We start from the raw sequence: 72089 nt of genomic DNA, 5'->3' as shown, positions 1-72089 counted from the left end.
CATTGTATTCTCTTTTTACCTACCATTTACACAACGTGACAACTTCACTGCTTTTGTACTAAATTGTCAAATACTGAAGATGACATCATCTCGACTGCAAGTAAAACTTGATGCAGCCTGAAGTCATCAATAATCGATTAACAACTCCATGACATTAAAGTATATTCAACAATATTGTAACAATAGTACCTCTACTTACTAGCTTCATCCATCCTTAACTCAAAACACTTATCTTAAATCAAATTGTCCCAAAAAATTAATTAAAATGGTGCTTGCCCCCCCAAAAAACAGCATCATTTTAACATGTCAGGTGCCTTTAAAAAAAAAAAAAAACACACTTTTAGATAGGACATATTGTATAAAAACAATACAACAGAATGTACTACACAGTAGTTTTATGAAGTCATGTAAAAATGATCTTTACCTTGGAGGGTGGACTTCTTCCAGCTGCTTCTCCCTCAGCAGCGTTTCAATATTTTCATGGATACATGTCCTTCGTTAAGATATTATTTTACCGTTCTTGGCTTGTGTTAGACTCGTTCTGCTCCAGCGTGGTGCAGACTAGCAGTGACGTGCTCAGATTGCTTCACCAAGTTGGCGACACAGGCTGTCATCTTGTTGGTAATTTCTTTCTTTAATTCAGTGAACAACGTCGACCTGTCCTTCACAGCCATGTTCCTCCTTCCCATAAATGGAAAACAACGTTATAATGCTAGCAAGTAAACATTGATGTTTTAGTTTGGGTTCACGTGACATTTGCTACGTTAACTAATTGTAAGTATTGTAAATTCGGGACTATAAGCCGCACAATTTTTTTTCCTGCACTTTGAACCCTGTGGCCTATAAAATGGTGCAACTACTTTATGGATTTTTCTTCGCTGTCAGCCATATGCAAAACGTTTTTGTTTTTTAAAAACAAGCTTAATAGATGTCTTATTGTATGTGTCATGGTGCTATCCTTTGGATGAGTTTACTCACTGCAGGTGCTGCATTTAGGTCTGGACTCGTGCTTTCAACTGGAAGTTTGGTCTTATAGCTGTCCATAGTGCTTCAGCTCAAAAGGATTCTTTAATCGTCACTCCAAGCAACGTTTATAAGTTTGAAACAGTAGCCTATAGGCATACCTTGGTAAAATGTCTCCTCTTTAGTTTTGCTAAGCTTACTTTCACCAGTATAACCATTGTTACCATTGACCTACTCAGTGGCCTAGTGGTTAGTGTCCGCCCTGAGATGGGTAGGTTGTGAGTTCAAACCCCAGCCGAGTCATACCAAAGACTATAAAAAATGTGACCCATTACCTCCCTGCTTGGCACTCAGCATCAAGGGTTGGAATTGGGGGTTCAATCACCAAAAATGATTCCCCGGGCGCAGTCACTGCTGCTGCTCACTGCTCCCCTCACCTCCCAGGGGGTGATCAAGGGTGATGGGTCAAATGCAGAGGAAAAATTTTACCACACCTAGTGTGTGTGACAATCATTGGTACTTTAACTTTAACTTTTTTTAGCGTTGGTCGTAGTCTTTGTTTTCTGATAGCACTGACAATAACCATATGATTGTTGCGATATTGTACACAGGCATGACGTATTTCTTCCTGAAAATAGCCTCATTGCTGTGTAAAATGTGTTGGTTAGAGATTTCCATCCATCCATTTTCTACCGCTTGTCCCTTTTAGAGATTTGTTATTGACAAAATGTTTGTCTATTCAGCTATTATGGTCCCAACCCCTAGTAAGAGTTAAAGTTAAAAGTTAAAGTACCAATGATTGTCACACACACACTAGGTGTGGTGAAATGTGTCCTCTGCATTCGACCCATCCCCTTGTTCACCCCCTGGGAGGTGAGGGGAGCAGTGAGCAGCAGCGGTGGCCGCACCCGGGAATCATTGTTGGTGATTTAACCCCCAATTCCAACCCCTGATGCTGAGTGCCAAGCAGGCAGGTAGTGGCTCCTTTTTTTTTATAGTCTTTGATATGACTCGGCCGGGGTTTGAACTCACAACCTACCGATCTCAGGGCGGACACGCCAACCACTAGGCCACTGAGTAGGTGAGTGGAAGTTTGGAGTTCCTTGGAGTAGCCCAGTCCATCCAGCTGGATTGGGCTGCGTATCTGGCAACCTCAGCCCGGGGGAAGGGGACTACAGAATTTTGACCGTGATTGCAGTACCATTTCTGGCCATATTATTACATATGGCTCCTTTTAACGTTTACCTTCATTCTGCTATCAAACTTACAGGTAAAAGCCAGTAAATTAGAATATTTTGAAAAACTTGATTTATTTCAGTAATTGCATTCAAAAGGTGTAACTTGTACATTATATTTATTCATTGCACACAGACTGATGCATTCAAATGTTTATTTCATTTAATTTTGATGATTTAAAGTGGCAACAAATGAAAATCCAAAATTCCGTGTGTCACAAAATTAGAATATTGTGTAAGGCTAATACAAAAAAGGGATTTTTAGAAATGTTGGCCAACTGAAAAGTATGAAAATGACCATCACCCAACCATGCAAATTTTGCATTTCCTTTGGAAATCGAGGTCCCAGAGTCTGGAGGAAGACAGGAGAGGCACAGGATCCACGTTGCCTGAAGTCTAGTGTAAAGTTTCCACCATCAGTGATGGTTTGGGGTGCCATGTCATCTGCTGGTGTCGGTCCACTCTGTTTCCTGAGATCCAGGGTCAACGCAGCCGTCTACCAGCAAGTTTTAGAGCACTTCATGCTTCCTGCTGCTGACCTGCTCTATGGAGATGGAGATTTCAAGTTCCAACAGGACTTGGCGCCTGCACACAGCGCAAAATCTACCCGTGCCTGGTTTACGGACCATGGTATTTCTGTTCTAAATTGGCCCGCCAACTCCCCTGACCTTAGCCCCATAGAAAATCTGTGGGGTATTGTGAAAAGGAAGATGCAGAATGCCAGACCCAAAAACGCAGAAGAGTTGAAGGCCACTATCAGAGCAACCTGGGCTCTCATAACACCTGAGCAGTGCCAGAAACTCATCGACTCCATGCCACGCCGCATTAACGCAGTAATTGAGGCAAAAGGAGCTCCAACCAAGTATTGAGTATTGTACATGCTCATATTTTTCATTTTCATACTTTTCAGTTGGCCAACATTTCTAAAAATCCCTTTTTTGTATTAGCCTTACACAATATTCTAATTTTGTGACACACGGAATTTTGGATTTTCATTTGTTGCCACTTCAAATCATCAAAATTAAATGAAATAAACATTTGAATGCATCAGTCTGTGTGCAATGAATAAATATAATGTACAAGTTACACCTTTTGAATGCAATTACTGAAATAAATCAAGTTTTTCAAAATATTCTAATTTACTGGCTTTTACCTGTATATGCAGACCTAAATCATAGCAAACACGCGTTGGCAAAAAAGAATGATAGGATGGTCAAAATCAGAAGGGAATTGAGTGTATTTAAAACAATAGTGCTCATATTAAATATGTATCCAAATCTCTTGATCCAGAAATATTGAGGTATTTTTATCCTGTCATGTTTGAAAGGTCATACGTACATCTGATCTGCATGAGTGTCGCTTACATATTCCAAGTCAATTAAGATACACAATTGTTCCAATACATTCCATATGCTGAAATCTGCACATTTGGAATATTTCATTGAGTAAATGAATAATAAGAGAGACAATGGTGAGCATTTAACTGGATTGAACCTTGTAAAGCTACATTTTCTTCAACATAAGCACTTTTTTTTAATGTACACTACTAATGTCACTAAAGCCACAAGCTCCAGCAACACCTTAGTTACATGCATCATAATAAAAGAGGAAAAGGACTTAAAAGGGTGCCTTGAGGAACGCCTCAGTTGTAAACCACAAGTTTGGCCACAGTGTTCTGCAGGCTAGCGAGGTTGAAATGTGAATGTGTTTACATTCCTCTAGTAGTGTTTGTAGGAATTTGCGGCCAAACTATTTGTCTCAAAATATATTCTGAATTGAATCGTCACCCCAAGGACCAAAATTAAAGATTCAAATCCCTATTTGAGTAAATTATCATCTTGTTGATTTATATCCAGAAATTACTCATGAAATGTGCAATTCACTCACATTTTTACTCCAATAATTATATACCCATTCTCAATGTCTTTGTTTTCATTTCTTTATGGGGGACGGCGTGGCGCAGTTGGGAGAGTGGCCGTGCCAGCAATCTGAGGGTTACTGGTTCAATCCCCACTTTCTACCATCCTAGTCACGTCCGTTGTGTCCTTGAGCAAGACACTTCACCCTTGCTCCTGATGGGCCTGGTTAGCACCGTGCATGGCAGCTCCCGCCATCAGTGTGTGAATGTGTGAGTGTGAATGGGTGAATGTGGAAAATAGTGTCAAAGTGCTTTGAGTTCCTTAAAAAAGGTAGAAAAGCGCTAAACAAGTACAACCCATTTACCATTTATATGTCTCCACTTATTCTAATTTATCCATCCATCCATCTTCTTCCGCTTATCCGAGGTCGGGTCGCGGGGACAGCAGCCTAAGCAGGCAAGCCCAGACTTCCCTCTCCCCAGCCACTTCGTCCAGCTCTTCCTGTGGGACCCCAAGGCGTTCCCAGGCCAGCCGGGTGACATAGTCTTCCCAACGTGTCCTGGGTCTCCCCCGCGGCCTCCTACGTGCCCTAAACACCTCCCGAGGGAGGCGTTCGGGTGGCATCCTGACCAGATGCTCCTCTCAATGTGGAGGAGCAGCGGCTTTACTTTGAGCTCCCCCCGGATGGCAGAGCTTCTCACCCTATCTCTAAGGGAGAGCCCTGCCACCCGGCGGAGGAAACTCATTTCGGCCGCTTGTACCCGTGATCTTGTCCTTTCGGTCATAACCCAAAGTTCATGACCATATGTGAGGATTGGAACGTAGATCGACCGGTAAATTGAGAGCTTTGCCTTCTGGCTCAGCTCCTTCTTCACCACAACGGATCGATACAACGTCCGCATTACTGAAGACGCCGCACCGATCCGCCTGTTGATCTCACGATCCACTCTTCCCTCACTCGTGAACAAGACTCCTAGGTACTTGAACTCCTCCACTTGGGGCAAGATCTCCTCCCCAACCCGGAGGTGGCACTCCACCCTTTTCCGGGCGAGAACCATGGACTCGGATTTGGAGGTGCTGATTCTCATTCCAGTCGCTTCACACTCAGCTGTGAACCGATCCAGTGAGAGCTGAAGATCCTGGCCAGATGAAGTCATCAGGACCACATCATCTGCAAAAAGCAGAGACCTGATCCTGCAGCCAACAAACCAGATCCCCTCAACGCCTTGACTGCGCCTAGAAATTCTGTCCATAAAAGTTATGAACAGAATCGGTGACAAAGGGCAGCCTTGGCGGAGTCCAACCCTCACCGGAAACGTGACCGACTTACTGCCGGCAATGCGGACCAAGCTCTGACACTGATCATACAGAGAGCGGACTGCCACAATCAGACAGTCCGATACCCCATACTCTTTGAGCACTCCCCACAGGACTTCCCGAGGGACACGGTCGAATGCCTTCTCCAAGTCCACAAAGCACATGTAGACTGGTTGGGCAAACTCCCATGCACCCTCAAGGACCCTGCCGAGAGTATAGAGCTGGTCCACAGTTCCACGACCAGGACGAAAACCACACTGTTCCTCCTGAATCCGAGGTTCGACTATCCGGCGTAGCCTCCTCTCCAGTACACCTGAATAGACCTTACCGGGAAGGCTGAGGAGTGTGATCCCACGATAGTTAGAACACACCCTCCGGTTCCCCTTCTTAAAGAGAGGAACCACCACCCCGGTCTGCCAATCCAGAGGTTAGTTATTTCTATCTAAATTATTCATACCTTATTAGTTATATTAAACTTTTTTACCCTTCTTTTAACAAGTTTTCTTTATTTTGCATCGCAACGTACAAGCAATATCTTACTTTTAATGTCCCGATACAACTTTCTCACCTTGAGTAATGGATGATACTGATATCATTCCGATACAATGTCAGCACGATTTTATAGCACATGCCTTCATTATTTTGTATTGTGGAGTGTTAGAAAATACTTGTTTAAGAGAAGTTCCTCAGAACAATGGTAAGTGTGGAAAAACACTTGCCTTATGATACATTTAGGGTGGTAATTTGTTTTTAGCGACACCTAGTGGTCACAGTAATTCATTTAGTTCATCATGGTGCAGGAAATTGAAGCATGTGGACATGTTTGTTACTGCATACTTTCTAATACATTTCTGCCTTGGAGACTTTGTATAAATTTTATGCACCAATCATTATTTTGTACTTGTGTATATTGACATAGGTCATCTTTTAGACTGCGACATTGTTCAATTATGGACACTTTTTACGTGTGCGCTTGGCTGTTGTGTAGCAGCTAGCTCAGTACAGCCGGCCATTTTTTCCTTCAATAAACAACTTAACTCAGAAGAAAAGACGAAACCGTGTGTACTTATTGGAGGACATGTTGATATTAAATGGTTGTCCAGCTTTGCACAAGTCAACACGCTGCAGGACGGCTTGTATCGCACAAGATATCACACACAAGTCAACACGCTGCAGGACTGCTTGTATCGCAGATGATATCACTTAAGTCAACACACTGCAGGACTATGGCATATCCACTGCGTTTAACATTATTCATATTTTTTAATAATTGTAACACCTTCCTTTTTTTTTGACAGAGAATGTTTTTTTTTTGCATTTAACTGACAAAAAGTTAGCAAACAAAATACTGTAAGCGATTTTTGTTCTGTTTTTTTAAGATTATTTCTGCACCTATATACTGTATATTACCTGTGTCATAATATATATATATATTTTTTTCTTCTAATATCTACACATTGGTCTTAAAATTGTGGTGTGGCTATTTCAAGATGCACAATAAGGAGGCACTTGAAGAAAAATGGGCTGCATGGTCGAGTGGCCAAAAAGTTAAATTTTGGTCTCATCACTCCAAATTACTTTGTTCCAGAAATTTTGAGGCTTGTCTTTGTGCTGTTTGGCATAACGTAAGCGTGATACTTTGTGACATTTGCGCAGAAATGGCTTTCTTCTGGCGACTTGACCATGCAGCCCCTTTTTCTTCAAGTGCCTCCTTATTGTGCATCTTGAAACAGCCACACCACAATTTTTCAGAGAGTCCTGTATTTTAGCTGAAGTAATATGTGGATTTTTCTTTGCATCTCGAACAATTTTCCTGGCAGTTGTGGCTGAAATCTTTGCTGGTCTACCTGAATCCCTCATTTTCCACTTCTTAATCAGGGTTTGAAAACTGCTGATTGGCATTCTCAATTCCTTGGATATCTTTTTATACTCCTTTCCTGTTTTATGCAGTTCAATTACCTTTTCTCACAGATCCTTTGACAATTCTTTTGCCTTCCCCATGACTCAGAATCCAGAAACATCTGTGCAGCACTGGATGAAAGATGCAATGGTCTGTCAGAAGCCCAGAAACTCACTGACCTTTTATACACACACATTAATTACAAACAAACAGGTCACAGGTGAGGATTGGAACCTTGATTAACCATTCAAACCTGTTTGTGTCAACTCGTGTGCATATTATCAGATCAAAGTCACTGGGGTATGTAAACTTTTGATCTGGGTCATTTGGGTACTTTCTTTTGTCATTTTGATTCAAAAAGAGTAAACACGGTTGTTTGCCAATAAATAGCTTCACTCAACCATTAAGCATGAGTGGAAGAAAGGTTTTTGTGTTATCATTCATATTCTCTGAAGAATGGCCAAGAAATCACAAATTCTCCCAGGGTATGTAAACTTATGAGCACGACTAATATATATATAATATATATATATATATATATATATATATATATATATATATATATATATATATATATTAGCGATGGGTCCGGCAACACCGATGCATCGGCCCATGCGTCGAGCTCATAGAGCAAAACCCTGTGTCGGTGCGCGTACCGCTTTTAGAAAGTCACGTGACCGATCATGAGCTGTTTCGGTCACGTGACCGATACGCGAACTGTGTCGCACTGACGCCTCCTCTGTGCCCTGTGAGCGGGTCTTTTCTACAGCCGGAGAAATAATAACTAAGAAGAGAAATCGTCTAAAATTTAATACATTGGAAAAACTGTTTTTTTTAATAAAAATGTGTAAAAAAAAATCCCAGTCCACAAGCATCCTCATTCACAACACGTTCTCTTAGATTTCCATGTTATAATACATGTTCACATAATTTATTGACTGTATCTAAAAAAGATAAAAATATATTTGTATTTAAATGAAGATATTAAATAATCCTAAATGAAATACAATGACTTGGTTTATATTATTGTATATACTAGGTCATAAAATCAGTGTCAGTTGAGTCGGTCCATCGGTTGCCTGTAGGGATTTTTAATGCCCAGCAGATGTCAGTATTTAGTGACACAGTATCGACACAGTATCAATACAGTTTTGCAATGTGTCGAAATGCTTCATGACACCTCATCGACCCATCACTAATTATATATATATATATATATATATATATATATATATATATATATATATATATATATATATATATATGAGTACATATAATAATATAATGAATACTAATAATTATAATTTCTTATTAATAATATGTGAAAATTTGACTCCTATCTTGTTTACTTCCATTACAAGGTTTTTTAATCAAGCAGCTAAAATGCGCCAAACATGGATAAGTGTGGAGTGTTTTGCATTTTTCCCATCATGCTTTGTAATGGGTGTCAATTTAGATTTTTTTTTGCTGATTGGACATTTATCCACAAAGGTTGTGTTACGTGTGACTATGTTTGTTGACTTCTTTCCCCCTGCACCATGACTAGGGAAGGTTGTTTGGATCGGGTCGTATATATAAATACTGTGCGTGTTATACTATGATCATCACCCACTTTATATACTTTCGTAAGCCACCAAATGGCGACAGAAAAGCAGATTTCAGACCGCTGGCAGTTTGTACATGAAATGCGAACACCCGGTCAAATTTCTTATTGGACTTGTGCCGTCACGCAGGCCGCACTTGGTTCACGGGCCATAGTTTGGACCCCCCTGTTCTATGTCATATTTGTCTTGTATTTTAACTATTTGATGTGTAAAAAGTGATATATTTACTTTGAAAATGCACTGCTTCGTATTACATATGAATATATAATCACATATTTTCATGACACAATTAACATGCAGTTTCTCATTTTCTAATATGTATTTTTGCAATAGTCATATACGTCAATATGTTCATTTGTAGCATAATACAAACACAATGTTCTTCACAGATGGACCATTAAAGGATGTTTTTCAAAGTTTTATCTTAAATATGTTTTTGCGTCAGATATGAAGGTACATTTCAGTGCCAAATAACAAAAAAATTCACACACACAACTTCTTCTTTTGTGTGCAGTGAGGATTTCTGAAAATGTTGTATTGGAAGCAACAGATATAGACTGACATTCATTCCTTCTTTCTTTCCACTCAGATGAAAACAATGATTGGCTCTGTGCTTCAATCTTAAAAAATATCCACCACAACACAACTCTCCCTCTATGCCACACACACACACACACACACACACACACACACACACACACACACACACACACACACACACACACACACACACACACACACACACTCACACACACACACACACAGTAATTCTGCAGACAAAACGCTTCTTTAAGCGGGCTGTTGGGAGAGGGAACATTTGGGACAAGAAAGTCTTTCAATGAGGGAGTTTCTAGCCCCCAAGTTACAGACGCACAAGGCGGTCTTTGGATTTCTTGGCGGGACAAATCTCTGGATGAGAGCTAAATTAGGGGTGCGTCTGTTGACATGTGTTAACTGTCTGAAAGATGGGTGACATCTTTGGGCCTTTGGAGGGTCAAAAGAGAAAGAAGCAGTGAGGTTGTGTTGTGATGGCAAAGACCACCTGTGTGGACCAGCTGCTCCTCACACAGGTGGGTCTGCATCTACAGGACAGCAATGTACACCACCCAAAAGCAGTGAAGTTGTAACATTGTGTAAATGGTAAATACAAACTGAATACAATGATTTGCAAATCCTTTTCAACTTATATTCAATTGAATAGACTGCAAAGACAAGATATTTCATGTTCACACTCAGAAACTTTATTTTTTGCAAATAATCATGAACTTGGAATTTAATGGCAGCAACACGTTGCAAAAAAGTTGTCAGAGGGGCATTTTTACCACTGTGTTACATGATAATAATAATAATAATAGATTTTATTTGTAAAAGCACTTTACATTGGACAAACAACCTCAAAGTGCTACAGTGCATTTAAAAAACAACAACGCTAGAACCACAAATAGCTTCCCCCAACAAGTAAAATAAATAGTTAAATAAAATAAAAACTAGAACAGCCTAAACTAGCACCAGAGGTGGGACCAAGTCATTGTTTTGCAAGTCACAAGTAAGTCTCAAGTCTTTGCCCTCAAGTCCGAGTCAAGTCCCGAGTCAAGACAGGCAAGCCCCGAGTCAAGTCAAAAGTCAAGACTGGAAAGTCTCAAGTCAAGTCCTAAGTCCTGCATTTTGAGTTTCGAGTCCTTTCAAGTCCTTTTAACCAGACTAATATATTAACACAGATTGTGTATGCTTTTCAAACGCTGTATTTATTTATTAAAACAAGTGCATTTTAAATTGCAGGAAAGAAAATTGTGCTGACATTGCACTTTATAATAGCACTATTAACCAGTCATTTTAAACATTAACTCATTCCTTTACAGAACAAACACATTGAAAAATAAAGTGCAAATGTACTTATTTGTACAAAAGTGTTAACATTGAAAAAACATGACATATACGTGAACATAACAAAAAAGTTGTACTTTTTATATGTCAGGGCCCTATGCTGCATTGCATTTGCAAAAGACCAAATTAGCCAAGAGTCTGTCAGTCATTTGTGCACGATGGGGGCGTAGTATGATGCCACCATGGCTGAAAACTCGCTCCACTGGAGCACTGGAGGCAGGCACTGCCAAGACTCTCATGGCCACTCGGAACAGTGAAGGAAGAGTCTTCATGTTCAATGCCCAGAACAAAAGGGGGGAGAGAGTTGTTTTGGGTTGGTGCACTACTTGTAAGTGTATCTTGTGTTTTTTATGTTGATTTAATTAAAAAAAGAAAAGAAACAAAAATTATTTCTTGTGCGGCCCGATACCAATCGATCCACGGACCAGTACCGGGCCGCGGCCCGGTGGTTGGGGACCACTGAGGTAAACAACCAACAGTATGTCAGAAAGCTAGCTAAAACGGTACACATATTCATAATATAGTATACATTTTAACTGACCTTTATTTTACTATTTTTGTCTTTTTTTAGGTGGCTAAAATACGCGGTGCTGCTGACCGCCGTCTAACGTTACGTGTGATATATTGACTAACGTAACCCTGCTTAAAAAAAATCACTGAACAAAAAGTATGAATAAGGTAGTGAACTGCAACAGATTCCCGTGTTTGCAATAACGTTATAACGTTAGCAGTGAGTTTACAGCCTCACTGATTTAACTAAACAGCAAATAAAAGTCACGTTACTTAGCCAATAAACGTTATCTTACATTCAAAACTTACCGTTCTTTGTGCAACTTCAAATGCCGCACGAAGTTGGAAGTTGTTGCCTCTCCATCAGTAATTTTCGAACCGCATGTGTTGCATACTGCAAACCGTTTTGTGTTGACCACCTCGTAATTTTTATACCCAAACAAAATTATTTTAGGTATCACTTTTTGTTCACTGGCGTGTGGTTTGGACATGTCTTCTTCGTTGGTTGTCCTGCAATTTGATTGGATGAATGCTGTGTGATGAAAACAAAGTAGATCTAATTTGATTGGCTGTTGTACTGAGACCACACCAGCTGACACACGCAACGCTGATATACAAGTACACAATGAAAAATACGGAGCGCTCCCGAATAACTTTTTCATCTTTGGGTTTTGGGGAAAGTAGCAAGTCATGTCAAGTCATGTCAATTCAAAAGGCTCAAGTCCAAGTGAAGTCACAAGTCATTGATGTCAAAGTCTAAGTCGAATTGCAAGTCTTTTTACATTTTGTCAAGTCGAGTCTAAAGTCATCAAATTCATGACTCGAGTCTGACTCGAGTCCAAGTCATGTGACTCGAGTCCACACCTCTGACTAGCACACATCTATCCATCCATCCATTTTCTACCGCTTGTTCCTTTCAGGGCCGCGGGGGTTCTGGAGCCTATCTCAGCTGCATTGGGCGGAAGGCGGAATACACCCTGGACAAGTCGCCACCTTATCACAGGGCCAACACAGATAGACAGACAACATTTACTCCCACATTCACACACTAGGGACAATTTAGTGTTGCCAGTCAACCTATCCCAAGGTGCATGTCTTTGGAGGTGGGAGGAAGCCCACGCATTCACGGGGAGAACATGCAAACTCCACACAGAAAGACCCCGCGCCCAGTGATCGAACCCAGGACCTTCCTATTTATAGGTCCAAAAAACTAAATCCATCATAGGTTTCATTTAAGCAAATGTTATGATACGCTTGAACCATTTGCACACATGGCTTTGGTCTCTTTTGAAAGATAACTAGTTGAATATGTGTTCATTATTTTTTATAGAAACACGCCTTTAAAATAACTGGCTTGAAGTTATGGACTTGGAATTGTCCCATTTTAAATTTGACAACAGTACTCCAACATTTTGTATTTTTAAACAGGTTTTTTCTAAAGTTAGGATCAAACGTTCCAGGCAAAGAAAGCTCCATGTCTTCCTGACCTTGTATATTGTCTTTGGACACACTTTTTTCAGCATTGTTTTTGAAATAAACAGGGCTGTCCAAATTAACATGTTTGCGATTAATCTGCCATCAATAATAATCGGATTAAAAATGTTAATGTAATTACTGTAACCAATCTATGTACATTCTTTTTTTAAAAGAAGGGGTTTTAAGCCTTTTTTAAAAGCATTCACAGTCTGTGGTACCCTCAGGTGGTCAGGGAGAGCGTTCCACAGACTGGGAGCGGCGGAGCAGAAAGCCCGGTTTCCCATTGTTCGGAGCTTTGTCCTCGGAGGTTGGAGGAGGTTAGCTTGTCCGGAGCGGAGGTGTCATGTGGAGGATTTGGGGGTGAGCAGCTCTTTGAGGTAGAGGGGGGCATTTCCATGGTCTTTCCTTTTAACAACACTCACTAAAGGTTTGGGAACTGAGGAGACACATTTTTAAAGTGGAAATATTTCCCATCCTTGCTTGATATACCGGTACAGCTTAAGTTGTTCAACAGTCTCCCTTCTCCTATTTTAGACTTCATTGTCACTTCCTGTCAATGAGAAAAGGACTCAAAGAAAAGGGGCTCCGCTTCTGCTACTGGGGTTTTTGTTAAGTTTGAAGATTTTGACCACTGATTTGCGATCACAGTCACAGGTGAGTCACCTGGCATCTTCGACCTGATTTTGGTCGGTTGAGAGGCACTGATACGCTAAAATAAGGGGAGTTGGAAGAGCTGTTAGCCTCAAGCCAACGCCGCCTTACCGCAATTCAAGTGGTTGCCTAGCAACCATAAACTATGGCAAGTTTATAGCCGTTTTAAAGTGCTTCCGACGACGCAGAGTGGCATAAATTGACAGGCTGACACCTCAGATTGATCTCTGAACGGCGCAAGGTAAGAAATTGTTGAAACAGACAAGTTAAAAGTGCCACAAGTCGCTAAAGAAGCAACTGCCATTTGAGATACAAGACGCACTGACGTCAGCGACCTGCCGCGATGCCAAAAGCTGAAGTTAAAACTCATATCCCGAAATGTTCAGTGTCACCTGAATCAAATGATTCTCTGGACACAGGACACAAGGGGGAGCAAGATTTGAGGTTGGACACAGGACATAAGAATCAAAATGGGATGCTAAAAAAAATAATCCATGACATAGGAATAGTGAGATTAGAACACACAATAGCTCTGGAAAAAGCAATAAGATAATTTAAAGAAGAACTTGAAGAAGATCTGAGAAAAGCACCAACAGAATACAAACAAGATCTGAGAAGTCTGCAGGAAAATGTAGAAAATCTGCTAACTCAGAACATCAACATATGAAAGGACTTCCAGGAAATGAGGACCCTTCAAGAAAACAACAACATGCTGTGGAATATCAGGATCAGGATAAATGAATGGATGATATCATCGTGACAGGGCACCGAATTAAACCAAGATCCTATGCGAAAGCTGTGAATAATTGAGGTGAACCAGATGAAATGGATATTGTCTCAGCAGAACAGCAAGTGGTCAACTTTCTGCAATCAAAGGAAATTGAAATCGACATTAATACCATCGACACATGCATCCCACTGAACGGTAGAAAAGAACAACGCCACTCCAGTCGTCCTCGTGAAACTCGTAAACAGAAGATCTAAAATGGCATTGCTGAAACAGGGAAAGAAGCTGAAGGGAACAAATGCGTACATGAATGAGCATCTCACAAAACGTAATGCTGGAATCGCCATGAAAGCAGGGAAGAATCCAGGGAATTTAGAGCGCCAACTGTAAAATCTACATCAAGCTGAATGGAAGTCCAGAAGCAAGAGTACTTGTTGTCCATGACATCAAGGACATGGACAAATTTTAAAGTTTACACAGCTTCCACAACGATGTTAATAGAGTCTGACGGAAAACAACCACCTAAATTCAACACCAACACGACTATGTTCCAAGAGACCACTAAACAAGAAGACCTAGATTCAGGATTGCATCCACCTACACTTATAGAGATTATTGAAACAACATCAAAGATTGTTGAACAGGAAAATATAGAACTAAAAAAACTTCTGCAACAAAGATCACAAAAATCGGGATTTGGAAAATGATATAGATCCAGATACACATTTTTCTCCCACAATGTTTTATTATACAGATGAACAATACAATAGCAACAATAAATGTGATAACAAATTGTCAATTATTCATTTTAATAGCAAAAGCTTGTATGCAAATTACAACAACATGAAGAACTTTTTGGAACACAACAACGAACCCTTCAAAGTGATCGCTGTCACAGAAACATGGATTGATGATAAAAAAAAGGAATAGATTTTGATCTGGAAGGGTATGAACTAAACTACACCAACAGAACCAACAAAAATGGAGGAGGAGTAGCTGTGTACGTGATGAAGAACCTGAACTACAAAGTGGTAAAAAACCATGTAATTTGCTATAGATAATATCTTAAAATGTATAACCATTGAAATATGTCAGGAAAAAAGCTCAAACATATTCATCAGTTGTATATATAGATCACCTAAGTCAAGTATAGAAACATTTGAAGAATAGATCAAGGCAAATTACATGGACAATTGTCAAAAAATAATTTTCTTATGTGGTGACTTTAATATTGACTTATTGAACCCTAACAAGCAAAAGACTATACAATGTACAGCATCAGTTTATATCCTAAAATCACAAAGCCAAGCAGAATCACAGGACACTGTGCCACGCTTATTGATAAGATTTTTACCAATGATTTTGATAATAACACTACAAGTGGTCTACTTATAACCGACGTTAGTGATCATCTGCCAGTTTTCACAATATGTGATGGAAACTACAAGAAGAACACGGAAGACAAAAATACATTTCGAAGACTTTGCACAGAGAAGAGGATGATTGCTTTCAAAAATGAGCTAGAAAAGCAAAATTGGGACAATGAAAATGATGATGAAGCATATGAACATTTCTTAAACAAGTTCATAATACTTTATGACAAACATTGTCCATGGAAACAACTCAGTAGAAAGTAAAGAAAGAATAATCAACCAACCATAGATGAAAAAATGATAAAAAAATGCTTGTAATAAGAAGAATACGTCATATAGAAAATGTATAACACAAAGAACTACAGAGGCAAAAAATAAGTACAAAAAGTATAAAAACAAGCTAACTAGCATACTACGAACATGTAGAAAATAATATTACAGTGAATTATTGGACAGGAACAAAAACAATATGAGAGCAACATGGGGCATCCTCAATAGCATTATTAAAAATGGCACTAAGAGGGATTACCCCCAATACTTCTTAGACGGAAACATAAATAATGACAACATAAAGGAAGTAGTTGAAAGCTTCAATAATTACTTTGTTAAATATTGGACCAAAATTGGAGGAAAGGATTCCAGACCCAGTTTCAATTGAGGACTATAATGATACCATAGAGAGAAATCCCAATTCAATGTTCCTCAGTAATGTGACACAGGAGAAAATAGTTAAAATCGTGAAAAAATGCAAATCTAAGACTTCAACTGATTGTAATGGAAACGATAAAAAAGGTAATTGAAGAGATCTCAGGACCATTAATGTATATTAGTAATCTATCATTTCAAACAGGTAAATTCCCAAACAAAATGAAAATAGCTAAAGTTGCACCAATTTATAAGACTGGAGACAAACACCAATTTACAAATTATAGACCTGTTTCTTTACTTCCACAATTTTCTAAAATCATTGAAAAACTGTTCAATAATAGATTGGAGACTTTCACAAACAAAAATAGAATACTTGCTGAGAAAAATATGGATACAGAGCTAATGTTTCAACTTGGATGGCTTTAATTGAAATTACAGAAGAAATGACCAATGCAATAGATAGTAAAAAATGTGCAGCAGCAGTGTTGATGGATCTAACTAAAGCATTTTACACAATTAATCACAAATTTTAATCAAAAACTAGAACGGTATGGCATCAGAGGGTTAGTCTTAAACTGGATAAGAAGTTATTTAACGAACAGGAAGCAATACATGAAGACAGGTGAACCCATGTCTACAACGCTAAATATATCCTGTGGTGTACCTCAGGGATCAATACTAGAACCAAAATTGTTCAATATTTATATAAATGACATTTGTAAAGTTACAAAAGATTTAAAGTTAGTATTATTTGCGGATAATACAACAGCATTTTGTTCAGGAGAGAACACACAGAAGATAATACAAATTACAGAAGAAATGAACAAATTAAAAAGATGGTTTGACAAAAACAGACTATTTTTGAAACTCAATAAAAGTAAAATAATGCTATTTGGTAACAGTAGAAGAGAAAGTCAAACACAAATACAAATAGACGGAATAGAAATTGAAAGAGTAAATGAAACCAAATTTCTAGGTATAATGATTGATGATAAATTGCACTGGAAATCTCATGTAAAAAATAAACAACATAAAGTAGCAAGAAACACGTCAATAAAGAACAAAGCAAAACATGTTCTAGACAAAAAAATCACTTCATATTCTCTACTGCTCGCTTGTGTTTAATATCTGAGTTATTGTGTAGAAATATGGGGAAATAACTACAAAAGTACACTTCATTCACCAACTGTGTTACAAAAAAGATCAGTTATAATAATACATAATGTTGGATATAGAGAACATACAAACACTTTATTTATTGAATCAAAAATACTGAAATTCCACAACATAGTGAATTTGCAAATAGCTAAAATTATACACAAAGTAAACTATATAATACACTACATAATCTGCTAGCCAAGAATATAAAACAATTATTCTAAAAAAAAGAGGAGAAATATAATCTTAGAGAAACATGTAATTTAAAACATTTGTACGCACATCAATCAATCAATCAATGTTTATTTATATAGCCCTAAATCACAAAAGTCTCAAAGGGCTGTACAAGCCACAACGACATCCTCGGTACAGAGCCCACATAAGGGACGTCGATGTGAATGACTATGAGAAACCGCATATGTGGGTAACCCCCCCTCTCTAGGGGAGACCGAAAGCAATGGATGTCGAGTAACATAATATTGTGAAAGAACAGTCCTTAGTGGATCTAACATAGTAGTGAGAGTCCAGTCCATAGTGGGGCCAGCAGGAGACCATCCCGAGTGGAGACGGGTCTGCAGAGATGTCCCCAACCAATGCACAGGCGAGCGGTCCACCCCGGGTCCCAACTCTGGACAGCCAGCACTTCATCCATGGTCACCGGAACCGGAATAACCCGGCGAGGAGGCAGAGGAGAAAAGAAAAGAAACAGCAGATCAACTGGTCTAAAAATGGGAGTCTATTTAAAGGCTAGAGTATACAAATGAGTTTTAAGATGGGACTTAAATGCTTCTACTGAGGTAGCATCTCTAATTGTTACCGGGAGGGCATTCCATAGTACTGGAGCCCGAATAGAAAACGCTCTATAGCCCGCAGACTTTTTATGGGCTCTGGGAATCACTAATAAGCCGGAGTTCTTTGAACGCAGGTTTCTTGCCGGGACATATGGTACAATACAATCGGCAAGATAGGATGGAGCTAGGCCGTGTAGTATTTTATACGTAAGTAGTAAAACCTTAAAGTCGCATCTCAAGTGCACAGGAAGCCAGTGCAGGTGAGCCAGTATAGGCGTAATATGATCAAACTTTCTTGTTCTTGTCAAAAGTCTAGCAGCCGCATTTTGTACCAACTGTAATCTTTTAATGCTAGACATAGGGAGACCCGAAAATAATACGTTACAGTAATCAAGACGAGACGTAACGAACGCATGAATAATAATCTCAGCGTCGCTAGTGGACAAAATGGAACGAATTTTAGCGATATTACGGAGATGAAAGAAGGCCGTTTTAGTAACACTCTTCATGTGTGACTCAAACGAGAGAGTTGGGTCGAAGATAATACCCAGATTCTTTACCGAGTCGCTTTGTGTAATTGTTTGGTTGTCAAATGTTAAGGTGGTATTATTAAATAAATGTTGGTGTTGAGCAGGACCGATAATCAGCATTTCCGTTTTCTTAGTGTTGAGTTGCAAAAAGTTAGCGGACATCCGTTGTTTAATTTCATTAAGACACGCCTCCAGCTGACTACAATCCAGACGTGTTGGTCAGCTTTAGGGGCATGTAGAGTTGGGTGTCATCAGCATAACAGTGAAAGCTAACACCGTATTTGCGTATGATGTCACCTAGCGGCAGCATGTAAATATTAAAGAGTGCAGGGCCAAGAACCGAACCCTGGGGGACTCCGCACGTTACCTTAACATAGTCCGAGGTCACATTGTTATGGGAGACGCACTGCATCCTGTCAGTAAGATAAGAGTTAAACCAAGACAAGGCTAAGTCTGACATACTAATAAGTGTTTTGATACGCTCTAATAAAATATTATGATCGACGGTATCGAAAGCAGCGCTAAGATCAAGAAGCAGCAACATAGATGACACATCAGAATCCATCGTTAGCAGTAGATCATTAGTCATTTTTGCGAGGGCTGTCTCCGTAGAGTGATTTGCCCTGAAACCGGATTGAAAAGGTTCACAGAGATTGTTAGACACTAAGTGTTCATTTAGCTGCTGTGCGACAATTTTTTCGAGGATTTTCGAGATAAACGGAAGGTGGGACACCGGCCGATAGTTTACCATGAGGTCAAGGTCGAGGTTAGGTCTTTTGAGTAGAGGATGAATACCCGCTTTTTTTAATGCTAGGGGAACAGTGCCAGAGGAAAGTGATAAGTTTATAATATTTAGCACTGATTGACCTAATAATACAAAAAGCTCCTTGATAAGTTTCCCAGGAAATGGGTCAAGTAAACATGTTGTTTGTTTTGTCCCATTTACACATCTTAACAATTCCTCCTATGTTATTTCATCAAAGAGAGAGACATTTTTTTGGAGGGCGGTATCCATCGTAGATACAGTTGTATCTGTGTTAATAGAACCCAGTTGTAGCTGCGATGCATTGTCTTTAATCTCCTTTCTAATGAGTTAAATTTTCTTATTAAAGAAATTCATAACGTCATCTGCTGAGTGGGTGGAGCTACTGGGAGTAGTCCCTTGTTGGGTTAGCGATGCTACTGTACTAAACAAAAATTTAGGATCATTTTTGTTGAGGTGGATGAGATTTGAGTAATATTTAGCTTTAACTAAGGTAAGCTTGTGTTTATAAGTTATTAAACTATCACTCCATGCTTGATGGAAAACCTCAAGTTTCGTTGCGCACCATTTGCGTTCCAGCTTTCTACATGATAATTTATGGGCTCTAGTTTCTTCCGTAAACCATGGGGTGCGCCTTTTAGGGGCTCTTTTTAGCTTTAGCGGTGCTATACTAGCAATGGTGTCACAACACTTAAAACCTTCAGTATATCAGTATGTGGAATTAAATGATGGAATGGATTAAGTAAAGAAATCAAACAATGTACTAATATGATCCACTTCAAGAAACTCTTCAAACTTAAAGTGTTTACAAAGTACAAAGGAGAAGAACCATGATCAACATTCAGATTTTCTTTCATTCATCCATTAATTTTCAAGATAATCTTACTCATCTCACCATATGAAATATAACTTACTTCACCAATTATTATTTATTTATTTTTATTATTATTACTTATGGAGTCAATAAATTGAGAACAGCAAGTGAACACACATTTTAGCAACTGCTATGTAAAGGAAAAGGGGTAGGATTAAATAAGCTCTGCTTCTTCCTACTCCTTTTCCAACATGTTGAAAAGAGAAACTGGAAATTGTGATGCATCTTGTTGTATGCACGCATGTTCGAAATAAACTCAAACTCAAACAATATTGCGCCACACATTTTCAATGGGAGACAGGTCTGGACTACAGGCAGGTCAGTCTAGTACCCACACTCTTTTACTATGAAGCCACGCTGTTGTAACACGTGGCTTGGCATTGTCTTGCTGAAATAAGCAGGGGCGTCCATAACGTTCCTTGGATGGCAACATATGTTGCTCCAAAACCTGTATGTACCACCTATGTTTGTGTCTGTATGTTTCAGCATTAATGGTGCCTTCACAGATGTGTAAGTTACCCATGCCTTGGGCACTAATACACCCCCATACCACACCACGCCTATAACAGTCCGGATGGTTCTTTTCCTCTTTGGTCCGGAGGACACAACGTCCAGTTTCCATAAACAATTTGAAATGTGGACTCGTCAGACCACAGAACACTTTTCCACTTTGCATCAGTCCATCTTAGATGAGCTCAGGCCCAGCGAAGCATTTCTGGGTGTTGTTGATAAATGGCTTTGGCTTTGCATAGTAGAGTTTTAACTTGCACTTACAGATGTAGTGACCAACTGTAGTTACTGACAGTGGTTTTCTGAAGTGTTCCTGAGCCCATGTAGTGATATACTTTACACGCCGATGTTGGTTTTTGACGCAGTACCGCCTGAGGGATCCAAAGTGCGTAATATGATGGCTTGCGTGCAGTGATTTCTCCAGATTCTCTGAACCTTTTGATATTACGGAGCATAGATGGTGAAATCCCTAAATTCCTTGCAATAGCTGGTTGAGAAATGTTGTTCTTAAACAATTTGCTCAGGCATTTGACAAAGTGGTGACCCTCGCCCCGTCCTTGTTTGTAAATGACTCAGCATTTCATGGAAGCTGCTTCTATACCCAATCATGGCACCCACCTGTTCCCAATTAGCCTGTTCACCTGTGGAATGTTCCAAATAAGTCTTTGATGAGCATTCCCTAACTTTCTCAGTCTTTTTTGCCACCTGTGCCAGCTTTTTTGAAAAGGCTTTGCAAATCATTGTATTCTGTTTTTATTTACCATTTACACAACGTGACAACTTCACTGCTTTTGGGGGCTGTAAACAAGAGGAACACTAAATGATCCGATACTATCTGCATTTAACTACAACAGATCATAATGAGTCGGTTCATTTTTGTTCTGCACTCCTGTTTCCTTTAGTGTTGTATTCAGCAGAATAATTATCAAAAAGAGCTTTGCAAAAGTGAGGTCTGCTTGATTATAGCATTAAATCAAACCAAAATGTATTTGGCACTTTTCATACGGGCAAGTGGCAAACACAAATGTTTTAATAGAAGACAAGAAAACACACACACACACACACACACACACGCACACACACGCACGCACACACACACACACACACACACACCAAAACATGGCACTGAGAATGTGAGGAAAAATGCCACCTTTGAGGAGTCCAGCCTGTAGAAGAACTTAAATGAACGTAATTTAAAACAAATATAGTATAAAACATGAAAAATACAAGTGCAAATGTAAAATATAAATATAAAAATGAAAAATGGGTTATACTTGTATAGCGCTTTTCTACCTTCAAGGTACTCAAAGCGCTTTGACACTATTTCCACATTCACACACACTCACACTCACACAGATGGCGGGAGCTGCCATGCAAAGCCCTAACCACGACCCATCAGGAGCAAGGGTGAAGTGTCTTGCTCAAGGACACAACAGACGTGACAAGGTTGGTCGAAGGTGGGGATTGAACCAGGAACCCTCAGGTTGCTGGCACGGCCACTCTGCCAACCGCGCCACGCCGTCCCCCATTGCTTTAAGTTGATAAAAACATAACATTGAAAGAATAATAGCAGAAATAGATTATCGGTAAAAAAGCCTGATTAAAAAGATGTTAGCCTTTTTTTTTTTAAATTTTTTATAAATGTCAACACTATGCATTACCACTTCTTTAGACAGCAAAGTAGTTGTGATTAAAACTGCTGGTTGAAGTAAGACAAAATTAATCAAAAATAAACAAATGACATCATTCCACAATGCTCATGTATCCTCCAAATAATGTGGGATTATTTGAATGAAATTATTTTTCCGTTGACTTTAAAATCTGCTTTATCGTGGTCAACAAAAGGAAGGCAGCACATTTGGGACACTTATAAACCAGCATGACTCTCAGCAGGGTCCTTACCAGCTGCTGTCCGGGGTCCTTGTTGCAGTGGGAGGGCACTCGGCTTGCAGACCACACCATGAGAACGTCTAGAAGGGACAATTCTTAGCCGCTGTGTCTGAAGATGCGACCTGTGACTTACATCCAAGGAAGTCAACACAATCACAAATCAAATCATTTTCTAGTCCACACATTATTTGGAGTTGCATCCTTAAACTTTAGCTAATGTACTTTTACTGTAATGATGGACACAATGTCCCAGGCTCATATTCCCCAACTGGTAAATTACTTGTTGACTTTATATTTGTATGTGAGCAGGTTCAGCAGTAGGTTGGGCTAAACAAGAATAAAAATACATTACATCTTGTTTTTACATAAAAACTGGCAATTTAAATTTTTCATCAAATTAATCACACTTTGCAATTTGATTACTTTGATTTTTGTATTTTCCGCACTATAAGGCGCACCTAAAAAACACAAATTTTCTCAAAAGTTGACAGTGCACCTTATATATGGGTTAATATTAATATTAATTTTCATAAAGTTTAGGTCTCGCAACTACGGTAAACAGCCGCCATCTTTTTTTCCCCGTAGAAGAAGCGCGCGGTGCATGCTGGGATATGTGACGTTTCATTTCCATTTGTGTGTTTATGTAAAGACCCCAAAATGGCTCCTATTAAGTGTGTTGTCTGTCTAATTATAAATAATGCAGACGAGGCGTGTTAACTGAGTTCTCAACGTTTACTCACAGCGTGCTCATAACCACATTCTAACTCCCAGCATACAACGCTTCTCAGGGCTACCGCGCATGCTCGTCACTATCGTTGCATGCTGGGTAGTGTAGTTGTTATATTTGCTAGCTCATAACATCACATTAAGAGACACGCTTACGCGCTTAATTCAATACTCGCCGTCATTCCGGGTGGATTGACAAAAGACCTCCAGCCGCTGGATATTGGTGTCAACAGGGCATTCAAATCACGACTGCGAACGGCGTGGGAACAATGGATGACCGAAGGCGAACACACCTTCACTAAGACAGGCAGACAGCGCTGGACGACATACGCCAACATCTGCCAGTGGATCGTAAATGCCTGGGCAGATATTTCGGTCACAACTGTGGTCCGAGCTTTCCGGAAGGCAGGATTCACAGAACTGCTGGACAACAGTGACACTGACTCCGATGACTTCGACGAGACGGAACCGGCCATTTTGGATCCCACATTTGCCCAACTTTTCAATTCGGACACCGAAGACGAAGAATTCGAAGGATTTACGAATGAAGAATAACTTCAGAAAGTGAGCGCTATGTTTATTTTGTGTGTTGTGACATTAACATTCGAGCAACATTATGTTGCTATTGCTCTGCACTATTTAGAATTTTACTATGTTTGTGATTGCACATTTGCGTACATTTTGGGACAGAGTTGTTAGAACGCTGGTTTTTAATATATTATTAAAGTTTGACTGACCTATCTGACTGTTTTTTTGACATTCCCTTTAGCGCAGCGTAGGCGCGGCTTATAGTCCGGCGCGGCTTATAGGTGGACAAAGTTTTGAAATATGCCATTCATTGAAGGTGCGGCTAATAACCCGGGGCGGCTTATAGTGCGGAAAATACGGTAATCGCAGTAAATTAACTTTACTTCCAATATTTGAACACAAATGTAATTTTTTTGTCAGATACAGGAATATTTGCTGAAAAGTTTTACTTGAATTATTTGTTAAAAACTTGCTTACAGTTTTAAATGACTAGTCGGGGTGTATTACGAAGTCACCTCACAAATTGCATAGGTAACTTGTTTATACATGATTAATGGGATGTTTTGTGATGAATCGCATGCACGATTAATGCAATGTTTAGTAATTAATCACTTGAGATAACGCGTTAACTCTGACAGCCCCAATAAAGTCATATTGTTTGCCCTTGATAGTGGAATAAAACCATGTACATCTCTTTCTGAATTAAAAAATGTAATAATCACGATGAAAACATATGACTGAGTAAAAATAATACATTATGGTTTAATTGTTGTAAAATTAAAATAGGGCAACATTGAAAGTCAGTTGCACTTGTAAAAATAGGGGGCAGGTATGAGTTTTAACTTCTTTCAGCTCCTTTTCATTCATAATTAGTTTTATTTTTCTTAGATTTTTGTATGAATGAAATAACTGAAATGTTATCTATCAAAAATAGCTGGTAAATGACTGTTGCATGTCTGTGTGGAGAAAAACATTTCAGTCGAACTTCTGCCAATATTTTACTCTTCAAAAAGCTAATACTCGTGATGACAATATAATGAACTGAAGCTATTATCTCCCAAAGTTCAAACATAATCTATAATTTGGTGAATTCCAAAAATCACCATCCATCCATCCATCTTCTTCTGCTTATCCGAGGTCGGGTCGCGGGGGCAGCAGCCTAAGCAGGGAAGCCCAGACTTCTCTCTCCCCAGCCATTTCGTCCAGCTCCTCCCGGGGGATCCCGAGGCGTTCCCAGGCCAGCCGGGAGACATAGTCTTCCCAACGTGTCCTGGGTCTTCCCCATGGCCTCTTACTGTTCAGACGTGCCTTAAACACCTCCCGAGGGAAGCGTTCGGGTGGCATCCTGACCAGATACCCAAACCACCTCATCTGGCTCCTCTCCATGTAGAGGAGCAGCAGCTTTACTTTGAGCTCCTCCCGGATGACAGAGCTTCACCCCTATCGCTAAGGGAGAGCCCCACCACCCGGCGACGGAAACTCATTTCGGCCGCTTGTACCCGTGATCTTGTCCTTTCGCTCATGACCATAGGTGAGGATGGAAACGTAGATTGACTGGTAAATTGAGAGCTTTGCCTTCCGGTTCAGCTCCTTCTTCAACACAACGGATCGATACAGCGTCCACATTACTGAAGATGCCGCATGGATCCACCTGTCGATTTCACCATCCACTCTTCCCTCACTCATGAACAAGACTCCAAGGTACTTGAATTCCTCCACTTGGGGCAGGGTCTCCTCCCCAACCCGGAGATGGCACTCCACCTTTTTCCGGGCGAGAACCATGGACTCGGACTCGGAGGTGCTGATTCTCATCCCAGTCGCTTCACACTCGACTGCGAACCGATCCAGTGAGAGCTGAAGATGCTGGCCAGATGAAGCCATCAGGACCACATCATCTGCAAAAAGCAGAGACCTAATCCTGCAGCCACCAAACCGGATCCCCTCAACGCCCTGACTGCTATAAAAGTTATGAACAGAATCGGTGACAAAGGGCAGCCTCACTGGAAACGGGTCCCACTTACTGCCGGCAATGCGGACCAAGCTCTGACACTGATCGTACAGGGAGCGGACTGCAACAATCAGACAGTCCGATACCCCGTACTCTCTGAACACTCCCCACAGGACTTCCCGGGGGACACGGTCGAATGTATTCTCCAAGTCCACAAAGCACATGTAGACTGGTTGGGAAATCTCCCATGCACCCTCAAGGACCCTGCCGAGAGTTAGAGCTGGTCCACAGTTCCACGACCAGGAGGAAAACCACACTGTTCCTCCTGAATCCTAGGTTCGACTATCCGGCGTAGCCTCCACTCCAGTACACCTGAATAGACCTTACCGGGAAGGCTGAGGCATACTTGCCAACCTTGAGACCTCCGAATTCTGGAGATGGGGATTACTGTGTATTTAGTATGTATGTAGTATATAAGGCTGTGCTTCTGGCTGCAAAGCATTGCATTTTCAAGTAGAACAATGAGTAGATGAGTGTTATGTGTGTGTACATGTGTAAATAAATGAACACTGACATTCAAGTATTTCTTTTATTTATATATATATATATATATATATATATATATATATATATATATATAATATATATAATAAAATATATATATAGCTAGAATTCACTGAAAGTCAAGTATTTATTATATATACATATATATATATATATATTTATATATATATATATATATATATATATATATATATATATATATCAGTGACGTGCAGTCACTAGAGGCAGGTGAGGCGGGGCCTCACGTGCCATCATGGAAAGAAAAAAATGTAAAAAGAAAAAAAAAATAATTAAATTGTTATATGTATCCAGTGATTATACTATAAAGTTATTTTCCATTTAACTTCACCAGTTTTAGATTATTTGTATTCAAAATCGCTGAATTTTCACATTTGCCGTTCAAATACTGAGAAGAGGCGGTGCGGTGATCAGCAGCCAGTTGAGGCACGTCACTCAGTTGTGCCTCACCATGGATTGCGGACTAGGCTAACTGCTGGCCTGCTGTGCAGTGAGACCGTATTGCTATATGAATTATATTATACATTTCCATAGTTTAGTTAGCTGAGGTATATAATGTACAGTGTATTTTGTCAACAACTGTATGTGTGTAACGTATTTCTTGTGCTGAGCAATCATAAAACTGCTGCAAAGACGCACTGGCTGAGGCTCGTGTAATCCCGCCTCCTGGTGCCGGTTAACGCACCTCCGCCGCAGACTGCACCCCCCGACGGGAGCGCCACACCAACCAAAGCCCACACCCAAACCCTCCACGTGCAAGACTGAATCCACCCAAAAAAAGTCACTTAACAAGAGGCCAAAAAGTGCAAAAACATTGCTCGCGCCGGAGGAGCCGTGAACGACTGCAGGGACACAACATTAGGTACACCTGCAGACTGCAGCACGGATTTCATATTTCATTCATTCACAACTCCTCCAACACGAACACCACTGTTCCCGCACTTATAAGTAAAGGTAACACCATAACGTTTTTTTTATTAAATGTGCTTTTTTGTGTGCTACAATTTGTATGTGTAAAGTTAAAGTTTAGTTAAAGTACCAATGATTGTCACACACACACTAGATGTGGTGAAATTCGTCCTCTGCATTTGACCCATCCCCTTGCTCACCCCCTGGGAGGTGAGGGGAGCAGTGGGCAGCAGCGGCACCGTGCCCGGGAATAATTGTTGGTGATTTAACCCCCCATTCCAACCCTTGATGCTGAGTGCCAAGCAGGGAAGAATGCTGGTATGAGCTTTTAAACATAACCCGTTAACTGCTGCCAATCAAATGGTGAATAAGATACTCTTTAGGGTTCATGTTTGTAAATCTGACTGTGATGAAGTCAGTGTCTCACCAGTCATGAACCTCACCGCACGTCACTTATATATATATATATATACACACACACACACACACACACACACACACACACACACACACACACACACACACACACACACACACACACACACACACACACACACACACACACACACACACACACACAGGTAAAAGCCAGTAAATTAGAATATTTTGAAAAACTTGATTTATTTCAGTAATTGCATTCAAAAGGTGTACGGTAACTTGTACATTATATTTATTCATTGCACACAGACTGATGCATTCAAATGTTTATTTCATTTAATTTTGATGATTTGAAGTGGCAACAAATGAAATCCAAAATTCCGTGTGTCACAAAATTAGAATATTACTTAAGGCTAATACAAAAAAGGGATTTTTAGAAATGTTGGCCAACTGAAAAGTATGAAAATGAAAAATATGAGCATGTACAATACTCAATACTTGGTTGGAGCTCATTTTGCCTCAATTACTGCGTTAATGCGGCGTGGCATGGAGTCGATGAGTTTCTGGCACTGCTCAGGTGTTATGAGAGCCCAGGTTGCTCTGATAGTGGCCTTCAACTCTTCTGCGTTTTTGGGTCTGGCATTCTGCATCTTCCTTTTCACAATACCCCACAGATTTTCTATGGGGCTAAGGTCAGGGGAGTTGGCGGGCCAATTTAGAACAGAAATACCATGGTCCGTAAACCAGGCACGGGTAGATTTTGCGCTGTGTGCAGGCGCCAAGTCCTGTTGGAACTTGAAATCTCCATCTCCATAGAGCAGGTCAGCAGCAGGAAGCATGAAGTGCTCTAAAACTTGCTGGTAGACGGCTGCGTTGACCCTGGATCTCAGGAAACAGAGTGGACCGACACCAGCAGATGACATGGCACCCCAAACCATCACTGATGGTGGAAACATTACACTAGACTTCAGGCAACGTGGATCCTGTGCCTCTCCTGTCTTCCTCCAGACTCTGGGACCTCGATTTCCAAAGGAAATGCAAAATTTGCATGGTTGGGTGATGGTTTAGGGTGCCATGTCATCTGCTGGTGTCGGTCCACTCTGTTTCCTGAGATCCAGGGTCAACGCAGCCGTCTACCAGCAAGTTTTAGAGCACTTCATGCTTCCTGCTGCTGACCTGCTCTATGGAGATGGAGATTTCAAGTTCCAACAGGACTTGGCGCCTGCACACAGCGCAAAATCTACCCGTGCCTGGTTTAGGGACCATGGTATTTCTGTTCTAAATTGGCCCGCCAACTCCCCTGACCTTAGCCCCATAGAAAATCTGTGGGGTATTGTGAAAAGGAAGATGCAGAATGCCAGACCCAAAAACGCAGAAGAGTTGAAGGCCACTATCAGAGCAACCTGGGCTCTCATAACACCTGAGCAGTGCCAGAAAATCATCGACTCCATGCCACGCCGCATTAACGCAGTAATTGAGGCAAAAGGAGCTCCAACCAAGTATTGAGTATTGTACATGCTCATATTTTTCATTTTCATACTTTTCAGTTGGCCAACATTTCTAAAAATCCCTTTTTTGTATTAGCCTTAAACAATATTCTAATTTTGTGACACACGGAATTTTGGATTTTCATTTGTTGCCACTTCAAATCATCAAAATTAAATGAAATAAACATTTGAATGCATCAGTCTGTGTGCAATGAATAAATATAATGTACAAGTTACACCTTTTGAATGCAATTACTGAAATAAATCAAGTTTTTCAAAATATTCTAATTTACTGGCTTTTACCTGTATATATATGTATGAAATACTTGACTTTTGGTGAATTTATTATTATTATTGTTATTCTAGCTGTAAATATACTCCTCCCCTCTTAACCACGCCCCCGCCCCCATCTCCTGAATTCGGGGGTCTCAAGGTTGGCAAGTATGCCCTTCGAACTGCCCTGGATAAACTGAAATTCTTGTTTCCATTCGTTTTGGAACTTACAAGCGTATTTCTTCATCTTACTCATCGTCGGCGTCGCCATTGCTGTATCTTCTTCGTTCGCATGGAGCTGGAGGGGGCGTGGCCTCCAGCTAAGGCTCGAAATCGGGAGAAAATTTGTTCCGGGAGGTTTTCAGGAGAGGCGCTGAATTTCGGGAGTCTCCCGGGAAAATCGGGAGGGTTGGCAAGTATGGGTTGAAGAGTGTGATCCCACCATAGTTGGAACACACCCTCCGGTTCCCCTTCTTAAAGAGAGGAACCACCGCCCCCGATGTCCACAAGATGTTGCAGAGTCTTGTCAACCAAGACAGCCCCACAGCATCCAGAACCTTAAGGAACTCCGGGCGGATCTCATCCACCCCCGGGGCCTTGCCATCGAGGAGCTTCTTAACTACCCGGAAATAGGAGAGGCCGCCACAGATTCCCCAGGCACTCGTTCCTCATAGGAAGACTTGTTGGTGGAATTGAGGTATTCGAAGTATTCCCTCCACTGATTCCAAAAATCATTCTTCACATATTTCTTAGAAATATTAATGTAAATCTCATATACACATTTTAACGTTTTTCATCAACAATTAAGAATAAAAGCATATTTAATAGAAATATTATGAACCTAATGTAATCAGAGCAAAGGGTGGCTATTTTGAAGAAACTAGAATATAAAATGTTTGTTAAGTCCATAACTCCACGTGTTCATTCATAGTTTTGATGTGACAATCTACAATGTAAATAGTCATGAAAATAAAGAAAACATTGAATGAGAAGGTGTGTTCAAACTTTTGGCCTGTACTGTATATATTTTAACTACAGCAAAAAAATTTTTGGAAACAAATCTGTAAAAGCAGATAATTATGTATCATACCTTTCAAATAGATCATTCGTTGACAAATTCTTCCCGTTTCTCAGCTATTGCAATAAATTGAATTCCACTTCCTGTTCTTCCAATGAACTGATTTTGCACCGGTCTGGTGTCCTGTGCTTTTTCAGAGAGCTCTTGCATTGAAGGTGCGACCAAACTCTTATAAATGAAACGTGTTGGGGAAAGGGAAACGTGTCATTGAGCTGACTGATGCCAGCATTTATCACTAGCCAAACAAACGACGGCAGAGAAATGTGTGGTATATTTAAATGACGCCCCTTTTATTGCAAGCAGGAAGGCCATGTCATGAAAACGTCCACGGTCATCATGCGAAGAAGAGAGCATGATTTGCAGACAGCAGGGGAGGATGGGGGAAAAGAGCCAAAAAGGAGAGCAGATAAGACTTTAATTGAAGCGATTCTTTTAGAAAGAGAGCCAAGTCTGTACAATGACTGGGGGAGAGCAATAATGGCACTTGAGTCGTGTGGCGCTCTTAAGTCACTGAGTCCTTTCAAAACATTTTGTTGCGACGTTATACACATGGCTGGAAAATGTTCCATAAGTTAGTTCCAGAATTAATAGTGAACGTTAGCACTGGAAGACAAGATTCGTGCTTTCAATTCATAAAGGGTTAAAAGAAGGACTGTCATGACTAATAAAAATGGCCGCATGTATGCAAGTCACCGAGTTAAAGTGTTTTGTCGCGCTACATCAGCTCGGATCAATCCTCCCATCCACAAATGTACAAATTCACTTTCCCGACTTCTTTATTTATTATTACAATTGTTTCCATCACTTTTCCATGAGCCAGGTACTCATTTTTCCCCCGTTAATAACAAGTCCAATAGGTGACTATTGTGTAGAACCTGAAAAGTCCTCGAGGAGAGGAAGGAAGGAGGGAAGGAAGGAAGGCAGGAAGGAAGGAAGGAAAGGTTTGGAGGAGGGAAAAGGGAGGGATGATTGTCCTCCCTGGGACCTCTTCCATATGAGGAGAATATAAGCTATGTGAAATGACTTGTCTGTTCATTTGCTCCTCTTCTTGGCGTCTTCTCTACTCCACATCCCCAGCGTCGTCTCCATCCATTAGCAAAGCAGCATATTTACTGGCTGAGCTGAACTTCTGGAAGAAAAACAAGCAACCAGAGACACTCAGCAAAACACTCCTGAATGAAGTGGTGCCCGTGTGACGGGCTGTTGGTACACCAACTGAAACTTCAATGTGGAGGAGGAGCCCAAGACACAAAGACCTTTAGGAGAACCCTACACCAACTATGAGAACTGCTGAACTTGGTGCTCTGTGACGGACTTACAGGGGTCGGGGTTTCTTCATATTTCTTTGGCTCGGGTGCTGGTCTGGAGTCTCGGTCTCTTCTGTTATCCTTTCTACAGTCAGAATGAACCCGAAGGTTAACATTCATGGACAGGACTCACCAGTGGACAGACAACACTTGCCAATAATGCTGCACAACTACAAACTAGAGATGTCCCGATTGTGGGCTCAGATCGGGCCGGTTTTTGCTTTGTTCTTTTTTTATCGATTATGAGCCTCGCCTATCGTTACCGCAGCTGTGCTCACATGGATTTAAGGGGAACTGCACTTTTTGGGGAATTTTGCATATCGTTCACGATCATTATGAGACATGACAGATTTTTTTAATGCATCCTAAATATTAAATACATTCAATGAAAAGTCCGCTTACAATGGAGCCTATAGAAGCAGTTCAATTCTCCCTAAAAAAACCCCCATCCAAACACCTCCATTAGGGTTTTATATACATGAACTAAGTATATACCGTATTTTCCGCACTATTAGCCGCACCTAAAAACCACAAATTTACTCAAAAGCTGACAGTGCGGCTTATAACCCGGTGCGCTTTATATATGGATTAATATTAAGATTCATTTTCATAAAGTTTCGGTCTCGCAACTACGGTAAACAGCCGCCATCTTTTTTCCCCGTAGAAGAGGAAGTGCTTCTTCTTCTACGCAAGCAACCGCCAAGGTAAGCACCCGCCCCCATAGAACAGGAAGCGCTTCTTCTTCTACTGTAAGCAACCACCCGCCCGCGTAGAAGAAGAAAAAGCGCGCGGATATTACCGTACGTTTCATTTCCTTTGTGTGTTTACATCTGTAAAGACCACAAAATGGCTCCTACTAAGCGACAGGTTTCCGGTTCATGAAAAGACGCAATCTCTCCATCCGCACACGGACTACTATTTCACAGCAACTGCCTAAAGACTTTCAAGAAAAGCTGGCTACTTTCCGTGCATATTGTAAAAACAAGATAGCTGAAAAAAAGATCCGGCCAGAGAACATTATCAACATGGACGAGGTTCCACTGACTTTTGATATTCCTGTGAACCGCACTGTGGATACAACGGGAGCACGTACGGTGAATATTCGCAACACAGGGAATGAGAAGTCATCCTTCACTGTGGTTCTAGCTTGCCATGCTAATGGCCAGAAACTTCCACCCATGGTGATATTCAAAAGGAAGACCTTGCCAAAAGAGACCTTTCCAGCCGGCGTCATCATAAAAGCTAACTCGAAGGGATGGATGGATGAAGAAAAGATGAGCGAGTGGTTAAGGTAAGTTTACGCGAAGAGGCCGGGTGGCTTTTTTCACGCAGCTCTGTCCATGTTGATATACGACTCCATGCGCGCCCACATCACGCTGGTTTTTAATATATTATTAAAGTTTGACTGACCTATCTGACTGTTTTTTTGACATTCCTTTAGCGCAGTTAGATGCGGCTTATAACACGGGGCGGCTTATAGGTGGACAAAGTTTTGAAATATGCCGTTCATTGAAGGCGCGGCTTATAACCCAGGGCGGCTTATGGTGCGGAAAATACGGTATGTCATGTAGTAACATTTATAACATTCAATATTTATGTTTTTTGATCATTTTAGGCATTTGCAGCGCAGTTATTTAAAAAACGAATCAAAATGTTTGCTTTTTTTCCCCTTCATCACAGATTATTACTCCCTGCAAACTGTACTAGAGCCAAAAAACATTAAAACATCACTTACTGTACAAGGTCTTCTGTCATTAGGATGCAGACTGCTGGGATGTTCATTTAGATAAAGAATGTCTCATAATCCTCGCAAAGAAACGGGGTGGGGGGCGGGGGTAACAAGTGCGTTTTGTGTCGTCCTTGCCAGTTCCTGGTCCTAAATTGCTGTCATAGTGTCCCAACTTCCATCCATCCATCCATTTTCTACCGCTTATTCCCTTTGGGGTCGCGGGGGGCGCTGGAGCCTATCTCAGCTACAATCGGGCGGAAGGCGGGGTACACCCTGGACAAGTCGCCACCTCATCGCAGGGCCAACACAGATAGACAGACAACATTCACATTCACACACTCGGGCCAATTTAGTGTTGCCAATCAACTATCCCCAGGTGCATGTCTTTGGAAGTGGGAGGAAGCCGGAGTACCCGGAGGGAACCCACGCAGTCACGGGGAGGACATGCAAACTCCACACAGAAAGATCCCGAGCCCGGGATTGAACCCAAGACTACTCAGGACCTTCGTATTGTGAGGCAGATGCACTAACCCCTCTCCCACCGTGCTGCCCTAGTGTCCCAACTTGTCGGATTATATTCTCAGCCATCTATTTTACAGGTGAGAGGCATGATTTATGATCTACAATAAACTTACAGGGAGCAGGGAAGCGAGGAAGCAGCAGACCAGTCCATGATGTAAACATAGGGACACAGGAAGTGATTAGGTCGCTGCTATAAATAGGTTTGTCAGCTTTAGTACATATAACATTAATATCACTAATACTCGGTTAATATTCAAGTCACGAAATGTAAATGGAGTATTGTTGGCTCTTTTTGAATGGTTATTTATTGGATTTTATGGGCAAAATAGAGGTGCTCTCATTGGCTCTGCTGTAAGCGGACTTTTATTTAATATTTAGTATTCATTAAAAAAAATCCATCTGTTATGTCTTTCATTATGATTGTGAACAATAGGCACATTTTTATTTTAAAGTGCAGTTACCCTTTAAAGATTGTACTCATGTAAAAGATTCCTTCTAAAAGGAATGCACAATTATATTTCAGGATTCTTTATTAATCGCATGCGCATATGCAGGGTTTGCATGAATTCCAGGAAGGTGCATGTCTGGCCAGAACACCGGCTTGAAGTTGTGAGCTGCAACAGACGCGGCGGGTCAGTGTGGTTAATGTCCATCTACAGTGCGAAGCCGCTTCTCGTGACTAATCAACACTGGCAAATAAACTGGGTTTCTTACAAGTACTGTTATCACTGTAGGCTAGGACAAGGAACGGATACGCATGCTACACACCAGAACAGGACTGCAATGTAAAATAGAGGTGCTCACTCTAAATATCAATATCGGTAAGGTATCTCGGGCTGAAGCTAGCAAACTTTTTAGTCATCTATCGATTAATTTGTTCAATAAATTATAAACATTTACCGTATTTTCCGCACCATTAGCCGCACCTAAAAACCACAAATTTACTCAAAAGCTGACAGTGCGGCTTTTAACCCGGTGCGCTTTATATATGGATAAATATTAAGATTCATTTTCATAAAGTTTCGTTCTCGCAACTTCGGTAAACAGCCGCCATCTTTTTTCCCGGTAGAGCAGGAAGCGCTTCTTCTTCTACGCAAGCAACCGCCAAGGTAAGCACCCGCCCCCATAGAACAGGAAGCGCTTCTTCTTGTACTGTAAGCAACCACCCGCCCCCGGAAGAAGAAGAAGTGCGCGGTGCATGCTGGGATATGTGACGTTTCATTTCCATTTGTGTGTTTATGTAAAGACCCCAAAATGGCTCCTATTAAGTGTGTTGTCTGTCTAATTATAAATAATGCAGACGAGGCGTGTTAACTGAGTTCTCAACGTTTACTCACAGCGTGCTCATAACCACATTCTAACTCCCAGCATACAACGCTTCTCAGGGCTACCGCGCATGCTCGTAACTATCGTTGCATGCTGGGTAGTGTAGTTGTTATATTTGCTAGCTCATAACATCACATTAAGAGACACGCTTACGCGCTTAATTCAATACTCGCCGTCATTCCGGGTGGATTGACAAAAGACCTCCAGCCGCTAGATATTGGTGTCAACAGGGCATTCGAAGCTAGACTGCTAACTGCGTGGGAACAATGGATGACAGAAGGCGAACACACCTTCACTAAAACAGGGAGGCAGCGCCAGACGACGCCAACATCTGCCAGTGGATCGTAAATGCCTGGGCAGATATTTCGGTCACAACTGTGGTCCGAGCTTTCCGGAAGGCAGGATTCACAGAACTGCTGGATAACAGTGACACTGACTCCGATGACTTCGACGAGACGGAACCGGCCATTTTGGATCTCACATTTGCCCAACTTTTCACTTCGGACACCGAAGACGAAGGATTTACGAATGAAGAATAACTTCAGAAAGTGAGCGCTATGTTTATTTTGTGTGTTGTGACATTAACGTTCGAGCAACATTATGTTGCTATTGCTCTGCACTATTTTGAATTTTACTATGTTTGTGATTGCACATTTGCGTACATTTTGGGAGTGAACAGAGTTGTTAGAACGCTGGTTTTTAATATATTATTAAAGTTTGACTGACCTATCTGACTGTTTTTTTGACATTCCCTTTAGCGCAGCGTAGGCGCGGCTTTTAGTCCGGGGCGGCTTATTGGTGGACAAAGTTATGAAATATGCCATTCATTGAAGGTGCGGCTAATAATCCGGTGCGCCTTATAGTGCGGAAAATACGGTAGTAGCCACAGTGCAATCTTTTAGGAAAAATAGTTGAACAATTTTTCTGATTACAATAATCTTCATTATTTTTTTCAATAAAGGCACATTTAATGTGAAATTGCGCTTAACATGTGCAATTAAGTGCATTAATTGGGGAAAAAAAGGCACACACACAACCACTTATGCGTGTGCTCTATTGCAGCGGTCGTGCGGGGAAAAAGGCTGCGTATTTTGTGTCATTTTAGGGACAAGCGGTAGAAAATGGATGAATTATTAGTTACACTCATGAAGTGATCATCAAAGCAGCAGACTACCAATCAAAGTGTTTATCTACTTGGATTAATCGTTGCAGCCCTAATAGTATCAGTGTATGATCGATAAAGTCAATAATTTCTCGCTCTTATCACAAAAACTTTTTGGGTTTGTTTTTGTTATTGTTTACAAACTCAGGGAATGAAATCCAGGAGGGCTTTGGGGGCAAAAAACAAAATGGATTTTAATGGGCAACAATTAAAATGTTCTGAAAAATATTGTATGTAGCTTATAATACCATACATTTAGTGTCATAAGATTTACAACAATACTAGAAAGTTATACATTTAATGAAATCAGCTTTATAAAACTGTTATTTTAGTTACTTGCTAAAAACATGTTCAGTTCCACAATCTAGAACACTGTCAACGTATTGGATTGGGACTGCAAATCGGATCGGATCTGAGGCCAAAATGCTGATCGGGACATCCCTACTAGCACCTGAACACTAGAGTAGCACAAACGATTCATGTTGATTTTTTTCATCCACACGCAGAGTCAGGTGCTCATCATGTGCCAAGAAAAGTCAGTGATAGTTAGAAATCCCTTTTCTAGCTAATGTTATGCACTGGTCTAGTGCCGGACTACCAATTAGGCATTGTCAGCATTTTGCCTAAGACTTCACAACATTAGAGACAAGGGATGTTGTGTAGCTCTACAGTACATGGGCCACTCTTTGCAGATGCCCTCATGCCCTCCCTGTCTGTCTTTTCACAACTCAAGCAGTTGCAAAGCTTTGGGTGGCTGACCTGTCTGCCTCCTTTCTTCGGTCTCTGTTGGGCCCCTCTCCTCGCCCCCGCCCTGCTCCAGGCCTACCTCGTGCCCGTGGGGGCCCCCGGTCTCCATGGGCACCATCAGCCTTGTTCTCATCTTAAAGGAGAAGCCAAAGAGTTGAGAGAATGGTTGGACTATAGACTGTCGACTACACTGGCAACACACTGCAGCAGCTTCAGTCAATGAGTGGCTGAAAATTTACATTTAGGTTGGAAAGTGCAGTTTGATTACTATATAATTGGGTCACTTCCGTTTAGTTTCAGGAATCCCGCATTATTCTTTACGAAGGCAAGGTTGTCATGTTTCCAATGAGCCTTTATTCAAACATCCTTCGCGGACCGTCAATTACGTTCCTTTTTTATTTTTTTTATTATTAGAGCCAAACACAATCAAGGACTAGCAGCAATGTTTTAACATGTCTTCAGGGGCTTTTTAGCCATTTTATATGACTGAAGAAAGTTTCATAACAACCAATAAGTTATGCCTAACAAGTTTTCTTTTTTCTCTTCATACATTTTTAATCAATTCATTCCAACCGTGATCGTTAGTCTGAGTTGATTAGGTGGCTCATTGTTGTATTCCCTCTATGTTCTCTTGTAATCCTGATGATTACATATTTCAAATGTCAAGCAGGCACTTGAAATATCATTAATCATCAATAATCAATCAACGCTGAGGTTTGCTGAAACCGCCCCGTAACAGGTTTCCGTGTTCATGACTAGGTCTTACCCTTTTCAGATCCTCTCTCATCAGCAGAACTTGAGGAGCTAAAACAAAAGATAAGCGTAGATACAATAAATGTGTATGTACGTCATACTGGGGCTGGGCAATATGGCAAAAAAAATTGATCACGATTAATTTGTTCATATCATCCGATCTCGATTAGTATCGCAATTATTATATTTTAAATTAAAGCCGGATTGTCCCGTGCAGAATTATACTAAGTACTGTTGCATACCTACTGTTTACTACTGCAGTATCTTGTAACCGACATTTCCGCAAAGTTTGATCGAGGTAAAATACGCTCACAGCTGACAACCCTCATTTTGTTCATATATATCATTAAGCTTACGAGAGGTGCACACTACTTAAATGTACTGAATACTGCAAGACTTTTACTTCAAGTTAACATTTACTAAACAACACTTTTAAATGGTAAATTATTATTTATATTCTTGAATTACTTGTATACATCAGTGCTTATCACCAGTGCTTTGGCAAGCGCTGGAGTCTTTGAAAACTCAAATACTCTCGCATATATTAGTGCTGTAAAATAATGTGTACCGACACATAAAACAAGATTAAGGATTCTTTCAGGAACAAAATGTTTTTTATCCTTAAACTCGACATTTATTTGAACACAAAATGTCTGTCTGCAGGGTTTTCTAGTAAATAAATGATAAATGAGTTGTACTTGTATAGTGCTTTTCTACCTTCAAGGTACTCAAAGCGCTTTGACACTACTTCCACATTTACCCATTCACACACACATTCACACATAGTACTTCTTATATCAGAGGAGTTGAATTTTTGCAGACACAAACAACAAGTCTGATTAAATAATACTTAGATATACAAATGCCTTTTCTGATTAAATTAGTGAGTGTGTTGATTCTCCCAGTCGGGACTAATAAAGACTCCTGTGAGTGCCTGCAAGTCCGCATTCAGGGCAGGATTACTGGTGCGCTGCAGCAGATAGTGAAAGTTAAGCCTGTCACTAAAGCCGCTGCTCCTTCTAAATGTTGTTTCAACTTCTATGCTAGTGGCACAACGCTGATTGAACATTCATTATAATGCACACATACACAGACACGAACATAAAAACACACGCAAACGTACACAAACACACACTCATTCACAGACACACACGGGATCATGGTCAGTAAAGGCGGTTTACTATTGCGGTAACTTCAGACAGACAGTTCCGCCATGTTTGATGAACAAATACGCTAACCGCTGATCACCGTGATCGAATTCAAATTAATGGCGATCAACAATCACATAATCGCCCAGCCCTACTTGATTCGCATTCTAAAGTACACTTACCTGAACTTGGGCGGCGCTGAATCAACTGGGGGGACTGTGGATAGCCCATCGGCCTCGCTGGAGCCCACACTGGCTGCACTTCTCTTGGCCCAGGCGTTTTCTTTAGGTGGAGGTGCGGGCATCACCTTCAGAGATTCCTTGGAGGGGGGAGGCTGTGAGGAGGACCCAGGAGACGAGGGCTCATCTTCCCTCCCACTGAAAACCTCATTCTCTCCGGAGCGCTCCTCGTCTCGACACCGTGAGCCTGGCAGAAGATACATTTGTCGTTTAGCAAAAGCGTGTGTATTTTTTAGGGGAAATTCACTGCAGTAGTTAACTGGGGGTTCAGCGGTTGCGCTGAACAGGTGGACCATGGTAGTAAACTGTGAAACATGGTTGGAGGGATGGCTTTTTAGACCATGATACCTTGGGATGGGAATTGAAAAGTGCTTCTTGTTCGGAACCAGTTCCCAGATTATCAATTACTTGAAATCGCCCAACAATTTTTCAAACGATTCCCTTAAAAACGCCAGTGATTTGGGAATGACGTCTTTAACAAATGCTCTAAGGTTTGGATACATTTTACAAGAAAACTACTACTACTTGTAATAATTGCTATTTCATCAAGAGGAGGGCATGCAACCAAAAACATTTGAACATACAGCATGCAATAACTAGAAATTAAATTCATGTTTTTGAACTGTGCCGATCTCATCCCAGCAGCAGTGACCACGTATCTGCCGTAAATACAACAGGTACTAACTCACCGCCTATAATGTTAGCATTATTACTTGTTCAATTGAAATGAATGCCTTCTCATTTAGACGAGCTAGACGGAGCCTGACTGGCTCTGAGGCGGGCAGTAAGTACTAGCTCCATTTCATGTCTCCTTTCATCGCGGCAGGGAAGAGTGCAATGTCTCAGGCCAGGAATGTTGAATGTCACCTCGCAATGACTAAGTTTGTGGTCAAAAGCTTGCACTCATTTGCCACAGTGCTCCTGATTTTTTGTAGGCTGGACGATTATGGCAAAAATAATAGTCACAATTATTTAGTTTGATATTGTAATCACAAATAAATACACTATTATTCATTAATTTGAGAACATGATTATTTATTGTACCACCACTTTAAATATATATATATTTGTAAAAACTCAATATAAATTAGTAACAAAAACAACCCACTACAAATAAAATAATAGCAATAACAAATTTAAATACAGCATTGTAAAAACAATACAATCCAGTTTACCTTTTACACTTATTTTAAAATAAGTGTATTTTAAATTATTATAATAATTATTTAAAAATTCAGTAAAATGTTTAATTAAATGCAAAAATCCCCATATGTATTGGTGCAATACATCTTTGGACAATTTTAACCAGTAATTTAGGTCAAAGCATTATTTATGTGTAAATGTATCAAAGTGCTTTAGGTACATTATGCTTTTGCAAGGTACTTTTTGAAACCTTTGTTTTGTAAGCGCAGTGGGACAGGGTTTGACACACCGCGCTACTATTGTGAAAAGGGGGAAGTGTGATATGCTGTTCTTACTAAGACGAGTAAAGAGGCGGCTGAATTGACGCTGCAAAAAAAAAATTTTAAACAAAAGAGCGCCTCTCAAGTTGCGAGTCCTGTACATTAGTTTTACATCCATGATGTCGTTCACAACAGCACAAGCAGATGAGCTGTGTTGTGGGTGTATGGATTGTTCTTGTTAGCTTTAGCTTCGTAGTTTAGTTGCTGTTTCAAGTGATCGTCTCTACATCGTTTAGTTCAAGACGGGGCGGTTGAGTGTGTCGGGGATAAATGAGCACTATCGGACACATTATTTTCCCAAACAGATGTTTCTTCTCATAAAAATGACAACATTTCACTCTCATTTGTGTCAATTTTCCTGATACTATTCTGCGTTTATCAGCGGATTTCTTTTTGTTTTGCTCCATCCCAAACCTCTCGTAAGCTCTGGAATTTGCATGCTTGTTGCGCGGCCCATTAACCTTTTTTTTCCCCTGACTATATTTTCATAGTCGCGAGAAGCCATAACAGAAATGAAAATGTGTTTTAATTCTCCAGCCCTAATGCTAGGTTTATGCATAAACTGAAATAAAACAAACAACAAATGTAGAAACACACATTTTTACAAAGGAGTTCAGTGTGCACATTGTGCCGTTAACCTACTGCGAGCGGTGTACGGAACTCTAACTACAAAGATGATGGCAAAGTTGACTTATGTATTTGCATCTTACCGTTTCGTTATTTAATTTGTTAAGTTGATCATTTACAATTAAATAAGGTATTGGTACCCCTGGGTTACATCTGAATGGCTATTGTGACATCCAGTGGACACATTTAGAACAGTAGTTTATTTCATTAAAAAATTGCAACTCATTTTTATACTTAGCAAACTCATCTTGCAGGACGGGTTAAACCTGTTCGCTGGCTTGATACGGCCCACACGTTTGACACCCCTGCTCTAAACTAAACAATATTGATGCTAATCCACACTTTGTTTTCTTTTTTCCAAAATAAGAATCGATAAGGGAACCGATAAAAAAACATACTGTTAAGCATAATCGAAAGTGGAATCTGAACAGTAAAAATCTTACCAATTCCTATCCCTAGCGATAACTTTCAAAAGACAAGCAGATGAGAACTCACCTCTTCCAGAACCACTTCCTTGCTGGGAGGACTCACTTCCTGTGCGAGATCTCTCAGTATGAGGTTCCTCATTGCGCCAGCTTGGGTCTCTAAATATAGTTATCAAATATCAAATATTTAATGAAACATGTTTATGAACACATATGCAGATGTGGACATGTGAAAAAAGAACATACATTTCCAATGCTAGGATATTTTTAGGCATCATAGGGCAAACTGACCTATCTCTTATCTTTCTGTCAGTACCGCGGCCCTCTTCCAGCTGTCTCTGCAGCCTTTCTTCCTCCTTTTTCAGCCTCTCTTCTACCTCTCTTTCCTTGGCTGCTGTGTCTACTGGTTTAGCACCACCAAAGATGGAAGCCCTGCTGGAGGGCGGGGCAGCCGCTGGGGAAGTACCGCCACTGCTACCTTCCTCTTCCTTGGGAACACTGCGGGGCTTCAGATTTAATTTGGGCCTCTGCACGGTTCCTGGGGGGGGGGGGGGCAAGGTTCGGATTTGTGAGGTGCAATTAATAAACACAATCAAAAAAAAAAATGTCATTAAATGTCACACTCACCTCTCTCCTCACGTTTATCATCCCGTCTTTCATATTTATCATCACCATAGCGATCGCGGTCCCCATAGCGATCCCTATCCCCGTAACGATCGTTGCTACCTCGACTATCATCATAATCCCGGCGGTAGCCACTGCCAAAAGCACGACGACCTCCCCCACCACCACGGGAGTCATAACCTAGAAAGCGGAACAAAAGGTGGGTTGAGAGTAAAGGACTAGCAGATGGATTGGCCAGTCAAACACATCCCAGTGAATACAGATACAGCTGAATTACCTCCTCTATCGTAATCTCTCCGGTCTCTGTCATCATATCGCTCCCGGTAGCGGTCTCTTCCACCGTCAAAACGGTCATTGTCCCGTCGCGGACCATCTCTGTAACGATCTGACTCATAGCGATCTCGTGATCCTGCAAGAAAGCAAAAATATTCAATGTAAAAAGTTGAATAGATTATCATTTTGCTTTTACAAGACATTAGGGTTGTCCCGATACCAATATTTTGGTATCGGTACCAAAATGTATTTCAATACTTTTCTAAATAAAAGGGGACCACACAAAATGGCGTTATTGGCTTTATTTTAACAAAAAATCTTACCGTACATTAAATATATGTATCTTATTGCAATCTAAGAACAATTTAGTCCTTAAATAAAATAGTTAACATACTAGACAACGTGTCTTTGAGTAGTAAGTAAACAAAGACTCCTAATTAGTCTGCTGACATATGCAGTAACATATTGTGTCATTTATCGAGAGCTGCAGCTATCGAATATTTTAGTAATCGAGTATTCTATGGATATCCCGATCGATTAATCGAATAAATCATATTTTTGCTTTAATAAAAAATAAATAAAAAGTTGTTTTTTTGTCCTGTCCAGCTTCTCAGGCATTTTCATCATTGTTGAGATAGATGCCCATATCGGTTGTACAAATTTACTTTACAAAAGAGAAGTGTGGGATACTTCTCTTGTTCCCTTATTTGTATTTTGACTTTATTAAATGGATTTATATTTTTATTTGGTGCAGCCGGGCCAGAGAAATATTTTTGCTTAATTAAGGTTAATTATACATGTTAAGATGTGCCCTCAATTATTGTGTTTGGCCTAATTGTCTTTTATTTCCTAAACGCCTGTTTTCATTATTGAAGGCTGACACGCACAGCTGAAATGCGTCCGTGGTTGATTGTGCCAATTTGTGTGTGCTGATAAAAACAGGTGCGCCAACAGCCCTATGTGCTGTGTTGTGTGACCCATAAACGGAAGTTCTTGTCTCTCGTGCGTTTTTGATTATTATACGGTGCCGTTTAAATGGTGGTTTCTCTACACAAATCCGCTGAGCTGTTTTCAACCTGCCAACAATACATAAACAATATAAAAAGACAAACCACTTAACAGAGGTGGGACCAAGTCATTGTTTTGCAAGTCACAAGTAAGTCTCAAGTCTTTGCCCTCAAGTCCGAGTCAAGTCCCGAGTCAAGACAGGCAAGCCCCGAGTCAAGTCCAAAGTCAAGACTGGAAAGTCTCAAGTCAAGTCCTAAGTCCTGCATTTTGAGTTTCGAGTCCTTTCAAGTCCTTTTAACCACAGACTAATATATTAACACAGATTGTGTATGCTTTTCAAACGCTGTATTTATTTATTAAAACAAGTGCATTTTAACCTGACATTGATTAAATGACACAACGACTTTGTAGTTGTGTCATCGGATTTGCGGCCTCATGTTTTGGACACTCGGGTGAAGAGAGGGGCGGAGCTTTCTACCGATCACCACCTGGTGGTGAGTTGGCTGCGATGGTGGGGGAGGATGCCGGACAGACCTGGCAGGCCCAAACGCATTGTGAGGGTTTGCTGGGAACGTCTGGCAGAGTCTCCTGTCAGAGAGAGTTTCAATTCCCACCTCCGGAAGAACTTTGAACATGTCACGAGGGAGGTGCTGGACATTGAGTCCGAGTGGACCATGTTCCGCACCTCTATTGTCGAGGCGGCTGATTGGAGCAGTGGCCGCAAGGTAGTTGGTGCCTGTCGTGGCGGTAATCCTAGAACCCGTTGGTGGACACCGGCGGTGAGGGATGCCGTCAAGCTGAAGAAGGAGTCCTATCGGGTTCTTTTGGCTCATGGGACTCCTGAGGCAGCGGACAGGTACCGACAGGCCAAGCGGTGTGCGGCTTCAGCGGTCGCGGAGGCAAAAACTCGGACATGGGAGGAGTTCGGGGAAGCCATGGAAAACGACTTCCGGACGGCTTCGAAGCGATTCTGGACCACCATCCGCCGCCTCAGGAAGGGGAAGCAGTGCACTACCAACACCGTGTATGGAGCGGATGGTTTTCTGCTGACCTCGACTGCGGAAGTTGTGGATCGGTGGAGGGAATACTTCGAAGACCTCCTCAATCCCACCAACACGTCTTCCTATGAGGAAGCAGTGCCTGAGGAATCTGTGGTGGGCTCTCCTATTTCTGGGGCTGAGGTTGCTGAGGTAGTTAAAAAGCTCCTCGGTGGCAAGGCCCCTGGGGTGGATGAGATCCGCCCGGAGTTCCTTAAGGCTCTGGATGCTGTAGGGCTGTCTTGGTTGACAAGACTCTGCAGCATCGCGTGGACATCGGGGGCAGTACCTCTGGATTGGCAGACCGGGGTGGTGGTTCCTCTCTTTAAAAAGGGGAACCGGAGGGTGTGTTCTAACTATCGTGGGATCACACTCCTCAGCCTTCCCGGTAAGGTCTATTCAGGTGTACTGGAGAGGAGGCTACGCCGGATAGTCGAACCTCGGATTCAGGAGGAACAGTGTGGTTTTCGTCCTGGTCGTGGAACTGTGGACCAGCTCTATACTCTCGGCAGGGTCCTTGAGGGTGCATGGGAGTTTGCCCAACCAGTCTACATGTGCTTTGTGGACTTGGAGAAGGCATTCGACCGTGTCCCTCGGGAAGTCCTGTGGGGAGTGCTCAGAGAGTATGGGGTTTCGGACTGTCTGATTGTGGCGGTCCGCTCCCTGTATGATCAGTGTCAGAGCTTGGTTCGCATTGCCGGCAGTAAGTCGGACACGTTTCCGGTGAGGGTTGGACTCCGCCAAGGCTGCCCTTTGTCACCGATTCTGTTCATAACTTTTATGGACAGAATTTCTAGGCGCAGTCAAGGCGTTGAGGGGATCCGGTTTGGTGGCTGCAGGATTAGGTCTCTGCTTTTTGCAGATGATTTGGTCCTGATGGCTTCATCTGGCCAGGATCTTCAGCTCTCACTGGATCGGTTCGCAGCTGAGTGTGAAGCGACTGGGATGAGAATCAGCACCTCCAAGTCCGAGTCCATGGTTCTCGCCCGGAAAAGGGTGGAGTGCCATCTCCGGGTTGGGGAGGAGATCTTGCCCCAAGTGGAGGAGTTCAAGTACCTCGGAGTCTTGTTCACGAGTGAGGGAAGAGTGGATCGTGAGATCGACAGGCGGATCGGTGCGGCGTCTTCGGTAATGCGGACGCTGTATCGATCCGTTGTGGTGAAGAAGGAGCTGAGCCGGAAGGCAAAGCTCTCAATTTACCGGTCGATCTACGTTCCCATCCTCACCTATGGTCATGAGCTTTGGGTTATGACCGAAAGGACAAGATCACGGGTACAAGCGGCCGAAATGAGTTTCCTCCGCCGGGTGGCGGGGCTCTCCCTTAGAGATAGGGTGAGAAGCTCTGTCATCCGGGGGGAGCTCAAAGTAAAGCCGCTGCTCCTCCGCATCGAGAGGAGCCAGATGAGGTGGTTCGGGCATCTGGTCAGGATGCCACCCGAGCGTCTCCCCAAGGAGGTGTTTAGGGCATGTCCGACCGGTAGGAGGCCACGAGGAAGACCCAGGACACGTTGGGAAGACTATGTCTCCCGGCTGGCCTGGGAACGCCTCGGGATCCCCCGAGAGGAGCTGGACGAAGTGGCTGGGGAGAGGGAAGTCTGGGCTTCCCTGCTTAGGCTGCTGCCCCCGCGACCCGACCTCGGATAAGCGGAAGAAGATGGATGGATGGATGGAAGTGCATTTTAAATTGCAGGAAAGAAAATTGTGCTGACATTGCACTTTATAATAGCACTATTAACCAGTCATTTTAAACATTAACTCATTCCTTTACAGAACAAACACATTGAAAAATAAAGTGCAAATGTACTTATTTGTACAAAAGTGTTAACATTGAAAAAACATGACATATACGTGAACATAACAAAAAAGTTGTACTTTTTATATGTCAGGTCCCTATGCTGCATTGCATCTGCAAAAGACCAAATTAGCCAAGAGTCTGTCAGTCATTTGTGCACGATGGGGGCGTAGTATGATGCCACCATGGCTGAAAACTCGCTCCACTGGAGCACTGGAGGCAGGCACTGCCAAGACTCTCATGGCCACTCGGAACAGTGAAGGAAGAGTCTTCATGTTCAATGCCCAGAACAAAAGGGGGGAGAGAGTTGTTTTGGGTTGGTGCACTACTTGTTAGTGTATCTTGTGTTTATGTTGATTTAATAAAAAAAAGAAAGAAAAAAAATTTATTTCTTGTGCGGCCCGATACCAATCGATCCACGGACCAGTACCGGGCCGCGGCCCGGTGGTTGGGGACCACTGAGGTAAACAACCAACAGTATGTCAGAAAGCTAGCTAAAACGGTACACATGTTCATAATATAGTATACATTTTAACTGACCTTTATTTTACTATTTTTGTCTTTTTTTAGGTGGCTAAAATACGCGGTGCTGCTGACCGCCGTCTAACGTTACGTGTGATATATTGACTAACGTAACCCTGCTTAAAAAAAATCACTGAACAAAAAGTATGAATAAGGTAGTGAACTGCAACAGATTCCCGTGTTTGCAATAACGTTATAACGTTAGCAGTGAGTTTACAGCCTCACTGATTTAACTACACAGCAAATAAAGTCACGTTACTTAGCCAATAAACGTTATCTTACATTCAAAACTTACCGTTCTTTGTGCAACTTCAAATGCCGGACGAAGTTGGAAGTTGTTGCCTCTCCATCAGTAATTTTCGAACCGCATGTGTTGCATACTGCAAACCGTTTTGTGTTGACCACCTCGTAATTTTTATACCCAAACAAAATTATTTTAGGTATCATTTTTTGTTCACTGGCGTGTGGTTTGGACATGTCTTCTTCGTTGGTTGTCCTGCAATTTGATTGGATGAATGCTGTGTGATGAAAACAAAGTAGATCTAATTTGATTGGCTGTTGTACTGAGAGCACACCAGCTGACACACGCAACGCTGATAGACAAGTACACTATGAAAAATATGGAGCGCTCCCGAATAACTTTTTCATCTTTGGGTTTTGGGGAAAGTAGCAAGTCATGTCAAGTCATGTCAATTCAAAAGGCTCAAGTCCAAGTGAAGTCACAAGTCATTGATGTTAAAGTCTAAGTCGAGTTGCAAGTCTTTTTACATTTTGTCAAGTCGAGTCTAAAGTCATCAAATTCATGACTCGAGTCTGACTCGAGTCCAAGTCATGTGACTCGAGTCCACACCTCTGCCACTTAATAAGAACAACAGTTTTAAATTTTAAGAATGCAATAGTCAATTGCATTCTTTGCATGCAAAATAGTAATCAATGTTCATGTTGCCATCATAACATGTTTGAGATGAAAACACAAAATTAGTTCAAAATTAATATTCTCTGAGAAAGTTAAAATAAAACTATATGCTTAGTATGAAAAATAAAACAATAAGAACAGTTTTCATTATATCAAACATAAAATGTGGATTAGGTAGTGCCTTAAAGGCCATGTCCACACGAACACGGAGAGTTTCAAAAACACATATCGGGTTAAAACAATCTCCATCCACACAACTGTAGTTTCAAAAGTGTCTATGTATACACACAAACACATACACTTGCTGTCATGCACATTTTGTCCAATCAGAAGCCTGAAAAAAGCAGCAATAGCTGACTTGGTGGCATTACACCTCCTATTGTGTTAATTTTGATATACTTTAGACCAGGGGTCACCAACGCGATGCCCGCGGGCACCAGGTAGCCCGTAAGGACCAGATGAGTAGCCCGCTGGCCTGTTCTAAAAATAGCTCAAATAGCAGCACTTACCAGAGAGCTGCCTCTATTTTTTTAAATTTTATTTATTTACTAGCAAGCTGGTCTCGCTTTGCTCGACATTTTTAATTCTAAGAGAGACAAAACTCAAAGAGAATTTGAAAATTCAAGAAAATATTTTAAAGACTTTGTCTTCACTAACTGACAAAGAAACAGATAACAGATTTGGTGTCCAGTTAAATTGTGACATGATTTATTTAAAAATTTGAGAGTTGACTTTTGTATTTTACATGAGTTATTATTTGTACAAACATGGTGCAAAGTAATTCATGATTTGTTAAAAAATTTTAGTGGCTAGCTAGTTAAAATGGGATATTGTGATTTCACAAGACTGTCTTAGAAGTGATCATTTGAAAATGTTCAATTTGAAAAATGTGCACTTAGAGAAAATTTAAAAATAAAGTGTTGCATATTGATATTTATCTGTTTCTATATATATTTATTGTGAGAAATCATTAAGATGATCAGTGTTTCCACAAAGATAAATATCATTAATTATTAATAATAACAGAGTTAAAGGTAAATTGAGGAAATTGGCTATTTCTGGCAATTTATGTAAGTGTGTATCAAACTGGTAGCCCTTCGCATTAATCAGTATCCAAGAAGTAGCTCTTGGTTTCAAAAAGGTTGGTGACCTCTGCTTTAGACGTATAATGACACGAACATTATCTTTAAAACCAGCCTGCGCGTACACAAAATCCTGGGAACAATATTAAAATGCATACCTGTGCTGCTGAAACCCAACACTCATAGAATTATAACATGTTCATCAACATGGTGATGTATTACATGTGCAGTGAAGTGTACATTATTTCTAAAATCAGCGCGCACTAACGAGCCAAGAAAACCATTTTGTATGTTTAAGTATCTATATAAAGCACAAGGACGTGCGTGTGCCGCTGCCAAACTGTCATGGAACTATAAAGCATTTAATCATGGTCATAGTGATATGGTACATGTGTAATGAAGTGTATATTGTCTTTAACATCAGTACACACTACAAGGAGGACGCTACATTATGCTTTTTTTAGTTGCTTGGTCGTTTTCGCGCGAGCAGGGTCGCGCCCAGCTCATGGAAGCAAGACACGTACCGGTAAGTTAACTTTCAGATTTGTCGTTAAACAAGGACTAAAAACATAAAACAATGTTGCACCTTTCTTATGACACACAGCAAAAAGTCTTGCTTGTCAAAGTTGTCCCGTCTGGTGGAGATTCCACAGCGATCGTATTCAAAACAGCTGACTGTCATTAGCGCCGGCGGGAGTGTCGCAAAGTCCTTTTTGATGTGTATTATTTTATTAATGTTGAGCGAAAATAGCAGCATGTTTACGTTCAAAAATACAGTAAGTCATCGTATAGTGTGTTTGAAGGCAGCAAGGCAGTGTTGTTGCGTTTGGAAATGACAGCGTACAATCGTGACGTCATCACAAGTTTCCGTTTGTGCCGTGTACACACGTACGCTAAGCGGAGAGTTTTAGATCTCTACACTTTGGCCAGCGTTTGTAAAACTCTGCGTTTTTAAAGACAATAGTATGCGTCTGCGTGTGGACAAGAGGCCGAAACGTGAGCTTTGACTACTAAACGAGGCAAAATGCCGTAAAAAAAAAAAGAAGACTAAATTCCTCGAATATATTTTGTAATCGAATTACTCGAGGAATCGTTTCAGCTCTACATTTATCAATCTATTATTTTGAGGGACAAACTGTAAAAAAAATATTAATCTACTTGTTAATTTACTGTTAATATCGGCTTATTTTCTGTTTTAACATGTTCTATCTACACTTCTGTTAAAATGTAATAATCATTTATCCTTCTCTTCTTTGATACTTTACATTAGTTTTGGATGATACCACAAATTTAGGTATCAATTCGATACCAAGTAGTTACAGGATCATACATTGGTCATAATCAAAGTCCTCACGTGTCCAGAGACATATTTCCTGAGTTTATAATATAAACATAATATGATTTTTTTTTTAAACGAAAAAAGATTTTGTGATGATAAAAAGTATTGATGTAATCATAGTAGTATCGACTAGATACACTCTTGTACTTGATATCATTACAGTGGATGTCAGGTGTAGATCCACCCATGTCATTTGTTTACATTCAGGCGCACTAGCTTTTGTTAGCGGTGAGCTGTTGTATCCTCCTACGGTGTGTAGTGAAGCATGTTTTGCTATTCCTTGTCCTCCAGTGATAATGGGTACTTGTACGAAACTTACTTTATTTGTCGCCATGGTGACGAGGATTAGTGATTTAGGAGTAGCTAAAACACTGTGGATGGATGTTAGCTGCTAGCTAGTTAGCCATGTTTTACAGCACCTCTTCCTGAGGGTGTTTCAGTGTTATAACTTCACCTTTATCTTTACTTTTTAGACCAAAATTCGTCCATTCTCCCTTTTCTGTCTACACACTGTGTCTGCTTGTAAGTACTATGTGTGTGTGTGTGCGCTTCCGAACATGCTTCTCTGCTTGTAAAACCAGCAATGTCATGACTTGACATTGCCGTGAACCGGTACTTTTCAAACAGAATAAGTACCGTTTTTGATTCATTAGTACCGCGATACTATACGAGTACCGGTATACCGTACAACCCTCTAAGACAAGTAGTGGTAGGGCTGAACGACTATTGGTATTAATGATAACCCGCAATAAAATTCCAGAGCATTAGTATTCTCACTTCAAACTAGCAATGCGGGGAATTTTTTTGTTCGAAAACTGCCCAAAGTTGCATTTAGGGCTTTTCTGGAGTGGAGGCAACATGTCTGCGGGCGTACATCAGAGAAAAACAGCGATCTGCAAAATCTGCAATGTGGAAGTATTAAGAGGGGGGGATCTTTTGCGATGTCGGGTTTAATCACCTGAAATTCAAACACTCCCATTATCTCAACAACATCACATTAAAAAAGGAAAGTACATCGAGCGTGTTGGCGCTATCAGGGTTTCCCCTTAATGTAACCGAATGTGGCACATCGTCACGGTAAATTCATAGCCACCACACATTGAAAATATGTTTGAACTTTTATCACAATTCTTATGCTACCTGGCAAACTTCCAACAGGTTTTACCTACCGTGCAAAGTGCAAACACTTTCGTCTTCATTAGACACTGCCAATTCACTCAGGCACGGACGGCGTGTTTGTGATCATCGCAAAAATTAACATCAAATCAAAACCACACAAACATAAAACATTACCACCAGCAGACCATTACACGATGAATGGATAGATGGCCTATTATGTGTGCACTATTGACATACACTCAGCCACCGGAAAAAGACTGACCACCAAAACAGCGCTGCCGAAACCAGATGTAAACAAGACGCACGCGGTTGTCTGGAGCGCAGTCAGCATGTCGGCGATGTGGACGTAACTTTAATGTATCCCAGACATACCTGCAGACAGTGATCTACAAAATGTGCAAATATTAAGGAGCTATAAAGTCCAACTGGAGCAGCAGCGCCAAGAAATTGGGACATCATGCTCGTTGCAGGTTGCTTTTAGTCAGAGACATCACGATATAGAAATAGAGTCTCTGAAGACAAGTACATTATATAATATTAGAAAAGGATGCTAGATTTGTTGCGGTTGTTTTTAAAAAAAAAGTCACTAATAGTCTCAGGACACTTGGAAAATGATCAACAAAGTACATTGCACATGAAGCAGCAACAATTGAAAATATGTCAAAACAGTATAAAAAATATGTTAACACTAATTATTAACAGGTTTGTTTTTAAAATGTGTGTATACATATTTTGAGCATTTGTAAAGAAAATAATTTGATGACAGCATGGTGACCACGCCCCCATCACTACAGTTATTTTGGCAATCTTGGGGAAACCCTGCGCCATGTAGTATTCGGTCTGTAGACTTGTATCTATTACTGTTGTAATACCAGTGGTAAATCATATTTTCATAATTGTATGCTTGCTTCTTTGAAGAGTAAATATGAATTTGTGCAACTGATTTTATTGACGTCGGTTAAAGGGAAACAAAGATTAACGGCATCATCGTAACCGCGATAAAATTCCCGACGGTTAGTTTTACCGTTTTGAAGTAAAATGATCAGAAAAAAATGTGATCGATAACTGCACTTTGACGAACTCACGGACTGACTGGTGCTGCTACCTTGCTAGCTTAAATGCTAACATGAACACAAAAGATGTCATTCCCCAGTAAGAAACGTCATTCCTAAATCTAAACTTATGTCAACACATTGCTGTCTGGGCAACAAATATATTCCATTGTGCACATTGAACCTACAAGCTGTGCTCTTAAAACACAGTAATCCAGCTATACAGGGGTGTTTTTAAGGTGCCCAGAACACCATCAGTGAAGCATAAAGACAAAACATGCAAAATATTGGGCTTTCTAACAGTGTCTATTTATTTGAGTTATAAAAAAAGTACTTTTTGAGCACATTTAACAATGCTGCGATAATGATAACTGTGACATGAAATGTTCATATTGTTCCAGCCAGAGTTGGTACTAGGGTTGCAGCCAGAGTTGGTACTAGGGTTGTCCCGATATTCGAGTATACGTTCTCACGCAGTTGCTTTTAGATGCTGGCATTACACGACAGGCTCTTCTCACTCTTTCTTGTGTCTCCTTCTCACAGACAGCAAGCGCACCTTCTTACACACGTCACATACTGTCACGTCATACGTCACATACGTATACGCCCTCTCCCAGCAGAGAGGTAGCAGCATGGCTAACGTTAACTGTGATGCTAGCGCAGCCGTGCGAGTGGTAATACGAATGAAGAATTAATTAATTCCCCCAAAAAACAGCAGGGGTTCCATCGTCTGGCAGTGGTTTGGCTTCAAGTGGGAATATGTCGAACAGACAACCGTAATTTGTCAAGTGTGGAGCATAAGCGTTGCTATAAAAGGTAGCATTACTGCTAATATGTAGCATCATTTGAAAAGTCCCCTGCGAGAGAATGAAGAGTGCTTACTCCACATGTCAACATCTCTGTTCGGTGCCACACGCCCACACCATCATAATGACGAGGCAAACATTTCCAGATGAACACCGTATGAAAAAAATTGTGATTTTTTTAGTTGTGATTTCCTTCTCTGCATGAAAGGTTAAAAGTAGCATATATTAATGCAGTATGAAGAAGAATGTTCTAATGTAGACACATAGAATCATCATACTGCTGTGATTATATGCATCAAGTGTTCATTCAAGGTTAAGAAGGCAAAATATCGAGATATATATAGTGTATCGCGATATGGCCTTAAAATATCGCGATATTAAAAAAAGGCCATATCGCCCAGCCCTAGTTCAATGATGCCATTTCTGTTTGTCATGTATAATTTTGTCTATTTTGTGTTTATCCTTGAATAAACAGGTCAGTTTCTTGTTTCCAACCATTATGTATTATTCAAACTCACCTAATTCAGCTGGCTAGTTGTTATCAAGAGTACTAAAACCCTTTTCAACGTGAATCTGACAACTAAGTAGGCTAAATAACTTTAAACTTTAATACATGCTCGGATAGGCCAGTATCGGTATCGGATCGGAAGTGCAAAAATATCGGTATCGGATCGGAAGTGCAAAAACCTGGATCGGGACATCCCTAGTTGGTACACAAGCATACCCATAAATACAATGGTAGTAATAATTGCCATGATAATGTATTTGTGTTTCGAGTTTTGGCCAAGAATTTTGATTTTAGTGCATTATCGTAAAACCATGATTGATTACCGCACTTCGATAAACTCAATGATACTGCTCGTTTCCTGGAGGTGCAGCGAGCGCATTGACCGCTAGCTGGTAACAAGCGCGCTAGTCGCGATTTATACTAAATACTAACATGAATACAATACACATTAACATCTTACCTCATTACAATCATCATACCCAACACCAATACAATTTTTTGTTGTTACATCCCTAGAATGCAATGTATTACTACACCATACTGTAATGCACATTTTCGACTGCACAGTAACGACTTGGCTCTATTCTCCTTTGTATGCAAGGCTGTTTTCCACATTTCAAAATACTACATCTTCAGTAGTCACTGTAACTTACGGACAAGATTTGGAAATTAGCTATAAACTCTCTGTACAGCATATCAGTTGCATTCATTGTTTTGGAACTACCGTATTTTCCGCACTATAAGGCGCACCTAAAAACCACAAATTTTCTCAAAAGCTGACAGTGCGCCTTATAACCCGGTGCGCTTTATATATGGATAAATATTAAGATTCATTTTCATAAAGTTTCGGTCTCGCAACTTCGGTAAACAGCCGCCATCTTTTTTCCCCGTAGAAGAAGCGCGCGGTGCATGCTGGGATATGTGACGTTTCATTTCCATTTGTGTGTTTATGTAAAGACCCCAAAATGGCTCCTATTAAGTGTGTTGTCTGTCTAATTATAAATAATGCAGACGAGGCGTGTTAACTGAGTTCTCAACGTTTACTCACAGCGTGCTCATAACCACATTCTAACTCCCAGCATACAACAACGCTTCTCAGGGCTACCGCGCATGCTCGTCACTATCGTTGCATGCTGGGTAGTGTAGTTGTTATATTTGCTAGCTCATAACATCACATTAAGAGACACGCTTACGCGCTTAATTCAATACTCGCCGTCATTCCGGGTGGATTGACAAAAGACCTCCAGCCGCTAGATATTGGTGTCAACAGGGCATTCGAAGCTAGACTGCTAACTGCGTGGGAACAGTGGATGACAGAAGGCGAACACACGTGACGTTCACCAAGACAGGGAGGCAGGGAGACAGCGCCAGACGACATTTTGGATCCCACATTCGCCCAACTTTTCAATTCGGACAACGAAGGAGAATAATTCGAGGGATTTATGAATGAAGAATAACTTCAGAAAGTGAGCGTTATGTTTATTTTGTGTGTTGTGACATTAACGTTCAAGCAACATTATGTTGCTATTGCTCTGCACTATTTTGAATTTTACTATGTTTGTGATTGCACATTTGCGTACATTTTGGGAGTGAACAGAGTTGTTAGAACGCTGGTTTTTAATATATTATTAAAGTTTGACTGACCTATCTGACTGTTTTTTTTGACATTCCTTTAGCGCAGTTAGATGCGGCTTACAACACCGGGCGGCTTATAGGTGGACAAAGTTTTGAAATATGCCGTTCATTGAAGGCGCGGCTTTTAACCCAGGGCGCCTTATGGTGCGGAAAATACAGTACGTTGAACTGTATCGTCCCTATTCAAATAAAATCATATTCTATTCTACTCATGTCTCGTGCACTGCTGCATTTACCATTCATAATTTTCATATAAAACTAAAGGCATATGCCCTTTACAATGAAATGGATGAGAGATATTACATCAATTAATATGGCTTTAGCTGCATGCTTGAAACCTTGGTTTAACCAGTGATGGAAATGGTAATTGTGTTACTGGTTTTGCCAGGGAAAAGTGGCATGATTACACTTCCAATCTTAAATTAAATTTGAGGAACTAAAGTGTAGTTACAATGTAAGGTACTGGCTGTATATTTTTTTGTAGCAAGTGACAACTATATCAACATGAAAAAAGAAAAACAAAGCCCTGACTTACTCTCTCCAAAGGCATCATCTCTCCTGGGAGGTTCATCATCAGCGTCTGCAGTGGGTCGAGCCCTCCAGTCACTGTCCGTCTTGTCGGGCCCCATGTCCGACATTCTCCCACCTCGATCGCGACCTCCCATAAGTCCACTGTCTCTTTCTAATAAATACAATGTTGGTACATTATAGAATAGGATTTAGGGTGACAATTGAAAGATACTTTTTTAACACCACAGTAAAAAACTAGTTTACAAAAAAATCACTTTGTACCTTTGTCATTCGATGGGTCTGCTATATCCACACGTATCCTTCGGTTTCCCAGGTTCTGTATTTATTACAGATTGACAGGATTATAATTAAAAACTGTGATTATATGACATTTGGCCAAAACTCATTGCATTGCCTTACCTCCTCATGGAGACTTAAGGCCCTCAGGAGAGAATCAACATCGTCAAACTCAGCATACCCAAAACCCTTCAACCTCTCAGGGTTGCTTGGTTCCCGAGGCAAACGCACCGCACTGATCTAGAAACAAGCACCACACAAAAATTTGGATCACTATAACAAGCAACAACACCTTAGTCCAACTGTGTGAAAATAAACTCAAGTCAAGACCGGCAAAACCACAAAATCTCCAGGGATGAAACGGAAAGGCCAGCTCTGCTAACGTTTATCGTATTTACTTACTGCCAATCCGCGGAAGAAGTCTTTAATGGATTCTTCAGAGACATCATAGGGCAGGTTGCCAAGGAAGGCGGTGTAGGGCGGGTTGCGGGGTAGTCGAGAGCGGTCAATATCGGGCTCACGAGCTGACCGGGGTGCCGTGGGCAGGATGGACCGGTCAATGGGTGGTGCCCGGAACGAATCATCTTCTGTGTGCCATGAAGTAGAAACTGGAAAGTTGGGAGAGGAAAATGGAACAATTGTAAGATTTGAAGTTGCCTTCAGTCACAGAACAACCAATTCATATATTTGTATTCCAGAAAAGCAAATAAACCAACCTAACAGTTTCACATCAGGCTATTTGCTTTCTTTCAACTTAAAATGTAAAAGAGCAAACACAAACTGAAATTCAGCAAGCATTCCATCTTGCTCATGTAGCCCCTAACCAGAGTGGTTTGTACAGACAAATGACCATTTATCTTCTTAACTTTTATCAGATCTGCATCAATTTTTCAGTAGTCTTTTTCGCCACTGGTGGATAACATCATTGGGATGGCCACAGTTATTCAAGCTTTAAAAGTAACATTATTGACAGGTGTGTACTTACTACTACTTATTTAACTTAAGTACAAGTGCAATTCTAAGCACAGACGTAAACAAAAACAGTTGGAGGCAGTTACTTTTAAGATTTTGTCTCTCATGATTCAAACATGTCTTTCAATTGGCTGTGCAAGTATTTTCACATATTGTCAAATGAGTTTCTCCTGTAGATATCACTCGTTTGTCTCAAGAATTTGCATTTTTCAGAATGTGGCAACAGCGTGGTCAATAGACGGTAGTTTTGAATGTACCTACCAGCCAATTCACTTGTGGAAATTAAAGTCAAAAACAGGAGATGCTCATACAACTCTGTTCTCTCGGTCAGCTGTCAAATAGCATTTTATCTTCAGAGCAAATAAAACCTCGGAAGTACGAATAATCACAACACTAGAAAAAAAGTACAGTAGTCTAGACCGAATAGAGACTCATTATGGGCTTACCATCACCATCCAAATCATCGGTTTCATCAGCCCAACTAGTTGTTTTGACGGGGTGACTGGGGGCCACACCACCGCCGCCGCCACCACTGTCGTCTGCCAAGAAGTCCGTAAGAGTGAGGGTCTTCCCCTTCTTGTTCTTCTTCTTAGCTAAACGGTAAAAAAGAAGCTTGCCTTTAGAGACTGAATATGCATACCATCATGGAAATAGCTACGAATGTGAATGTTCATTGAGAAGGTTGGGATTAGCTACAAGTGTTTGGAACAACAAAGCTACGGAACATTAATTACACATGCAATATTATTTGTGTTAAAAAAGATTACATTGTTACTATATAACTATATATTGTTAGGTATATAACGGTATAAAATCTTCAAAACAATGCTGTGACGTATCAAACGAAAACTTGAGTGTAGTTTTTTTCTGGCGCTTTTGTGTTGAATGGTCTGAAAATAAAATACATCTCTGCGGACTTATTACCGCGCACCTGCGTATCTTGCCATGACTCGCTCTAATTTGTACTAACGTAAGTATGTCCAAAGCCTTCGTCTTTTACGTTAAGCGTCCCTTTTAGACTAGACCACGACACAGGGACCGTAACAAACAAACCGTGGAGAAAACAACCTCTTTGGCGCAGGTAACAGAGCACAACGTTCGCCTTGAGCATTCCCAGCCAAATCTAACTAAGTGAAGGCAACTTTTGAAGCCAAAACATAAATGTATGAGTTATTTACATTATTGTACATGTAAACTGTGCACCAACTTTTCTTAGAAACTGCATTACATATATCACAGTAATATTGTACCGTGGCCTTATTATCGTGACAATACCATACTGTGACATTTTGATATCGTTACATAAACTGGTAGGATGTGGAATATGATGTTGAGGAGTTACAGCATTCTTCCTTTTTCACCCCCCAAAAAAGATCGATGGGACGTCATCTTTCACATGAGTAGACCATTTATAAAGCAGATTTTAAAAAGGGCTTCCAGTAATTCAACACGAGCAGGTAAAACTTATCAAACGTGACATGTTCAGATAGCATCAATGAGTTGTTGTTGAATATTCTCTATTGCCTGAGAGCCAAAGTGTTGTGAGACCATGTTTGTTTTTGGTCCAAGGCAGAAAATAGTGGAACACAGCTCACTGGGATCTTTATTGTAAAAATGTTTTACAAAATCCACAGCAGTCATGACCTTTACATAAACATGCACAACAAACCGCTCACTCTGCGTTGACTGAATAACAATGCGTGTTTACATATCTAATATACAGATCTGCTTGTGTTTATGCCAACAAACCACACAAATGACAGTTGTGACATGAAAGCGAGTCAATGGTAACTCCAGTGCAAACTTTGTATGAACCTGACACCGCTAGTAACAGTCCAATACATGTTAACTGCATTCGCTGTGTGTATATATATATGAGGTGGCGACTTGTCCAGGGTGTACACCGCCTTCCGCCCGATTGTAGCAGAGATAGGCTCCAGCACCCCCTGCGACCCCGAAGGGAATAAGCGGTAGAAAATGGATGGATGGATATATATACACACATATATATATATATATATACAGATATATATATATATATGTATACACACACACACACACACATATATATATGCATATACACACGGACATATACACACATATATATGCATATACACACATACATATACAGATATACATATACATATACACACACACACATACATACATATATATATACACACACACACATATATATACATATATACACACACATATACACACCCACACATATATACATATACACACACACACACACACACACACATATATATATATACACATGGGTATATATATATATATATATATATATATATATATATATATATATATATATATATATATATATATATATATATACACAGATATATACTTATACACATATATATATATAGATATATACATATATCTATATACAGATATATACATATATATAAACACATACATATATATATAGATATATACATATATCTATATATATATATACAGATATATATAAACACATACATATGTACACACACAGATATATACATATATACACAGATATATACACACATACATACAAATGCGTACGTACATACATATGCGTGCATACATACACACATTATATGCACACATGTATATATACACACATTTATATATATATATATATATATATACATACATATATACACACATACATACAAATGCGTACGTACATACATACACACAAATGCGTACGTACATACATACACAAATTATGTGCACATGTATATGTATATATACACACACACACATACACATTTATATATATATATATATATATATATATATATATATATGACTTAGTCAGCAGAAGGCGTGCTGACGATGAGTGTGTGCTGAGCTGGCTAGCTTTTACGGCCTAGCGCAAGTCGCGGCGCCACGACACAAGTGCGCAGCCCTTGCAGCAGCATTTCCCCGGGAAGACGTCCCGGGACGCCCAGTCGACGAAAGGCGACCGCAGACAGTGTCTCGGCTGGGACAAAGGCGACGCCGCTCGCAGTTACTGACCAGGCTCAGGCAGTCGAGCGCGCGGCCGCACACGTGGGGAGGCTGCTCGGCCCGACCCTCCCCGGTACCCGGTGCTCCGCGGCCAGCTAAAGTGCGCCGTGTTGCTAAGACGTCATATAGCGTGTGCTATTCTAGACCCCATGGCGTTTGCTCTAATATGAAGTAGACACAGCGGCCATGCTAACACGTCAAAGCAGACATTTATACAATGTGGCGAAAGTGCTGGAAAGAAATATGCTAGCCGTTGCTTCGTGCGTTTGCCCTCCTTCGGCACTGGCGATTTAGCGGCTCCCTAACAGCCGCAGATCGTCCCTGCGTGTGAGACGACGTGATCGAGAACAGTCTATACAATTCAGCAACACGAACCGCTCCATTATTCGCCTTTAAAAGTGCGTGGAATTCACCGCAAGCGACCATGACGGTTCTCCGACATAAACCTCACCTGACGCCGCCATGTTGAAGAGCGGGTTCGTTGTAGTTCCCGGATGTAGGCGTCAGCGGGAGCGCGCGTCGGCGTTCACGAGTTTAGCGTCCCCTCCCTTGACCCTTTTCTGCTCCGTTCATGACTGCTACCATTAACGTACTTTTTCACCGCTGCTCTTACCATAATGGATGTCTTTATTCGGCACACTCAATAAAAGACGATAAATATTTCATTCATTTTTTTTATGGACTCACTCAACACACGAACGGTATGTTTGAATGTGTCATCTACTATTTAGTTATACGCCCTCTAGCGGCCAAATGAAGGCACAGGGAAGAGTTGCCACCGTGGCTCTTTTCGCCCGGTATTGGCGATTACCGAATACATGATATATATACTTGCACTGTGTATATAAAACATGTTACATATTGTTATGAAGGTGTCTGTTACTACATTATATATATACTTGCAGTGTGTGTATTGTACATATTAAATATTGTTATGAAGGTGTCTGTTTATATATATACAGTTTATATATATATATATATATATATATATATATATATATATATATATATATATATATATATATATATATATATATATAATATCAGTGACGTGCGGTGAGGTTCATGGCTGGTGAGGCACTGACTTCATCACAGTCAGATTTACAAACATATGAACCCTAAAGAGTATCTTATTCACCATTTGATTGGCAGCAGTTAACGGGTAATGTTTAAAAGCTCATACCAGCATTCTTCCCTGCTTGGCACTCAGCATCAAGGGTTGGAATTGGGGGTTAAATCACCAAAAAGTATTCCCGGGCGCGGCGCCGCTGCTGCCCACTGCTCCCCTCACCTCCCAGGGGGTGAACAAGGGGATGGGTCAAATGCAGACGACAAATTTCATTACACCTAGTGTGTGTGTGACAATCATTGGTACTTTAACTTAACTTTAACTTTACACATACAAACTGTAGCACACAAAAAAGCACATTTAATAAAAAAAAAACGTTATTATGGTCTTACCTTTACTTATAAATGAAGTCCACAACTAAAGCCCTCACTTAAACTTTCCACGTGCAAGATTGAATCTATTTAAAAAAGTGTAACCGAGGGTTTATAAATGTCGCCTATACTGTATGAAACTACAAAATAACAAACACGGAGGCTCCAGTTTACACGAGGACCACTTTATTTACTTTCTTCCAAAAAGACTGTCATCACTTCCACTCTTAGCGCTTTCAAAATAAGAGCTCAAGGCATATACTGTATAACAGCGCAAAACAGGAACTAAACATCACAAAGAGAAAAGCCCATGAAAATAGGTTACAAAAGTTATTTAATAAGAAGCCAAAAAGTGCAAAAACAATAATGTTCGTGTTGGAGGAGTTGTGAATTAGGTACACCTGCAGTCTGCAGGTGTACCTAATGTTGTGGCCCTGCAGTCATTCACAACTCCTCCAACACGAACATTATTGTTTTTGCACTTTTTGGCTTCTTATGAAATAACTTTTTTAAATAGATTCAATCTTGCACGTGGAAAGTTTAAGTGTGGGCTTTAGTTGATATAACACTCCCGTGTTTTTTCAACGGCGGGGGTGCAGGAGGCGGGACTACTGCCAGCCTCAGCCAGTGCGTCTTTTGCAGCCGTTTTATGATCGCTCAGCACAAGAAATACGTTACACACATACAGTTGTTGACAAAATACACTGTACATTAAATACCTCAGCTAACTAAACTATGGAAATGTATAATATAGTTCATATAGCAATACGGTCTCACTGCACAACAGACCAGCAGTTAGCCGAGTTCGCAATCCATGTTGAGGCACAACTGAGTGACGTGCCTCAACTGGCTGCTGTTCACCGCACCGTCTCTTCTCAGTATTTGAACGGCAACTGTGAAAATTCAGCGATTTTAAATAAAAAATAATCTAAAACTGGTGAAGTTAAATGGAAAATAACTTTATAGTATAATCACTGGATACATATAACAATTTAATACAACATTTTTCTTTTTACATTTTTTTTCTTTCCATGATGGCAGGTGAGGCCCCGCCTCTAGTGACTGCACGTCACTGATATATATATATATATATATATATATATATATATATATATATATATATATATATATATATATATATATATATATATATATATACTTGCAGTGTGTATATTGTAGTCTGTTACTACATTATATATACACACACACATATATGTATATATATATATATATATATATATATATATATATATATATATATATGTATATATATATATATATATATATATATATATATATATATATATATATATATATGTTTTTAATATATATACTTGCAGTGTGTATATTGTACATATTACATATTGTTATGAGGGTGTCTGTTACTACATTATATATATACTTGCAGTGTATTTTGTACATATTACATATTGTTATGAATGTGTCTGTTACTACATTATATATATATATATATATATATATATACATATATATATATATATATATATATATATATATATATATATATATATATATATATATATATATATATATATATATATCAGTGACGTGCAGCCACTAGAGGCAGGTGAGGCGGGGCCTCACCTGCCATCATGGAAAGAAAAAAAATGTATAAAGAAAAAAAAAATTATTAAATGTATCCAGTGATTATACTATAAAGTTATTTTCCATTTAACTTCACCAGTTTTAGATTATTTTTATTTAAAATCGCTGAATTTTCACATTTGCCGTTCAAATACTGAGAAGAGACGGTGCGGTGAACAGCAGCCAGTTGAGGCACGTCACTGCGTTGTGCCTCATCATGGATTGCGGACTCGGCTAACTGCTGGTCTCCTGTGCAGCGAGACCGTATTGCTATATGAACTATATTATACATTTCCATAGTTTAGTTAGCTGAGGTATATAATGTACAGTGTATTTTGTCAACAACTGTATGTGTGTAACGTATTTCTTGTGCTGAGCGATCATAAAACAGCTGCAAAAGACGCACTGGCTGAGGCTCGCCTCCTGCACCCCCACTGTAGATTGCAAGCCCTGACGGGATGTTATATCAGCTAAAGCCCACACTTAAACTTTCCACGTGCAAGATTGAATCTATTTAAAAAAGTTATTTCATAAGAAGCCAAAAAGTGCAAAAACAATAATGTTCGTGTTGGAGGAGTTGTGAATGACTGCAGGGCCACAACATTAGGTACACCTGCAGTCTGCAGGTGTACCTAATTCACAACTCCTCCAACACGAACATTATTGTTTTTGCACTTTTTGGCTTCTTATTAAATAACTTTTGTAACCTATTTTTATGGGCTTTCCTCTTTGTGATGTTAAGTTCCTGTTATGCGCTGTTATACAGTATATGCCTTGAGCTCTTATTTTGAAGGCGCCAAGAGCGGAAGTGATGACATGTTGTAGTGGAGCGGAGGTTTTTGAAAGAAAGTAAATAAAGTGGTCCTCGTGTAAACTGGAGCCTCCGTGTTTGTTATTTTGTAGTTTCATACAGTATAGGCGACATTTATAAACCCTCGGTTACACTTTTTTTTAAATAGATTCAATCTTGCACGTGGAAAGTTTAAGTGAGGGCTTTAGTTGATATAACACTCCTGTCAGGAGGTGCATTAATCCAGCACAACAGCGTCGAATGGACTTCATTTATAACTTAGTAAAGGTAAGACCATAATAACGTTTTTTTATTAAATGTGCTTTTTTTGTGTGCTACAGTTTGTATGTGTAAAGTTAAAGTTAAGTTAAAGTACCAATGATTGTCACACACACACTAGGTGTAATGAAATTTGTCCTCTGCATTTGACCCATCCCCTTGTTCACCCCCTGGGAGGTGAGGGGAGCAGTGGGCAGCAGCGGCGCCGCGCCCGGAAATAATTTTTGGTGATTTAACCCCCAATTCCATGTCTTGATGCTGAGTGCCAAGCAGGGAAGAATGCTGGTATGAGCTTTTAAACATAACCCGTTAACTGCTGCCAATCAAATGGTGAATAAGATACTCTTTAGGGTTCATATGTTTGTAAATCTGACTGTGATGAAGTCAGTGCCTCACCAGCCATCAACCTCACCGCACGTCACTGATATATATATATATATATATATATATATATATATATATATATATATATATATATATATATATATATATATATATATATATATATATATATATATATATATATGTATGTTTATATTTATATACTTGCAGTGTGTATATTGTAGCCTACATATTACATATTGTTATGAAGGTGTCTGTTAGTACATTATATATCTAATTGCAGTGTGTATATTGTACATATTACATATTTTTATGAAGGTGTCTGTTAGTACATTAGATATATAATTGCAGTGTGTATATTGTCCATCCATCCATTTTCTACCGCTTATTCCCTTTGGGGCCGCGGGGGGCGCTGGAGCCTATCTCAGCTACAATCGGGCGGAAGGCGGGGTACACCCTGGACAAGTCGCAACCTCATCGCAGGGCCAACACAGATAGACAGACAACATTCACACTCACATCCACACACTAGGGCCAATTTAGTGTTGCCAATCAACTTATCCCCAGGTGCATGTCTTTGGAAGTGGGAGGAAGCCGGAGTACCCGGAGGGAACCCACGCAGTCACGGGGAGAACATGCAAACTCCACACAGAAAGATCCCGAGCCCGGGATTGAACCCAAGACTACTCAGGACCTTCGTATTGTGAGGCAGATGCACTAACCCCTCTGCCACCGTGAAGCCCTGTGTATATTGTACATATTACATATTGTTATGAAGGTGTCTGTTAGTACATTATATATATACTTGCAGTGTGTATATTATACATATTACATATTGGTATAAAGGTTTCTGTTACTACTTTATATATATATACTTGCAGTGTGTATATTGTACATATTACATATTGTTATGAAGGTGTCTATTACTACATTATATATATACTTGCAGTGTGTATATTGTACATATTACATATTTGGAGGTGTCTGATGCTACATTATATATATACTTGCAGTGTGTATAATGTACATATTACATATTGTTATGAAGGTGTCTGTTACTACATTATATACTGTATATACTTGCAGTGTGCATAGTGTACTTATTACATATTGTTATGAAGGTGTCTGTTACTACATTATATACATACAGTACTTGCAGTGTGTATATTGTACATATTACATATTGTTATGAAGGTGTCTGTTACTACATTATTGCACTGTGTATATTGTACATATTACATATTGTTATGAAGGTGTCTGTAAATGGTAAATGGGTTACACTTGTATAGCGCTTTTCTACCTTCAAAGGTACTCAAAGTGCTTTGACACTATTTCCACATTCACCCATTCACACACACATTCACACACTGATGGCGGGAACTGCCATGCAAGGCCCTAACCACGACTCATGAGGAGCAAGGGTGAAGTGTCTTGCTCAAAGACACAACGGACTTGACGAGGTTGGTAGAAGGTGGATATTGAACCAGAAACCCTCAGGTTGCTGGCACGGCCACTCTCTAAACAGCGCCACGCCGTCCCCATGAAGGTGTTTGTTACTACATTATACAGTATATATACTTGCAGTGTGTATACTGTACATATAACATATTGTTATAAAGGTGTCTGTTACTACATTATATATATACTTGCAGTGTGTATTTTGTACATATTACATATTGTTATGAAGGTGTTTGTTAGTACATTATATATATACTTTCAGTGTGTATACTGTACATATTACATATTGTTAAAAGGTGTCTGTTACTACATTATGTATATATATATATATATATATATATATATATATATATATATATATATATATATATATATATATATATATATATATATATATATATATATGTATATACATATATATATATATATATAAATATATATATACTCGCAGTGTGTATATTGTACATATTACATATTGTTATAAAGGTGTCTGTTACTACATTATATATATACTTGCAGTGTGTATTTTGTACATTTTACATATTGTTATGAAGGTGTTTGTCAGTACATTATACATATATACCTGCAGTGTGTATACTGTACATATTACATATTGTTAAAAGGTGTCTGTTACTACATTATATATATACATACTTGCAGTGTGTATATTGTACATATTACATTTTGTTATGAATTTGTCTGTTACTACATTATAGATATACTTGCAGTGTGTATATTGCACATCTTACATATTGTTATGAAGGTGTCTGTTACTGCATTATATATATACTTGCAGTGTGTATATTGTACATATTACATATTGTTATGAAGGTGTCTGTTACTACATTATATATATATATATACTTGCAGTGTGTATATTGTACATATTACAAAATGTTATGAAGGTGTCTGTTACTATGTTATATATATACTTGCACTGTGTATATTGTACATATTACATATTGTTATGAAGGTGTCTGTAAATGGTAAATGGGTTATACTTGTATAGCGCTTTTCTACCTTCAAAGGTACTCAAAGTGCTTTGACACTATTTCCACATTCACCCATTCACACACACATTCACACACTGATGGCGGGAGCTGCCATGCAAGGCCCTAACCACGACCCATGAGGAGCAAGGGTGAAGTGTCTTGCTCAAAGACACAACGGACGTGATGAGGTTGGTAGAAGGTGGAAATTGAACCAGGAACCCTCAGGTTGCTGGCACGGCCACTCTCTAAACAGCACCACGCCGTCCCCATGAAGGTGTCTGTTATACAGTATATATACTTGCACTGTGTATACTGTACATATAACATATTGTTATAAAGGTGTCTGTTACTACATTATATATATATACTTGCAGTGTGTATTTTGTACATATTACATATGGTTATGAAGGTGTCTGTTACTACATTATAATATATATATAGTTGCAGTGTCTATATTGTACATTTTACATATTATGAAGGTGTTAGTACATTATATATATACTTGCAGTGTGTATAATATACATATTACATATTGGTATAAAGGTTTCTGTTACTACTTTATATATATATATATACTTGCAGTGTGTATATTGTACATATTACATATTGTTATGAAGGTGTCTATTACTACATTATATATATACTTGCAGTGTGTATATTGTACATATTACATATTTGGAGGTGTCTGATGCTACATTATATATATACTTGCAGTGTGTATAATGTACATATTACATATTGTTATGAAGGTGTCTGTTACTACATTATATACTGTATATACTTGCAGTGTGCATAGTGTACTTATTACATATTGTTATGAAGGTGTCTGTTACTACATTATATACATACAGTACTTGCAGTGTGTATATTGTACATATTATATATTGTTATGAAGGTGTCTGTTACTACATTATTGCACTGTGTATATTGTACATATTACATATTGTTATGAAGGTGTCTGTAAATGGTAAATGGGTTACACTTGTATAGCGCTTTTCTACCTTCAAAGGTACTCAAAGTGCTTTGACACTATTTCCACATTCACCCATTCACACACACATTCACACACTGATGGCGGGAACTGCCATGCAAGGCCCTAACCACGACCCATGAGGAGCAAGGGTGAAGTGTCTTGCTCAAAGACACAACGGACGTGACGAGGTTGGTAGAAGGTGGAAATTGAACCAGAAACCCTCAGGTTGCTGGCACGGCCACTCTCTAAACAGCGCCACGCCGTCCCCATGAAGGTGTTTGTTACTACATTATACAGTATATATACTTGCAGTGTGTATACTGTACATATAACATATTGTCATAAAGGTGTCTGTTACTACATTATATATATACTTGCAGTGTGTATTTTGTACATATTACATATTGTTATGAAGGTGTTTGTTAGTACATTATATATATACTTTCAGTGTGTATACTGTACATATTACATATTGTTAAAAGGTGTCTGTTACTACATTATGTATATATATATATATATATATATATATATATATATATATATATATATATATATATATACATATATATATATATATATATATATATATATATATATATATATATATATATATATATATATATATATATATATATATATATATATATATATATATATACTCGCAGTGTGTATATTGTACATATTACATATTGTTATAAAGGTGTCTGTTACTACATTATATATATACTTGCAGTGTGTATTTTGTACATTTTACATATTGTTATGAAGGTGTTTGTCAGTACATTATACATATATACCTGCAGTGTGTATACTGTACATATTACATATTGTTAAAAGGTGTCTGTTACTACATTATATATATACATACTTGCAGTGTGTATATTGTACATATTACATTTTGTTATGAATTTGTCTGTTACTACATTATAGATATACTTGCAGTGTGTATATTGCACATATTACATATTGTTATGAAAGTGTCTGTTACTGCATTATATATATACTTGCAGTGTGTATATTGTACATATTACATATTGTTATGAAGGTGTCTGTTACTACATTATATATATATATACTTGCAGTGTGTATATTGTACATATTACAAAATAATATGAAGGTGTCTGTTACTATGTTATATATATACTTGCACTGTGTATATTGTACATATTACATATTGTGATGAAGGTGTCTGTAAATGGTAAATGGGTTATACTTGTATAGCGCTTTTCTACCTTCAAAGGTACTCAAAGTGCTTTGACACTATTTCCACATTCACCCATTCACACACACATTCACACACTGATGGCGGGAGCTGCCATGCAAGGCCCTAACCACGACCCATGAGGAGCAAGGGTGAAGTGTCTTGCTCAAAGACACAACGGACGTGATGAGGTTGGTAGAAGGTGGAAATTAAACCAGGAACCCTCAGGTTGCTGGCACGGCCACTCTCTAAACTGCGCCACGCCGTCCCCATGAAGGTGTCTGTTATACAGTATATATACTTGCAGTGTGTACACTGTACATATTACATATTCTTATAAAGGTGTCTGTTACTACATTATATATATATACTTGCAGTGTGTATTTTGTACATATTATACATGGTTATGAAGATGTCTGTTACTACATTATAATATATATATAGTTGCAGTGTCTATATTGTACATCTTACATATTATGAAGGTGTTTGTTAGTACATTATATATATACTTGCAGTGTGTATACTGTACATATTACATATTGTTAAAAGGTGTCTGTTACTACATTAGATATATATATATATATATATATATATATATATATATATATATATATATATATATATATATATATATATATATATATATATATATACTTGCAGTGTGTATATTGTACATATTACATATTGTTATAAAGGTGTCTATTACTACACTATATATATACTTGCAGTGTGTATATTGCACATATTACATATTGTTATGAATTTGTCTGTTACTACATTATATATATACTTGCAGTGTGTATATTGTACATTTACATATTGTTATGAAGGTGTCTGTTACTACATTATATAAATATACTTGCAGTGTATATTGTACATATTACATATTGTTAAGGTGTCTGTTACTACATTATATATATACTTGCAGTGTGTATATTGTACATATTACATATTGTTATAAAGGTGTCTGTTACTACACTATATATATACTTGCAGTGTGTATATTGCACATATTACATATTGTTATGAATTTGTCTGTTACTACATTATATATATACTTGCAGAGTGTATATTGTACATATTACATATTGTTAAGGTGTCTGTTACTACATTATATATATACTTGCAGTGTGTATATTGTACATATTACATATTGTTATGAAGGTTTCTGTTACTACATTATATATATATACTTGCATTGTGTATATTGTACATATTAGATATTGTTAAAAGGTTTCTGTTACTACATTATGCCGTATATATATATATATATATATATATATATATATATATATATATATATATATATATATATATATATATATATATATATATATATATATATATATATATATATATATATGTATGTGTGGGAAAAAAATCACAAGACTATTTCATCTCTACAGGCCTGTTTCATGAGGGGGGGTTCCCTCAATCATCAGGAGATTGTAATGGGAGCATTCACATACCATGGTTTATATAGGGCACAGAGTGGGTGGGTACAGGCTGGCGTAGGGGCGTGGTGATTGGCTCATGTGTTACCTAGGAGGTGTTTCCCTCTGTGGCGGCATGCTGTTACAATTTCGCTGCGCTTGTTGAGGGATGACAGGTCTGGACGGTAAATAATAAACAGTTTCTCTTTCAAGCATAGGTTGCATCTTTTATTACCACTATTGTAAGGTGTGCTGGATGCAAGAATTTGCCATGTTATTGAATATTCAACATTATTGTCTTTGAGGTCCCAAATGTGTTTGCTGAGTTCTGTGGTATTCCGCAGGTTTTGGTTCCTGAAAGAAGCCTTGTGATTGTTCCATCTGGTTTTGAATTCTCCCTCGGTTAATCCTACATATGTGTCGGATGTGTTAATGTCCTTGCGTATTACCTTAGATTGGTAGACAACTGATGTTTGTAAGCACCCCCCGTTGAGAGGGCAATCAGGTTTCTTTTGACAGTTACAGCCTTTGTTGGTTTTGGAGTCGCTCTGTCCGAGGGCCGACGGCTCATTTGCAATTGTTTTGTTGTGGTTTGAGATGATTTGTCGTATATTGTTCATACAGCTGTAGCTCAATTTAATGTTGTTCTTGTTGAATACTTTTCTTAGGGTGTTGTCTTTGGGAAAGTGTTTGTCAATCAGATTGAGGAATTTGTTTTTGCTGTATGGGGGGTTGTACCAGATGATGTCGTTTCGTTTTCTGTTCTTTTTTGGCTGGTTTCCTGGCGTGGGTTCATAGGTGAGGGTGAAATTGTATCCGCTTTCATCAAGGGCTTTTTGGTACGGGGGGTTGCTTGGTCAAATTCAGCTTTGCTAGATGACAGCATCGATAGCCCTTTATTAATTCCGGTAGGTATTCTTTTCGTGGTGGTGGGTGGGTGGTTGCTGTCATGGTGCACGTATTGGAGTGTTGTGTTGGGTTTCGTGAATGGTTGGTAGCTGTTATTTCTCAGGTTGAAAGTGACGCCAAGGAAGTTGACGGTT

General features: G+C 39.8%; 1 protein-coding gene across 7 annotated transcripts; it reads right to left on the bottom strand.

Moving 5' to 3' along the window:
* Positions 1-30841: 30841 nt before the first annotated feature.
* On the bottom strand, positions 30842-61093 carry eif4ba (eukaryotic translation initiation factor 4Ba). 7 transcript variants are annotated; one of them, XM_061985695.1, is made up of 15 exons: positions 60985-61093; positions 57959-58105; positions 56943-57148; positions 56664-56780; positions 56526-56580; positions 56269-56415; positions 42922-43053; positions 42648-42824; positions 42267-42558; positions 42091-42179; positions 39449-39692; positions 38132-38169; positions 37378-37498; positions 31892-31964; positions 30842-31701 (listed from the first exon to the last, which is right to left on the bottom strand). In XM_061985695.1, the coding sequence occupies exons 1-15, from the start codon at positions 60995-60997 to the stop codon at positions 31633-31635; spliced, it is 1920 nt and encodes a 639-aa protein (XP_061841679.1). In that variant the 5' UTR covers positions 60998-61093; the 3' UTR covers positions 30842-31632. The 7 variants fall into 7 exon arrangements, with proteins under 7 accessions (XP_061841679.1, XP_061841680.1, XP_072771982.1 ...); XM_061985696.1 differs by having other exon boundaries at positions 42312-42558; XM_072915881.1 differs by lacking the exon at positions 31892-31964.
* Between the last annotated feature and the right edge of the window lie 10996 nt (positions 61094-72089).

The sequence above is a fragment of the Nerophis lumbriciformis genome, linkage group LG23, assembly GCF_033978685.3.
Source record: "Nerophis lumbriciformis linkage group LG23, RoL_Nlum_v2.1, whole genome shotgun sequence".
NCBI classification, from domain to species: Eukaryota; Metazoa; Chordata; class Actinopteri; order Syngnathiformes; family Syngnathidae; genus Nerophis; species Nerophis lumbriciformis.
The sequence above is the reverse complement of the archived record's forward strand: the minus strand, read 5'-3'. Positions and strand labels throughout refer to the sequence as shown.

Coding starts and splice junctions, on each gene's coding strand:
- eif4ba (XM_061985695.1), bottom strand. Junction 39,693..42,090: donor AGGAAGTGGTTCTGGAAGAG/GTGAGTTCTCAT, acceptor ATCTTCTGCCAG/GCTCACGGTGTCGAGACGAG. Junction 31,965..37,377: donor CGAAGAAAGGAGGCAGACAG/GTCAGCCACCCA, acceptor TTCTGACTGTAG/AAAGGATAACAGAAGAGACC.